We start from the raw sequence: 60,948 nt of genomic DNA on the forward strand, positions 1-60,948 counted from the left end.
GTTCAGCAGTCACTTTTTCCTGTATCCTGCTTGTCCAGATTGGACAGTGTGCTTACTGTCAGCCATTGACACAAGGGCAGTTCTTTTCCCAACAGGCCATTTATACCAAGAAGAAGACAAATTCCATATGGATGCTATCATCCTCTCAGGATTAAATCAGGATTAGATCACATCAACAGAGTTTCAAGTTATTAAAAGATTTAAGTGCCTTATTCTCTAGGTCTATGAAGTGTTTGAAGATTACCTATCTATCTGACATATATCTCTGTGTATCTAGAAAACCTAACTAACATGGCTATAAGTGTGACAAGCATGAGTGACCAAATAGCTTAAAGACTAAGGTTTCACATTATAAAAATGAACAGTCTGTAGACAGATGTACAGTATAAGGACAATGACCGAGGATTGGTGACAGTATACAAAAATATCTTAATAGGAGCTAGAAATATATAGTGGAATATGACAATACCTTAATTTGTATCAATATACAAAATATCCTAAACAGAAGTAGAACATACATACAGTATTACAAATACAATTTAATTTGTGTCAATATACAAAAATATTTTAAACAGGAGTAGGAACATATACACAATATGACAAATATAGTTTTTTATTTGTATCAATATACAAATTATCTTAAACAGGAATAGAAAAATAACTTTACATTTGTATCAATATACAAGAATCCATACCAATGCAAACTATCTAAAGCTGATAGTTTTTAAATTAGTTTACAAGTAGATACAATAATCTACCTTATGATCCTATTCTATCTATTCTGCTTTTTTCTTTTCAAAAAGAGATTCATGAGTCTAAATGTTATTGTTCCACCAACAAACCTATTACAACTTATAACCAACCCCTAACAGATGACAATTATCCATAACTCTGAGAAAACAAAAACCTGTTGGGAGAGGATCCTTTTCTTAGAATTGCTTAATGCTGTCTAGGAGGCAATAGTGTCTCTGTGGGATCCTGTAAAAAAAATAAAAAACACTAAAACAATGGTTAAGTCTCATTAGTACTAGCTGTACTAATTTGTAGCCAGACTCAGAGTGGGGTACGATGGTGGACCATCTCAGCTGGACGACCTTAGAACTGTCCTGAACAGTTTGCTGTCTGAAGCCTATCTTTATGTGGTGTTTATCGGCCCAATGGCATTTTTATGAACCAGGTAGAATTGTTGTTGTGGGGCCCCATCTTTCTTCTGGAGACTTCAGAGATTGCTATTAGGAAAATTAATTATTTACAGTGTGGAAAACTTTAACATTATTAATATGAAAATGTAAAGTTTAAATTTTAGGGTATCACATTATACAAGAAAGTTTCCAAAGAGTCAAGAATAAGAATGGGGAGAAATAGAATTTTGACAATAGTTCCTAGATTTTTGTTTTCTTCTGTCGCACACCAATTGGCTCTTCTGATATAAGACAGGAACTCTTATTTTTTTTCTTTTATCACCATGCTTAGATTTAGGTCACTCTCTCTATCTCTCTTTCTCTGTGTCTCTCTCTGCCTCAAAAATAAAAAAAACAAAAATCAAAACAAATGAAAGAAAATCAGTAAGACAATGAATACTAAAACAAAACAAACATTACACAAAAAACACAAGGATTCTGTTTCGTGTTGGCCAATTAACAACACAAAATTACCAACACACAATAACCTCTGGCATGAGTCCTGCCCTGGAGTGGAGTTGATATTCCCAGTGATACTTTATTGGAGAATACTGATTTTCCTTCTCCCAGCAGATACTACTGCACATTGCTTCTTGGTTAGGTGTGGGATTTTGTATCCACTGCCCCGTTTTTGGTGCTGGGATTCTGTCTGGCTTGAGCTGTGCAGATCTTGTGCAAACTGCCACAATCTCTGTGAGTTCTTATGTGTGTTAGTCCTATAGTTTCAGAAAGATCCTGATTCCTTGGAGGCCTCCACCACCTCTGGATCTTAAAACCTTTTTACCTCCTCTTCTGCAGAGACCTCTGAGTGTCAATGGGTATTTGATGAAGACATCCCACGTAGGGCTGTGTGCTACAAAGTTTCCCAGTCTCTATATATTATCCAATTGTGGACCTCTGTAAATTACCATCTACTGCAAGAAGAAGCTTCTCTGATCAGGGTTGAACAGTGTTCTGGTCTATAAGTTATAGCAATATGTCATTAAAAATCATATGCTATGTTTCTTTGGACAAATATTAGTAGTAGGTTTTCCTCAAAGCCCAGGACCTATCTAGTCTCAGGTTCTTGGCCACTTTAGCAGTGTCAGAGATAAGTGTCATCTCATATAGTGACCTTGAACCTATTTTTAAAATGGTTGGTTACAACCATAAGATCTGTGCCACTGTCATACCAGTATATCTTGCAGGCATGTTACCGCTGGAGGACACAGAGTTTGTAGCTGGGTGATATTGATTATTCTTCTCCTCTAGGAGCATGCAAAGTGCCTTTAAGCTCCATGAATGTTAGCAATAGGGGTAAGATCCAAATGGGTACCTGCTTGATTTCTCTGTGTTCAATGACATAAACAAGTGGTGTCTTCAGCAATAGGGTCCTACTTCTGGTTATGGTTAGCAACCAATAGCCTTTGAAATATTCTGTGATGTTTGAGGAGATCTATATGAACTCCTTTGACCAATGACTCAACATGATGTCATCCATTCCTGTCACTCAAGGTGACATGTTACTTGGTGACATAAAGTATCTTGTTGGGGCATTGTCTCCTCCATTATATTGTGATTATATTTAAATTCCTCTCATGTGTGCATATATTTTAGGGTGTTTCTATGGTAGTAAGTTTGTGTATGGCTTTTTAAATGGCCTTTAGTGTAATTGTCCTTCCTTTTTTTCCCTCATCTATCTTGCCCTCACATACCCTCCCATTTTTTCCTATTCTAGTTTTCCATTTATCTCTTTTTAATATTATACTTTTATTTCTCCTTCCTAAGAAGATCCTCTTGTCCTACCTGGTCCCTTACTAGCTGTCTAATCTCTATGGTTATTCAGATCGAAACACTCATGTCTAAAGCTTAAAAGCAATATCCACATATAAGATAAAACATGCAATATTTGTCTTTTGGGTTCTAGGTTAGCTCACTCAGAATAAGTGATTCTAGATGCATTCAACAGGGGAATAATGTTCCATTGTGTAAATTTACCACATTTTCAGTACCCATTTATTAGTTGATTGTGTGATGTAGAAATGATAATATAAAAGGTAGATTTTGGATCTACTCAAAAGAAGAGAATGTGGATATGATAAGATAAAAGGGAGATTATTGAATCCACTTTTAAAAAGGAACTACTTGTTTTAAATAGGATAAGTAATGAAAATTTTGATCTGAGTTTGTCAAATGTTAAAGGACTGGACAATGTTAATATACATAATGGAGTTTTTGTCTGAATCTGTCAAATGTTAATAGGATAGACATTGTTAATGTAATTCTTGACTGTATTGTATATACTTATTTGATATAGTTTTTCTTATATTCATTATAAGCTTTTGTTAATTTTAGACAAAAAAGGGAAATGTGGTGATATTGTGTTCCCCAAAATATTGTTCACCCTAATAAACTTACCTGGATTCAAAACAGAACAGCCACTAGATATAGAGGCTGGAAAATGGTGGCATACATGCCTTTAATCCTAGCATTCCAGAGGCAGAGATCCATGTGGATCTCTGTGAGTTCAAAGCCACACTGGAAACAGCCATGCATGGTGACTCATGCCTTTAATCCCAGGAAGTAATGACAGAAAGCAGAAAGGTATATAAGGTGTGAAAACTAGGAACTAGAGCTGGTTAAGCTTTTAGGTTTTGAGCAGCACAGTTCAGCTGAGATCCATTTGGATGAGAACTCAGAAGCTTCTAGTTTGAGGAAACAGGATCTGCTGAGGAACTGAAAAGGTGAGGTGGCTGTGGCTTGTTCTGCTTCTCTGATCTTCCAGCATTCACCCCAGTACCTGGCTTCAGGTTTGTTTTTATTAATAAGACCTTTTAAGATTTGTGTTACAGTTGATGGACATCAAAGCTGTTCCCAATTTCTGGCTCTAATGAACAGACCAGCAGTGACTATAGATGAGAAAACACCTCTATAGTAATATGTAGAGTCTTTGGATCTATACTCAAGCACATTCTAGCTGGATCTTGTGGTAGATCAGTTTTCAGGTTTTTGATAGGCTTGTTGTATTCTGGCAGAGGCATATTGTCTTGGTTGGTCATGTTTGTATTTTCTGAACTTGGATCTAGGAGTCTGGAGTTACAATATTTAAAGTGTTTCTTGGTGTAAATATCTGGTCTTGTCTTTGTTGGTTGGTTATTCTGTCTATTGGTTGCTGTGGCCTACTCTGTTGCTGGGCACCTATCGAATCTGTGTGGTCTCTAAGTTCCAGCCTACTGGGTGAACTGTGAGGACCCTGATAGAGAGCTGTTCTGTATGTCAGCAGATACTCACAGAGGAACAGAGCTTGGCTAGAAGGAAATACTATAGAGTGGTAAGAAAGAGCTAGTAGCTCTCTGGGTCATTATCAAAACCCAAGTCCCTCATAGATGGACACTTACAGTGTATGTATGGTGGGTCATGTGGACAGACTGCAGCAGGACAGAGGGTAAGTCTAGAGAGACTAGAATGGAGAACAGGAAGGAGGATGGAGGTCCCCTACCTGAGTACTAGCCTAGTATGGCAACTGTGGGTCGCTGCTAGAGAGAGTCTGGGGGTCAGCAGAGTCACAAAGGAATGCAAATAGGCTAGAAGGAGCCATGGAAAAGGCCAAGAAGAAGAACTAGGGGCACACTGAGTCTGTACCAAGAGTCAAACTGGACTTATTGTGACATTATGTGTTACTTTGTAAGATGCTTAAAACACCCATATTACTGATGAGTACTATACTATTATGGAAAAAAGACTGAATGAAGAACTTATGAGAACACCTGCCTAACTGAGCCCCATTGCTGGCCAGCAGGTAGGGCTCCTGTGGGAAGGCATCCCCCTCACCAAGACAACCCAGCAAATCCTGCAATCTACATGCCCTGCCCCCATACCCATCTGCCCTAGACACCAGCCACTTCCTGAGGCTTGGAAACCAACCCCCAGCTCTCATTGGGCCTAGAGAGAGTTCTCATTGGACAAAGAGCTGTCATTTGACCAAGAGTAAAGTCAGGAGCCCGGGAATCTGTCAGCCCTCATTAGACCAAGAGTGGCTTTCTGAGAAGTAGAATCTGCCACCTCTCATTGGACCAAGAAAAGCTTCCTGAAACACAGAATCTGTCAGCTCTGACTAGACCAAGAGCCTGATAAGACCAAGAGCAGATCAGTGAGTCACAGAATCAACTAGCTTGGTTGACCCAAGAGAAGCTCCCTGAGACACAGAATCTGCCGATTCCAATTGGACCATGAGCTAAGATAGGACCCAGATGGCCCCCCTGAGACACAGACACAATAAGCACAGAGTAGAGCAACAGCAACTCGCTCAGACACAGGCACCTCTTATACCCATTAGAGGAGGACATGGGAAGATGTCAAGGCAGAAGTACATATAAGAGCAATACATAAAGAGCAATACAGCAATACAGCATAACCAGAACCTAGACCTCCTCCAACATTATCCCAAGGTAGAAGAAGCAGGAGAAAGTGACCTTAAGAATAGCATCATGAAGATGCTAGAGGCCTTTCAAGAAAAAATGAAAAATGAAATTGAGGAAAAGACAAACAAAAAATGGAAGAAATCAATAAAGAAATTGAGAAAAAGACAAACAAAAAATTGGAAGAAATCTATAAATAAATAGAGGAAAAGCAAATAAGAGATTGGAAGAAATCAATAAATTCCTTAAAGAAAATCATGAAAAAGCAATTAAACACTTGAGGGAAACAATTCAAGACCTGAAAAGGGAAATAGAAACAATGAAGAAAACATAAACAGAGGGAATGCTGGAAGTAGAAAATCTGAGTAAACAAACAGGGAACACAGATGCAAGCATAACCAACAGAATACAAGAGATGGAAGAAAGAATCAATAGAGGAAATGGATTCGTCAGACAAAGAAAATTCCACACCAAAAATGTCAGCATAAAATGTCCAAGAAATCTGGAATACCATGAAAAGACCAAACCTAAGAATAATAGGGATAGAAGAAGGAGAAGAATACCAACTCAAAGGCACAGAAAATACATTCAACATCTATCCCAATTTAAAGAAGGAAATGCCTATGAAGATATAAGAAGCCTATAGAACACCAACAGACTAGACCCCCTCAAAAAGTCTCTTTGCCACATAATAATTAAATGACGAAATGAAGAAGGAAAAGCCAGAAGGACCTGGACAGATGTAATGCAGATGCTAAGAGACCATGGATGTCAGCCTAGAGTAATACACACAGCAAAACTTTCAATCATCATAGACTGAGTGAACAAGACATTCCAAAGCAAAACCAGATTTAAACAATACCTGTCCACAATCCAGCCCTACAGAAAGCACTAGAAAGAAAATTCCAACCTAAGGAAGTCAGATACACCCTCGAAAACAAGGCAATAGATAACCCCACAGCAGTAAACCCCAAAGAAGAGAAGCACACACATGCTACCACCAAAAGTAACAGGAACTAATAATCACTGGTCATTAATATCCCTTAATGGATTTAATTCACCTATAAAAAGACACAGGCTAACAGAATTGATAAAAAAAGCAGGACCCATCTTTCTGCTGCATACAAGAAACACACCTCAAATTCAAAGATAGACACTACCTCAGAATAAAAGGCTGGGAAAAGTCTTTCCAATCAAATGGTCTTAAGAAGCAATCTGGTGTAGCCATCCTAATATCCAGCAAAATAGACTTCAAACTAAAATTAATCAAAAGAGATCAAGAAGGACATTACATGCTCATCACAGGAAAGATCCACCAAGATGAAGTCTCAATTCTGAACATTTATGCCCCAAACACAAGGGCACCCACATATGTAAAAGAAACATTATTAAAGCTTAAATCACACATAAAACCCCACATGTTAATAGTGGGAGACTTCAACACCCCACTCTCACCACTAGACAGGTCTGCCAAATTGAAACTGAACAGAGAAATAAGGGATTTAGCTGATGTTATGACTCAAATGGACTTAATCGATATCTACAGAACATTCAATCCTAACAAAAAAGACTATTCCTTCTTCTCAGCATCCCATGGAACCTTCTCTAAAATTGACCACATACTTGGCCATAAACCAAATCTCAACAGATACAAAAAAAAATTGGAATAACCTCCTGTATTCTATCAGACCACCATGGTTTAAAGTTAGATTTCAACAACAACAAAATTTGCAGAAAGCCCACAATCTCATGGAAACTAATAATGTTCAACTGAATCACCAATGTGTCAAGGAAGAAATAAAGAAAGATGCTGTGGGATGCTCTGTATGGCAAATGTGTTGCTCTGATTGGTCAACAAATAAAATACTGATGGCCAGTGGCTAGGTAGGAAGTATAGGCGGGACTAACAGAGAGGAAAAAAAAATAAAACAGGAATACAAAAGGAGTCACTGTCAGCTGCTGCCAGGAAAAGCAACATGTAAAGATGCTGGTAAGTCACGAACCATGTGGAAAGGTATAGTTTTATGGAAATGGATTAATTTAAGCTATAAGAACAGTTAACAAGAAGCCTGCCATGGCCATACAGTTTGTAAACAATATAAGTCTCTGTGTTTACTTGGTTGGGTCTGAGCGGCTGTGGGACTGGCAGGTGACAAAGATTTGTCCTGACTGTGGGCAAGGCAGGAAAACTCTAGCTAGAGAAAGAAATCAAAGATGTCCTAGAGATCAATAAAAATGAATACACCACATACCCAAACTTATGGGACACTATGAAAGCAGTGCTAAGAGGAAAATTCATAGCACTAAATGTCCACATAAAGAAGTTGGAGAAATCTCACACTAGTGACTTAACAGCACACCCAAAAGCTTTAGAACAAGAAGAAGCAAAGTCACCCAGGAGGCATAGACACCAGGAAATAATCAAATTGAGAGCTGAAATCAATAAAATAGAAACAAAGAGAACAATACAAAGAATCAATGAAACAAAGAGTTGGTTCTTTGAGAAATCAACAAGATAGACAAGCCCTTAACCAAATTAACCAAAAGGCAGAGAGACAGCGTCCAAATTAGCAAAATCAGAAATGAAAAGGGAGAATTAACAACTAACAATGAGGAAATCCAGAGACTCATCAGGTTATACTTCAGAAACCTCTACTCCACAAAACTGAAAAATCTAAAAGAAATGGATAATTTTCTGGATAGGTATCACATACCTAAGTTAAATCAAGACCAGATAAACTATTAGAATAGACCAATAACCCCTACAGGAATAGAAAGAGTCATTAAAAGTCTCCCAACCAAAAAAAGCTCAGGACCAGATGGTTTCCATACAGAATTCTACAAGATCTTCAAAGAAGAGATAATTCCAGTACTCTTAAATTGTTCCACACAATAGAAACAGAAGCAACATTACCAAATTCCTTCTATGAGGCTACAATTACCCTGATTCCCAAGCCAAACATTGATGCAAGAAAGAAAGAAAGAACTACAGACCAATCTCCCTCATGAACATTGATACAAAAATACTTGGCAAACAGACTCCAAGAACACATCAAAACAATCATCCACAATTATCAAGTAGTCTTCATCCCAGAGATGCAAGGGTGGTTCAACATATAAAATTCTGTCAATGTTTATATGTAATACGCCATATAAACCATCTGAAAGAAAAAAACACATGATCATCTCACTAGATGCTGAAAAGACCTTTGACAAAATCCAACACACCTGCATGATAAAGGTCTTGGAGATATCAGGAATACAGGGAACACACTTAAACATAATTAAGGCAATTTACAGCAAGCCAACAGCCAACATCAAAGTAAATGGAGAGAAACTCAAAGCAATTCCACTAAAATCAGGAACAAGGGTTACCTCACTCAGGATGATTTTTTCTAGATCCATCTATTTGCCTGCAAACCTCATGATGTCATGTTTTTCTCTGCTGAGTAGTACTCCATTGTGTATATGTACCACATTTTATTTATCCGTTCTTCATCAGCAACAAGGCAAGGCTGTCTGCTCTCCCCATACTTATTCAATATAGTACTTGAAATTCTAGCCAGAGCAATAAGACAACATAAGGAGATTAAGGGGGGATACAAATTGGAAAGGAAGAATTCAAGCTTTCACTGTTTGCAGATGACATGATAGCATACATGAGTGACCCAAAAAAATCAACCAGGGAACTGATATAGCTTAAGAACACCTTCAGCAACATAGCAGGATACAAGATTAACTCAAAAAAATCAGTAGCCCTCCTATATATGATTAACAAACAGGCTGAGAAGGAAATCAGAGATACATCACCCATTACAATAGCCACAAATGATATAAAATACTTCGGGGTAACACTAACCAAGCAAGTGAAGGACCTGTATGACAAGAACTTTAGGTCCCTGAAAAAAGAAATTGAAGAAGATGTCAGAAAATGGAAAGATGTCCCATGCTTATGGATAGGCAGGATTAACATAGTACAAATGGCAATCTTACCAAAAGCAATCTACAGATTCAATGCAATCCGCATCAAAATACCAACACAATTCTTCACAGACCTGGAAAGAAGAATACTCAACTTCATATGGAAAAACAAAAAAACCCAGGATAGCCAAAAGAATCCTGTACAATAAAACGACCTCTGGAGGCATCACGATCTCTGACTTCAAGCTCTACTTAGAGCTACAGTAATACAAACAGCTTGGTACTAGCATAAAAACAAACATATGGACCAATGGAACCAAACTGAAGACCCTGATATTAATCTGCACTTCTATGAACATACTATTTCTGACAAAGAAGCCAAAACTGTAAAATGGAAAAAAGAAAGCATCTTCAACAAATGGTGCTGGCATAACTGGATGTCAACATGTAGAAGACTGCAAATAGATCCATACCTGTCACCATACACAAAACTTAAGTCCAAATGAATCAAAGACCTCAATATAAATCTAGTTACTTTGAACCTGATAGAAGAGAAAGTAGGAAGTAGTCTTGAACTCATTGACACTGGAGATCACTTCTTAAATATAACACCAGTAGCACATACACTGAGAGAAACAATTAATAAATGGGACCTCTTGAAACTGAGAATCTTTTGTAGGGCAAAGAACACGGTCAATAAGACAAAAGTATATCCTACAGAATGGGAAAAGATTTTCACCAACCCCATATCTGACAGAGGGCTGATATCCAGAATATATAAAGAACTCAAGAAATTAGATATCAAAATATCCAACAGTCCAATTTAAAAAATGGGCTAAAGATCTAAACAGATAATTCTCAACAGAAGAAACTCAAATGGATGAAAGACATTTAAGGAAATGCTCAACATCATTAATCATCAGGGAAATGCAAATCAAAATGATTCTGAGATACCATCTTACACCTATCAAAATGTCTAAGATCAAAAACAATGATGACAGTTTATGTTGGAGAGGATGTGGAGCAAGGGGAACACTCCTATACTGTTGGTGGGAATGCAAACTTGTACAGCGATTTTGAAAATCAGTATGGTGCTTTCTTTGAAAATTGGGAATCAACCTCCCTCAAGACCCAGCTATACCATTCTTGGGTATATACCCAAGGAATGCTCAATCATACCACAAGGACATATGCTCAACTATGTTCATAGCAGCATTATTTGTAATAGCCGAAGCATGGAAACAACCTAGATGCCCTTCAATTGAAGTATGGATAAATAAAATGTGGTACACAGACACAATGGAGTACTACTCATCAGAGAAAAACAATGACATCATGAGGTTTGCAGGCAAATGGATGGAACTAAAAAATATTATCCCGAGTGAGGTAACCCAGACTCAGAAAGACAAACATGGTATGCACTCTCTCATAAGTGGATACTAAATGTAAAGCAAAGGATAACCAGACTGTAACTCAAACTCCAGGGATGCTACCTAGTAAAGGGGACCCTAAGAAAGACATGGGGATGGCCTAGTGACAGAGAAATGAATGAGATCTACAGGAGCAAATTGGGGGTGGGGGGTAATGGAGGGCAAGAGTCGGGGGAAAGAGAGCTTAGGGGAGCAGGAGGTTCCAGCTGGATTAGGAACAGAGTGGGAAAACAAGGAAAGAGATACCATGATAAAGGAAGACACCATGGGATTAGGGAGAAGAAGAGTGCTAGGGAGGTCCCCAGGAATCCACAAAGATGACTCCACTATAGACTACTGGCAATGTTTGTGAGAGTGCCTGAGCTGACCTTCTCTGGTGACTGAATGGCCAAACACCCTAACTGTCATGATAGAACTCTCATCCAGTGACAGATGGAAGCACATGCAGAGATCCATGGTCAAACCCCAGGTGGAGCTCCAGGAGTCCAATTGGTGAGAGAGAGGAGGGATTATATGAGAAAGAGATACTTAGACCATGACTGAAAAAAGCACAGGGACAAATAGCCAAACTAGCGGAAACACATGAACTATGAACCAATATCTGAGGACCTCCCATGGAACTGGATCAGGCCCTCTGGATAAGTGAGACAGTTGATGAGCTTGATCTGTTTAGGAGGCCCCCAGGCAGTGGGACTGGGACCTGTCCTTGGTCCAAAAGCTGGCTTTTTGGAACATAGAGCCTATGCTGAGACACTTTGCTCAACCTTGGTGGAGGGAGGAGTGGACTAGACCTGCCTCAACTGAATCTACCAGGCTGTGCTGACTTATGAATTTAAATTAAGAAGCACAAGAGAAAAAGTCCTGTGAAGATGCAGATATAGCAGCTAATAGGCAATGTTCTGTAATCTCTGGGGCTGCGAAGGATCTTGGGAACTAGGAGATCTAGGAATGGGTACTTATTGCAAGAACCAGTTTCTACAGATATGGATGTGCAAGGCAGGGCTCCAACATCTGTGTCTCAACAATGTTCCTCGGGAAAGCCTGTTGCCAAATTTTATACCATTAAGTTATCCTGGAGCTTGAGTGACTTTTCAGATCACAGTCCCCTTGAAATATTACAAGAACCCTGTCTTTTCACTGTAACTATATAGCCAAAGCCCCAAGTCAATATTCTTGAGCCAGTATATCACCACAAAGATGTATCCACATGTCCTGGCTGGTTTTACAAGTTAACACAAGCTAGAGTCATCAGAAAGGAAGGAGCCTAAGTTCAGGAAATGCCTTCATAAGACCCAGATATAAGGCATTTTCTTAGTAAGTGATCAATGGGGCAGAGCCCAGGAACTGTGAGTGGGGCTGATGATCTAGGCTTCTATAAGAAAGAGCCTGAGAAAGCTATGATGAGCAAACCAATAAACAGTACCCCTCCATGGCATCTGCATTAGCTCCCGCCTCCAGGTTCCTGTCCTATTAGAGTTTCTGTCCTGACTTCCTTCAGCTATGAAGAGTGATGTAGAAGTATAAGTCAATTCAACCCTTTCCTCCCAACTTGCTTTTTGGTCATGGTGTTTCTTCACAGCAACAGAAACTCTAAGACACCCTCTATAAATCTTATTTAATGAGATCATCAAAGACGTTTTAATGGTGACTCATTATGTGTGGTTTTTTGTTTGTTTGTTTTGTTTTGAGGTAGAGTCTTTTCTAGCCCAGAGTAGCCTCAAACATACTATCTATCTGAAATCCCGATGTTTCCACCTGTCAAGTGATGACACTATAAGCCTGTACCACCACACCATGTTCATTGATTTTTTTCTAAACTTAGAAGTAACATAGGTTTTTATAACATATTTTAGAACCATGCTTTTAAAACAGAATTCTTACATTTTTTTATGTACCAGATAATGATCAAAGATTGTTGGTAGATGATAGGTTATGTTCTCACTGTAAAGATGAAGATGCAAAAATGTAAAAAGTGTAAGATTTTCTAGGACAAACTCTCCTTTTCCAGGTAAACAAAATTTGATTGATTTCCTCTCATGATTATTATCTATGAGATGAACTAACATGCAGTACTTAATAACATTACCTTGGAGCTTAGATCCTTTTACTTATAATTTAGTTTGTTACTATATTATGAATTTAAGAGAAAATTAACCATTGCTTAATCACAGCATAACAGAAACCAAATAGAAAAAAGTCTTCATTGGATACTATATACAAGAAGTTCCTTTTTTATATTTGTAATTTTATTTTAAAAAATTGATAATTCCATATATGTATATAATGCATTTCAGCCATTCTCCCTCCATCCCACCTTTCTGTTTAATCTTCCAACCCCTTCAAATGCCCCTCTTTACAAGTCCCTGTCACACACTCATGTCTTTGCATTTTGTCTTGTGACCCAAAGAGTTTAACCACAGCTGTTGGTGTGACCTTGGGTTTTAGAATATCTACTGGAGACTATCTAGATGACCTGTGCGTATACATGTGAAGTCAGTGACTGCCTCTCTCCCATAATCTACCAGTAGCAATAGTTCAGCAGAATGGAGTACGGTCCTGTTGAGTCCCTCTCTGACCCTTGCTGTGCTGATGAGGGACCCAGTCTAGTACAGATACCTGGAGATGTTGTGAGACAGACCAGAGTGACAATGGCTATGTCCTGCCCACAATATAGCATTTCTAGCCCTTCTTCTCATCTTGTGGCTCCTGTACTCTTTCCATCCCTCTTCCACACTGGACTAAGCTTTAGAGGGGGTGCGTAGGTGTGCTATTTAGGGTAAAGAACTCAAGTGTCACTTACTCTGGTACCTGGAGAAGCCATGAGTCTCTGCATTCACCACAATTCATTACAGTGGGGATATTTTCTGGGTAAAGCTGGCTGTAGCATTTGTCCATGATTAGAAGTGTAAATATTTAGGAGACAGTTTGCAATCACATCTCTTTGAACAACTGTAGAAAATTTCCACAATAGAACCTAAGACCCCAGCTGCTAGTTTTTTGGCTGGATTTACAGGGGAAAAAAGTTTTTCTGCTGTAGAAACCAGTTTTCAGCACCCCAGGAATTGAAGGGGAGCCATGGAATCAGTGGAATAATCACTCCATTGACTTTTCTATCTGAGGGAGTAAAAAATTCTCTTAGGCCAGGGAAAAGGGGAATCTTTCTCTCTCTCTCTCTCTCTCTCTCTCTCTCTCTCTCTCTCTCTCTCTCTCTCTCTCTCAGACACACACACACACACACACACACACACACTCACACTCACACACACACTCACACACCACTCCAACATGTCAGGATCTCACCTAGGGTGTTGATGGGTGGCAGCCTTCAGCAGGTCAGAGAAACTAAAGAGGAGATGCAGAGCAGATGAACTACTGGACAGACAAACAGAAAAACAGACACACTAGGACTTTTCTGAGGGTCAAAGCTTAGTTCTTCATTTTACTATTGTTTCCATTGCTTGTTCTACTCTATTCTTTTTCTGTTCTGTTCTTCAACCTGATGTTTCCCTTTCTCTTTTTTTCATGACTTGATTCTCACTGCTTCCTGATAACTTCTTTCTAACTAAATTTATTTTTTCCCTTACAGCTTACATACCCCATCAGAATCTTTCAAGCAATATAAAAATAGTGATATGGTTACATTCTATTTTTAACTGAATGATTACAATTAATAGAAGTGAAAAACAACATGTTTCCCATTTCCCTTACATGATTAAAATTTTGCATATTATAGGTGAAAAACAAATTATCCCCAAGAATCCACATACAGTTAAACATTTATCTTTTAGAACTCTCATATATCAGGAGCCTTTCAGCTAACTGCTAACATAGGCAGTAGTTTTTATAATTGCCAGAAAAACAGGTAACTAGTTTCACTTTTAATATTTTAGAGTCCTGTTCAATTATCTTCACTAACAATCCAGTTCTGTGTTTCCTAGTCACATGAAGTATTATTGAAAACTTTGTTTTATCTGTGACGCACACTGAAACCTGTGAGCATATTTCCCAATATCAAAAAGAACTTAACTCTTGGAACTCAATTGTTTTCCTTAATCATTAACCTAAACCACAGTGTATAGTGCTCCTCAAGAGAAACTCATCAGTCCTAGTTGTGTGAAACTTCCTTGTTCTTATCTTATATCCTCTGCAGCCCCTGCTTTATTTATCAGGGGTGAGGCCAACACTGTATGCTATCTTTACCTACATTAATTTTCCCACTAGACTAATATCTTTTATCATTGTTAAAAATCCTTAATCACCAAAATCCTATTTAAATTAACACTGTTATTGTACAAAATCATCACTTCAATTAAACAGTACAGGTTAAGAGGAAATCATGTTTATAAAAATCCAAAGGTAAAAATGCCCAGTAGACCATGATATTTCTAAGAGATAATTACACCACATTAAAGGCAGTGGTGATGCCTTCACACCCATTTACACCAAGCCAGTTACAAGAGAAAAGTGGCAGCAGCAAACATGTAAAGGCACAGCAGTAGCAAGAGACATTCTGAGGCCAAAGCACTCAGGGCCTTGCCTATCAGAGATTCACCCATCAGTGCCTTGCATTCTGGTGGGCCAAACTCCTGAAATCTAATGCCACCTGCTGCTCTTCTGACATGACCACCCACAGGTAGAGTTTTAATTTTTTTCTAATGTCATTTTAGTGCAAAGAAAGTGGAAGAGAGATTTAAAAATGTTCTTTTTCTTAGGAGGTAATAACTTTATGTAGGTAATTGATAAGAGGATAATCATTATAAAAGGTAAGGCCACGTGATTCTTCCAGAAGCCCCATGATGAGAGATCGATGCCCTGGATCATCAAGAATTCTTCACCAGTACATCTGTAATTCAACACACACAAAGAACAAAAAAAAAATTAGAATGAGTCCAGTGACTAAGAATTCTAGACAAGATCCTCCCTCTTCAAGACCCTTACATACGTCTGATCATTTCTACTCAGACCAGCTCTTTAAACATTATTTCAGTTAACTCTAAACAGAATTCTTCACTCTTTGCAAAGTCAGGCCTCTTTGTGGTTTTTAAAAGAAGGGCCTGCCACTCTACTCTGCAGGAGCCAAACCCTCAGATGCTTACCTTGTTTATCTTTAAAACACCATGTAATCTATGCACACACTCTAACTTTAAATACATCCATCCTGCATATTTAAAATCCTGTTTAGGTTCCTTATAATATCTACTTTATGTAGATATTATGAATGATGAACAAGGAAGAACAAGGGACAGCTCTGAAGTTCACATAAACCTTGCCCTACCTAGTCTAATGTACACTAGAATATGTAAAACAGTGACTGTGTGTGTGCATTCAGACTGCACCTGACCAAATGCTTCTACAGAAAATACAACATTGGCTTCATAACTAGTTTTCAGGTCCCATTTAGAAACTTTATATAATAACCAGTTGTCTTAGTTCCTTTCCTGTGGCTGTGATAAAACACCATGACAAACAAAAAAGTCAGGAGCTTTCTAAGTATAAATTACAAACATAATGGGAAAGAAATGAGGGAAATAATCTCATTCACAAAAACCTCAAAATGGGGAGAGAAGAAGGGATGATCTTGGAATAAATTTATCCAAATAAAATACTTGTACATACTTCAAGACACTGAAAAGAAAGATGCTGAATGATGGAAAGACCTCCCGTGCTTATAGATTGGTAGGATAAATATGAAAAAGGCCATCCTACTAAAAGCAATCAACAGATTCAATGCAATCCCCATAAAAATTACAATATAGCTTGGTGGTGGTGGTGGTGGTGGTGGTGGTGGTGGTGCACACCTTTAATCCCAGCACTGTGGAGGCAGAGGCGGGCGGATCTCTGTGAGTTAAAAACCATCCTGGGCTACAGAGTAAGTTCCAGTAAAGTCTCCAAAGCTACAAAGAGAAACCTTGTCTCAAAAAACAAAAAACAAACAAAAAATTGTAATATAATTCACATATATTGAAAAAAATACTAAATTTCACATGGAAACACAAAACCCATAGTAGCAGAACAATCCTGAAATACAAAACTGCTCTGCTAGAGGTATCATCAACCATTGGGGGTATCACTACCCATTGGTAAGAGAATCCCTTTCCTGATTGAGAAAAATTCTTCTTCTCTGTTGATAAGAGGGTTTCAGTAGCCTGTCTGCACATCTGGGAACATGAGCAACAGACTCTGGCAAACTTTATCACGCCTTGTGTCCCTCTCATAAAGAGGGTAACATGCCATTTGCCTTGGTAGGGCCAGTGTCCCATTCAAAGGAAAAGAACACTTGAGCCTGTGAATGTCCTGCCACACAAGAGTAGCAATCAATCCTTGGGCATATGTGCTGTACAGTTAACACAGTTTACCCAAGTATTCAATTCTCTACATCAGCTTTATAAGCACTTTAATTAAAACTGAAAACAAAGTGAACTCACTGTACACCCAAGAAAGCTTTCTGTGCATTTTTTTAAGTAAGGGTAAGACTAGACACTCATCAAATAGAACTTTTAACAGAAAAGCTGTTTTAGTTACATTAACAAGTTTTTATTATCATTAAAAAATAATAATCTAGACTTTTAAATCTTAATTTTAAAATTTTTCCTTGTGTTGAGTTTGTGCATTTCCCCTGGGCAATGATGTCAGCAGCCTTTCTCTTGGGTGTAAAGTGTCCCACCTCTTCAACCTTCTGGACTGTGCTCTCAGTTAATATCACAGGAAGGGGCCTCCCAGGTCTGCTTCAATTTATTTTCTGTTTTGTTCTGTGTTTCAACATTTTAGCAGTATTTGGTCCCCACGCAAGAAACTATGGGTTGTATATTTTAGCAGAGGAGTCTGGGCAAAAAAACTCTATAACCTAAGAGAAAGCAAGGTGGAGAAGAGATCCTTGACACAATTGATGAGAAACTGATTTTAGTTTCCCTGGTGGGAAGGGCTGTGGACTCCCTAAGATAGGAGACACATGTAACATTCATGTGGAGAGAGGCCTCCAGCCCTTCTGAGAACAACTTTAATCTTAAACAAATCTCTTTAGTTCTGCGTTATTATTCTAAGATAGTCTTCATCATACTAGCAGCAGCATGGGAAAGGAAGGAGGCCTCTATCCATCTGAAGAGGTGGTGCATTCCTACAAGTGCATATTAAAGTTTTCTTTTAGTTTGTTTACTTGATTCTTTTGTATTTGTGAAATTTCATCTAGATTCCTTCAAGGGGCTTCAGTTCAGATCTCCCATGTGTGTTTTTAATTGTTTACAACTCCCTTTTTTTTCTTTTGGTAAGTTACACATCCTTAACACACACACACACCTGTTTGGCACACCAGTTAAGTTTGGTTTCTATTGCTGTGATGAAGATGCCATGACCAAAAGTATCAGGAAAAAATGTTTATTTGATTCTCACATGGTGACTAAAGTCTATTATTAAGGGAAATCAAGATGGAAATTCAAGGGGGGAACCTGGGGCAGGAGCTGAAGCAGAGACCATGGAGGAATGCTGTTTACTGGCTCACTCCCCATGGCTTCCTCAGCCTGGATGGTCTTCCCAGGGTAGTGCTGCCTGCAGTGGGCTGGGACCTCCCACATCAATCATTGATCAAGAACCCATTTCCCCAGTCTTGCCTACAAGTGAATCTGAAGGCATCATGTTCTCAACAGAAGTCCCACCCCCTTTTTGAGACAGTGTTTGCTCTGCAGGCCTTACTGTCCTGGAACTCACTCTGTAGACCAGGTTGGCCTTGAAATCAGAGATCTACCTGCCTCTGCCTCCTGAGTACTTGGATTAAAAGGCATTCTATACTATGCCCAGCCTTAACATTACAGTCTTATGACCTTTTTTAAAAAATCTCACTTTTTAAAACTTCCATGGAGCATGCTTGTTTGACTATTGAGAGTAGGCATTGACAAATCAACTCTTTATCATCAGGGTAAGGATGAATAATAAAGAAAAATCTTTTAAATCAATAATAATAAATAACAATAACATGCTGGTTTAGAGTTTTTGCTGTTGCTCTTAAAATCCATTGATTGGTGTGTTTAATTATCTCAGGAAGAAGTCTGTCAGCTCCAGGAAAAGGGTGGCATTAGTTTTTAACATTTGAACATGTTAGAGGCCACAAGGATTTTGCTAGAATTTGAACTTTTTGTTTTATTGGTGTTGACATTTTGGCATGTTTTTATCATATCAGCAATAGTAAGAGGAGCTGTATCCATGGAATGAAGGTTTATTGATAATCATTTACTTTAATAATTGGGAGTTTGTATTTTCTTATGATAATAAAAGAAATAGGCAATAGCAACTTCTTTATTGTCTGTCTATAGCTTGTTGTAGACAGTTAACAATTATCATAAAGGGCTCTGTAGGCTTCTCTCTGACAGTGGAAGTTCTAAGTGTGCATTATAATCAAGGACTTCATTTTAAGTCCTGGACATCAGAGGCCTCCACAGGCTAGCTGGGAATCAAGCCAAGGATTGACTTTATTTAGTAACCATTTAAAGATGGCAAATGTTGAGCCACAGTTTTAAAGGTTTATGTTTAAGAGACTCAAGTAATTAAACAGATTTTCTTTAAGATTTTAATTATCATACCTATCCTTCATACCCAAAGTTATTGTAAAACCAAAGTGCTTTCAAGGTGAAGGCAAATGTTGGTTATGGATGGACAAGGCACACATGGCCTGCTTCTTCTGGGAAGCAGACAGTGGCCTGTCTGCCAATTTGCTGGAGCAAGATATGGGCAGTGCAAGAGGAAGCCTGCGGGAGAGTGCACCGGTGTACTGAGAAATGACAGTTCACAGATTCCATTCAATGGTACCTTAGTTCTCATTTTTTAAAGTAAAGATTATATTGTGGATGCATATGAAATCGAGGGGACAAGACCTCTCTATAGTGAAAACAGACATGGAAACCAAAGTGCAAAACCTGGCAAGCAACAGGAGAGACAGCATTAGGGAGAGCTGTGGTTTGGGACAGGCCACACCAAAGGCCAATCTATTTCACAGATGTAGGGAGAATTCCAGGAGACAGTTTAACACCATAATATCCCCTGTACTTCTTTTGAAATTTCCTGTTATATTTTCCAGGATACACTAACTCTGTTGTGAACCCACATTTCCCCCTTAAATATATAATCACACATGAGACTGAAAAAGGGGAGGGGTCACATAGGCTTTGTCCATCTTAATTATAAGTACACATTCAATCCACTTTAATCCTCTACCCAATGCATTGGAGTCACTATAGAGTTGCATTTCATTTTTAAAAATCTTCTATAAAAATGCTCAGGCAATTCTGGACTCTGGAAGGTGACTAGGCTTCCCTTCTACACTCTGGAGTAGAAGGACCACAACCAACAATGGGCAGACTCCTTTAAATGTTTCCTGGGCCTTGTTCTTTCCTCTGTGCTCTGGGGTCCCTGCTCTGGGATAGCAGCAGAGCCAATCTCCTACAGATGTACTGGTCCACAACTGCCATCATTATCTATTGCTCCATGTCCTGAGAGTCCAGTACCCCAGTAATGAGGGAAGTGAAATCACCATCACCATACCCCAAAAGGAGCACCCAAGAATGTTAGAAATTTTTACTTCTAATAACCAAAACACCAAGGCTTCCTTTGCAGAAACTAGTCTACTATCTAGGCCAGCAGACATTGCAGAGGTCTCTGAATCCAATCCTGAATACAAAGGGGCAGAATTTTCCATCAGTTTATCTTTGTCTCCTGTCTGTGGTGACTTTCATCTCTGTTGGGTGCTCTAACTATGGGATGTGAGCTAGAAATGCTGAAATATGAAGGTGGAGGTTCCAGAAGACACAGAGTAAAGTTACAAGTATGCTCAAGAGCACGGACCACCATACTTGGAGGTTTTCTGCTTTTCTTTTTCTTGAGGGAAGGAAGTACACAGGGGACACTGGACAGACAACTACAATGGCAGTGACCAACCATTCATTTTCAGATTGTATTTATGTCCTGCTCTATGAGATAAAAATCATGTCTGACACTGTGTCTAGTGGGGTCGCAGGGCCCAGAGGAGAATCCACTGTTATTCTTCTAAATGGATGTGGTATTAAACGGACTTCTAATGAGTTGTACTGACATTCATAAGTTAGAACATCTCAGACCTTCATCAGAGAAGCTTCCTTTTGCAGGAGATGGTGATTAACACAGGCCCACCACAGGTCAACATACAGAGAATAGAGACTCCAGAAAATCCAGCCCTGAATGGGACATCTGTATATCACACCCCTCCTCCCATGGATCAAGGATCAGGATGTAAGAGTCTAGAGGGATTGTAAGAGCCAGAGGCTGTGGACAACTACAACAAAACAGGGTTCTCCTGTCACTATTGGGCAGTGACACATGGGAATGCAGTGCAGTGTGACAACATGGGAACACCTGTACAAGATCAAGTCAGAGAAGATCCCTGCATGGAGGGGAGAGGTGGACATGACCTCCTACACCAACTTGAGGAGCTACTGGCAGTTGATGGCTGCTGGGAGGGGAGCCAGTTTTCTTTAAGGATGTGGCCCCTGGGGGCCTACCCATGTTGCAGTAGATGGCCCTATACACAGGCACATATGGGCAGTGCTAAGTAGACCCAGGGTTTACAGAAAGCATAACAAAGAATTATACAGGGAAGGGAGAATGGAGAAAGTGACAGGAAATGTAGCCATTAGTTTCCTGTTGTGACACAACACCATGATCAAGGAACTTGTAGAGGAGAAAGTTCATTTGGCCCTAGGTTTCCACCATCATAAGAGGCCATCTTGGCAGGGAGGCATGGCAGCAGTCAAGGAAGTTGCAGACTAAGCTGAATGCTCACATCTTCATATGACAGTGAAAACCAGAGAAGGAATAGGAAGGAGGACAAGACTATAAACATTCAAATCCCCTCCCCCTTCTGAGGACAGACTTCATCCATTAAGCTTGTACTTCCCCATGGTTCCAGAAACTCTCCAACAGCACCACCAATTGTTCAAGTCCCTGAGTCTTAGGGGACATTTCTCCTTCAAACTTCCACAGGGAAGGGTTTGGGAGGGAGAAAATGGCATGGACTTTATCAAAACACTTTATGTGCATTTAAGAATCTCTCAAACAAAAATTACTTAATAGCATATTTATTGAAGAATTGCATTACTGGGTGGCCATACATATATGGCCATATAAATAAGAAATATAAAGACAAACTAGCACTTTCTCAATAACATGCACCTATCATTGTACCAGCAGAAAGAATATGAATATTAACGTACTAAATAGTTTTATTTACTTGATAACTTTTTGGGAAAATGTGGGATCTGGTTCCATTAATTGGCTGATTCATTTACATTAAGTGTGTAATTCATGGATATGAAAAACTAAGCTTAATCAATTACCAAGAGATGAGCAGAAGTATGCTAATTCAGGAGACTGATTAGTACTTAGGAGTCTGGAATCTTCCACTATTTCTAACACTTTTCAGAATACAAGTGAACCCTGAGATAGACTCCTAGTACTGAACACTTACATTGATCACTGTTGTAGAATATTAAGATGTGTTACATTTGTTTATGCTGTGGAACATTTGTTTAATGATGCAAAGATGTGTTGCCTTCTTGTCTGTTGCATTTGTTTAACTCTGTGAAACTGTGATACTTTGCCTGTCTAATATACCTGATTTGTCTAATTAAGAGCTGAACAGCAGGAGAAAAGATAGGTGGGGCTGGCAGGCAGAGAGAATAAATGGGAGGAGGAATGCTAGATGATGTAGGAGCAAGAAAAGGAAAAGAGGAGGATATTAGGGGCCAGCCACACAGCCACACAGCCAGATGCAGAGAAAGAGTGAAAGTAAGATACACAAAAGTAAGAAAAGGAAAATCCCAGATGCAATAAGTAGATGGAATAATTTAAGAAAAGCTGGCCAGAAACAAGCCAAGACAATGCTGGGCATTTATGACTAATAATAATATTAAGTTGATTTATTTGGGAGCTGGGTGGCAGGCCCCCTAAAGAGCAAATAGTAAAGAGTAAAAAACAACTACCTATAGATCATGACCCTTGCTTTCCCATTAGAGACTACTGAATAAACCAAATAACCTCTGCTGTGGTTAGAACAGCAGGCAAGTCTCTAACATTGGCATGAAAGGAAGGCTGCTATCTGTCATTTTGTGGGGGAATCAGCCAATCATACCTGCTGTGGGATGTTCTATATGGCAAATGTGTTGCTCTGATTGGTCAATAAATAAAACAATGATTGGCCCATGGCTAGGCAGGATGTATAGATGGGACTAACAGAGAGGAGAAAAGAAAGAACAGGAAGGCAGAAGGAGTCACTGCCAGCTGCTGCCAGGACAAGCTGCATGTGAAGATGCCAGTAAGCCACGAGCCACTTGGCAAGGTATAGATTTGTGGAAATGGATTAATTTAAGATATAAGAACAGTTAGCAAGAAGCCTGCCACAGCCATATAGTTTGTAAGCAATATAAGTCTCTGTGTTTACTTGGTTGGGTCTGAGTGGCTATGGAACTGGTGAGTGAGAAAGATTTGTCCTGACCATGGGCAAGGCAGGAAAACTCTAACTAAACATACCACTTTCTTGAAGTTCCATTTTATTATGGTTCTGTAACATAATCCCAAGAAATGTCTGTAGTGGGTAGCCATTTCAGCCTAGATCTGGAAGTTCCAACTCATTTGAGGCTTCGGTAACTGTCACGCCTACAAGGTAGGGCCAAGAGAAGACCCAGAGGACCCAAGATCCAGATGCACTGGCTCTCTTGGTTCCTGGACCCTGGACGCTGGAGGTAGACCAAACAGAGTTCTCCAGAGAACACTGCCAGACTGTGCTATGCCTTTCCCAGACTCTGTAAACTATCCATTCACTTGTAAGTTACCCCACCAAAAAAAGCTCCCTTTAACTATGTGGAGTGGCCTTAATAATTTCACGAATAAATGTCTGTTAAGAGCTCACTCGAAAGGACATGTGAAACATATCATAATACTGACATCAGAGCAGTATCCACAAAGCATAGGAGGAAAGGTGGCTCCTTCTCTCCTACAGAGCATAATAAGACAGCATAAAGCCTCATGTCCCAAATACTGATGTGTCAAGCATGTACATGTGCAAGAAGGAACACAAGGAAAATTTTCCTTTTAGACAAACACAATTAATACTCACCAACATGAATATGAAGTAGATGGTCACAGATAGGGTTGGTACAGCCACTGCATTATCCCTGCCCCTATAGACAGTGACAGAGAACTGGCAGAATAAGCCAACATCATGATGGTAAATAACATAGTGAAGAAAATCTTCACATCTGTGTTTACTCCTTAGAAAGAAAAAAAGTGGGGTCAGTTCATCTACTAAGTCAAGAGAACTGTACATATTTCAAATAATATTTTAATAACCAAAGCAACCAGTTACAGCTTCACAGCCACCCAATATCTCTGGTGCTCCATCTGCTACCTGATCATGTGGGTGCTGGGAACCAAGCTTGGGAGCTTTCGAGGAGCAGCGAGTGCCCTTAACCAATGATCCTCTCTCCAGTTCCATCATATGGCTTTATTTTTATACTTGTCTCAAAAATACCTTTCCATATAACACCTGTTCTCCTCTGTACATAATTATGAACAATTTACAGAATCCTGACATGGAGAGCTTCAGGCAACACAACTGGCCAAAATTTTACTTTCACAGGATAATCAGCAATAGAACACATTCGTTTCCACATTCCCCCTTTGTTTATTTTAATTGCATTAGTAATGAAATTGGGATTAGGACTCTGCCAGTTAGTTTTTGTCAATTTAACACAAGTGAGAGTCATATGGGAAGAGGCAACCTGAGTTAATAAAATGCCTCCACTAGATTGACTTCTAGGCAAGTCTGTGAGGCATTTTTCTGATGGATAAATTATTTGTGTAGGAGGTCTTAGACAACTGTGGATGATGCCATCCATAGGCAGGTCGTCCTGGGTTTTATAAGAAAGCAGGCCAAGGAAGCCATTAAGAGCAAGCCAGTAAGCACAACTCCTTCATGGCCTCTGCTTCACTTCCTGCCTCCAGGTTCCTGCCCTGACTTCCTGCCAGTGGCCATGTCAGAGGAGCAGCAGGTGGCAACTGAAGTTCAAGGTGTCAGTCTGCCAGGGGGATGCCACTCCCCAATGTGTGAATCTCAGATAGGCAAGGCCCCTGAGACCATAGACCTCAGAACCGCTTTTGCTTCTGCTGTGCCTTTACATATTTGCTGCTGCTATCTGGCATGGTGTGAATGGGTGTGGGGGAGAGCCCTACTGACTATAATGTAGTGTGTTAATCTCATGGAAACACCTGTTAATTTGGGTATTTTCGTCTGTGGGATATTGTGAAGATGAATCCTTCCCAAGCTGTACTGTATAATTGATAATAATGATGTTAGTTTATACAGAGTTTTGATGAATAAAAATAAATATAAGGAAAACAGCTAGGGCCTATGACTTTCGCCTAAGGAGCTGTTAAGTTCTAAGTGCAGGTTAATGATTATGGAAAACAACTGAGTCCCCAGGAGCCAGGCTGGCTCTAATCCTCTTAATGCTGAACAATGCAGTCACAGGTTTGGGTGTGCATCATTAGCTGATACAAAACCTTAAAACAACTTCAGGTTAGATCAGATGTTTTGATAATAACTTTGGAATGAAAAACCTTAGAAAACAATCTAAAGTTCACCAGGACACATTGCTGAGTTATAGATTCATTAGATTAGAGTCAAAAATACAAAGCAGAGCAATTGTTGCAAGCTGACATATTTTCTTTGCTAGGTTGAGTTGGTGATCAAACGTGATAATTCCTTATGCTCATTTTTGTCCTCAACCTCATGATACAAGAAACTATTAATGAGTAAGTATGCACCCCAAAGATTTAAAGTAGTGCTGACTGATTCTTTTTCATATTTAAAAATTTAGGTTTATGATTCCTTTAAGGTTCCTTATATGATTACCTTTCAAGATAAGTAATAAAGTAATTGGCTGTAGCAGGAATCTTAAAAGTTCTTATTGATAAAATCAAACCTGAGGCCAGTTATTGGGGTCAATGCTGGATAGTCAGAGAGACAGAACAAGCCACAGCTATCTCACCTTGCCAATTCCTCAGCTGGTCTTGTTTCCTCAGACTGGAAGCTTCTGTGTCCTCATCCCAATGGCTCTCAGCTGAACTGCTGCTCAAAAGCCTGAAGCTTAACCAGCCAAAATGCTTCTAGTTTCTCATCCTCATGCCTTATATATCTTTCTGCTTTCTACCACCACTCTCTGGGATTAAAGGCTCACTTTCTGGGATTAAAGGTGTGAGTCACCATGCCTGGCTGTTTCCAATGTGGCCTTGAACTCAAAGAGATCCAGAGGGATTTCTATCTCTGGATGCTAGGATTAAAGGTATGAGTGCCACCATTTTCTAGCCTTTGTATCTAGTGGCTGTCTGTTCTCTGACCTCAGATAAATTTATAAGGGTACACAATATTTTGGGGAACACAATACCACCACAATTGGCCCATTCTTTGTAACTGCAGAACTGTAGCCTGCCAGTAAAAGACTTGACTGAGAAAAATATTTTGCTTGCCTACATGGTAAATCTATAACAAGTTGCTTAAGTATGAATGCACATGGGTTCTTGGGATAATTTGATTTTCACCTGTAATAGGTAAAATGTTTAACCATGTAAGGGATATGGAAAACATGCTGGCTTTTTTTTTACTGTTTGTTTTCCATTCATTGTAATCATTCACTTGAACAACAGAATGTAACCACATTGTAATTTTTATATTGCCTGAAAGAATTTGATGGAGTATATTAAGTGTAAGAAAAAGAATAAAGATTGAGTTAAATGTGCTAGAAGGAAAACATCAAGAATGAGACAGTTAAAATTGGCTGGAAGAAAACATCAAGAATTAGAGACTTAGAAGGAAAACATCAAGAATGAGAGAAAGAATTCACCAGAAAAATGAAGAATAGAGAATGGGAAAGAATAATAAAGATAGGTCCTGAAGGAAGCCATCAAGAGAGGGTGTGGGTGTCTTTTTCCCTACCCCCTCAAGTAAAACTGTCTAGGATGCCCTAACTCTGTGAATTTCTCTTTGAGCCCTGTGCTGCTGGAGGCTGGCACCACTGGCAGAGATATCTTCCCTTCTTGAAGTATATTGAACTGTAAGATGAAATAAACCCTTTTTTCCCCAAGTTGTTTCTGGTCATGGTTTTTATTACAGTGCTAGAAACCTAACTAAGGCAAGGATTAAACAACCTTGCAGTGGTTCTAATTTCTAGAGGACAGGAAGTTGCCTCTGACTTTAGTTTTCCTTAAGTGATTACCATGTAACTGCTATATAGGAAGGCAATGGTTTCCACATTCTGATTTGTAATCTTTATAGAGCTAATGTTGAGTCATACACAGTCCTGTGTCTTTATAATATTCACGAGGACACAGAGTCTAGGGGACCTGAGTTCCGTGTCTAATTGCTTTTAAAGTTATTGTTATTGTTATTATTATCATGGTGTAGATAATGCATATTTGGATATGGGTATGCATGTACCATGATATACATATACCATGGTGTGTATATGAACTTCAAAGACAACTTTCTGGGGTGATTCTCTCTTCAACTGTGGATTCTAGGGATCAAATTCAGATTGTCAGGCTTGCAGGACAAGTACATTTCCCATAACCATCCCATGACCTAAATAACTGGTTCTGAATGATAAATCTCTTATAAAACAAAGACCAATCTTTATTAGTGGTTGTGTGTCTGAAGTATGGAAATTCTGAACAATTAGTCTAGAGTGAAGTTTAACCATAATGCACAAATGAATATGGACACATATTTCAAATAACTACTTAGGTTATATAATTTCAAAAAACCTCAAATTCAGTGTCCTTTCTCTTTGTAAGATTAGGTAGCATGAGATACTGTATACATTTAAGATCTTCTACACACATGTATGAGATATATCCACTTTTCTATTTTTTTTACATATAGACATGCTTATACATAAACACAGAAAAAATATATGGCTTGGCTAGTATATTTTTTATATACTCAATGATTAAAAGCATATGCTATTATTACAGAAGCCCTGGATTTCATTCCCACAACCCACATGGTGGCTCATATTCTGTAACTCCAGTTCAAGGGGATCTGATGTCCTTTCTGGCCTCCCCAGACACTGCATCCACTTAGTGCCCACACAGAGACACAGACACACAGACACACACACACACACACACACACACACACACACACACACACACACACATAAACCCACAAATGAAAGAAAATAAATCTTTAACAATACCTATGGATAGATATCTAATAATTGATCTTACTCCTTTGGCACTGTCTCAAATGTGTATGTTATATCTACATTCATTATAATACACAGAATCTCTAGTAAAAGCAGTTTCATAAACAGCTGTTGTAGTATTTTGAGAACAAGTCTTGGAGACATTCCTCATACTGAACACCTGTTTTAGATGGCACACACTGGAGATGTGCTTTTCTACTTTAGACTTGCCACAGTTGTACAAACCAAAACACACTCCCCCAAGAGTAAAGACGCACTCTCTTCCTTTGTCACTTACCTGCTATGCTGAATACTATAACAGTAAATACAGTACTTGTCAATAACCTCCTGGGTACCAGCTCACCCAGCAATTTCCCAAGGAAATATGGTGACACTCTGTAGTATCCACTGGTATGCTCATGTCTACAGAGACAAAGATGACATTATACATCATTAGATTAGTTCAGAAGACACAGGTGAGATGCTGGCTATACTGACTTCTGCCACCACAGGGAGCCTAACAGGACAGTGTCCCCTGTGCTCCAGGCTGACTCCCATACACGTCCCCATTTTAGGGACCAGCATCCCTAGGCCAGAATCCTGATGACATTCTCACTAGGATTCTCCCCATCAGAGAACTCTCCCCTGTTTTGTTCAGTCTGGCCACACTATAGGCCCCTCCAGGAAAACAGCCCAATGTGTCCACTCTACTCAGAGTCTCTGCCCTATGAAGCTGGTTCCCTGAGGAGCAGCTCATTCCTACCTCACCTCAGACAGTGGTCATGGAGACTTCTCTCCTTCCAGTTCTCATGAAGAAGGTGACACTGTCACTCTGTTGTCACAGTGCAGCCTCAGGACACTACATTCTTCTCTCCAGCTACTCTCACTTTAGGACAGATGTACTCCTTCAATAATCTCTCTTTAAAACCACAAATCTTTACCAGATATGAAACCCAATCCTTTCCCTTCCTGGCCCTTCCAAACCCAAGCTCTTCTCCTTCAGTGTCTTCACTGAGTCTCTCTCTCTCTTTTTTTTGATACAGCATCACCAGTGCAAGTGGACTTTCAATTCCATATGTAGCCAAGAATGACCATGCTCCTGCCTCTACCCTGGTCCCAAATGCAGGTATTACAAGAATACAGCCATGCTCAGGGTTTTGTGGTACTGTGAATCTAACACAGGTTTTCAGGCACACAAAGCAAGCACTCTAATAACTGAATGAGGCCCTCGGCTCCTCTCTGATGACTTCTCTCCATGACTTTGAGAGCAGTGAGTTCTAAACATAGGCAAATAGGGAAAAGGTTCTTCCCTGTTTAAAAAACACAGAATAAGCAGGTCTTTTTAACACAGCTATTATCTCCCTCATTCCAGCCCCCCATCAAGAGGAGACTCTCATTCTTGTGCAGCTGTGCCTCTCCAACCCCAATGTGCTGCTGAACCCACCACACTTAAGCTCTGTGAAACCCTGACATCTTTCTTTAAGGGTTCATAATATCCTGTGATTTTCAGTCCCCTACTCCTGAGTGGTCTACAGCACTGAGATCTGGTGACCTCACCTTAAATTTGAAACTATTACTGAGCAGCAGAAACCTCTTCTCTTGATTTCTGGTCCATTTTTTCAGTTAATATTTGTAATCTCTTTACATACTTCAAAAATTATGATGCAACATGATAAACACAAAATTTAACTATTTGTTTATTTTAACTAAATACATAAGAAAAGGGTGGAATTACTGGTAACTCATGAAATAATATTCTAGGTCCAACTATGAATGTAGTTCACTTGATCACTAGGTGCTGATGCCTGCTTCTGGATGAGGAATACTCACAGAAAGTGATCCCTGTCATTCATGAAGAGCTCCCCGGCTGTCAAGCTTGAGATACATTGGATGACAGTGAGCAAGAAAAGCAGGCCTGTTCTATCAGGAGAGAATGGAGGCAAAAGCAATAGTATATTCAACATTAGGATTGTTTCTTTTCCAAAACACCTTGTTTTATAGATTAAATAATACTATGCAGATATTTTCTTTTTCTTTTTATAAAAAAAACAGTACTGGAAAGATGGCTCAGCAGTAGTGTGATTGTTGCTCCTGCAAAGGACCAGGTTTGATTGGTAGAACCCACATGGTGGATGACAACCATGTATCACTGGAGTTCAAGGGGAGCCCATGCTACCTAGTTTTATGTCAAATTGACACAAGGTAGGGTTATCTGAAAGGAGGGAACCTAAATTCAGAAAATGCTTCTTTAAGTTTCAGTTGTAAGACATTTCCTTATTTACTGATGGGTGGGCCCAGCCCAGCCCATTGTGGGAATGCATCCTTGAGCCGGTGTTCTGAGTTCTATAAGAAATCAGGCTAAGCAAGCCATAGGAAACAAGCCTGTAAGCAGTACCCATCCATGGCCTCTGCAGATTCCTTCCTAGTTTGAGTTCCTGTCCTGACTTCCTTCAGTGATAGAATACAATGTGGAAATATAAGTTGAATAAATTCTTTCCTCCCCAACTTGCCTTTTGGTTATATGTTTAATAAGAGCAATAGTAACCCAAACCAAGAAAGAATCCAATGCCTCCTTCTGACAGCCACAGGTCTCAGGGAAAACACATGTTACACAGACATACATGTAAGCAAACACTCATTACCATGAAAATAAAGTAAGTCTTTAAAAGAAGAAAGAAGGAAGATGTAGAACTGTTCTACTTAAAAAGGTCAGGATGTATGAGTTATTTTCCTCTCTGTCTCCACAGCAGTATCTAATAATCAAAGTGTATCCCTAATATCCAACAATTTGATAATGACCCTTAATGTAATGTTCCTAGAATATGTAATTTAGAAGTTGCTGTGGGATGGTCTGTATGTCAAATGTGTTACTCTGATTGGTCAATAAATAAAACACTGATTGGCCAGTAGCCAGGCAGGAAGTATAGGCGGGACTAACAGAGAGGAGAATTGAGAGAACAGGAAGGCGGAGGGAGACACTGGCAGCTGCTGCCATGACAAGCAGCATGTGAAGACGCCAGTAAGCCACGAGCCACATGGCAAGGTATAGATTCATATAAATGGATTAATTTGAGATATAAGAACTAGATAGCTAGAAGCCTAAGTCATTAAGCCAAACAGTTTAAATAATATAAGCATCTGTGTGTTTATTTTATAAGTGGGCTGTTGGACTGCCAGGGCTTGGCGGGACCTGGAGAGAAAACTCTCCAACTACAAGAAGTTAATTGGTTTTAGATGAAATGATGAGAGTGGAGCCCCATAATGTCATCTGCGTCCTCATCATGGGAAGAAACAGCAATGCAGTGTCTGCCAGGAGAGGGCTGAGAGAAGGTGGCCAGACAGGAAGAGCCTGGGAGAGAATCCTCACCTCAGACTTTCACACTGCAGTGTGGAGAAACATTTACTTTTAAATCCACTGAGTCTGTGGTATTTAGTCATGGCAGCCCAAGCCATCACTCCAATTTAACTAACGAAGTTGGTATCATTACCAATGTATAAAGAGAAAAACATAAAGATTAATAAAACTCCAAGGAGTTTTCATATTTAGTTGGCTGTGTTGATTTACAGAAGAAAAAGAATGAAAACATGAAACAGTGGAGGGAATCTCTACTCAACAGCTTACTACAGACATGGACTGCAGAAACATCTTTAAAAGCTTGATGATTTTCCATAAAATAGGCCAACAATTCCTGCATGGTTTCCAAAGACCTCAAAAGAATTCAGTCATGTCTATTTATGAAGAAATAGTTTGTGTTCCTGTGATAGGGGGTGATAAGTAGGAGGAGAGGGAATGAAGGGCCCTCTGTAGTTATCTGTTTTCTGGACACACATTTCAGGTCCCTCTAAGACAGGCAGCATGACTGGGTATGGTGATATTTTATTTGTGCTAAAATGTGATATTTTATTTGTGCTTTAATAAACAAAGCTTGCCTGGAGATCAAAGGAAAATCCAAACCACTATAAGTAAACAAAGAAGTCAGGAAATAGTAGCACATGCCTTTAATCTTATCACTTGATAGGCTGGGATCTGTCTGAATCTCTGTATGTTCAAGGCCACACTGGAAACAGAGCCAGGTGTAGTGGCACACACCTTAAATTCCAACACTAGTTAACCATGGAGGTCTGGAGGTCTGTACAGACAGACAAGAAGTGAAAGAGCTGGGCAGGAAGAGGAAGTGATGTAGCTTGACAGAGAGAGCAAATCAGATGGCAGAACAGCAAGGCATATAGGTGTGGGTAGACAGGAAGTTGCTCACATTTGGAAGCTGCTGAATTGGTGAGGTAAGGTTAGCTGTGGTTGTTCCTATTCCTCTGACCTTGCTCAGGCTTTAACCCCAATTTCTGGCTCTGTGTTTTTTATTTAATAAGACAGTTTAGAAATTCATCTACAACTGGGTCCTAATAGCCTGCTACATAAAACCTTCTCAACTGACAATCAGAGGTCAGTGACTCTCCTTATCTAGGTATAGAGTAGTGGTTGGATATCCAGATCAGATGAAGGAGAAACTTCTTGGAGACTAGTTTCCTCCTATATTAAAGAAAAATTACATTTTATAATCTACCGAAGGCCAGATTATAGAAAAGGATGGAAAAGAAAAGAACAACCTAAGAATGGGTAAGACTCTGAGAAGAGCAGGAAGCAAGACCTCCAAACTCCTGGAACATGGGAGACAGAGGCATGAGGACTGCTGCAGACTGAGGCCAGCCTGGGCTACTTGACAAGGTCTGGGCCTGTCAGGTCACAGCTGTGGTCCTGTCTCAAAGAGCCAAACAAGAGCAGAGGTCCTGTCACGAGCTCCCAATGACCAAACATTGAGCAGATGACCTGAGCACCACATGACCAAATACAGAGTAGATGACCTGGGTTTCTCTTCCTCTCCTAATAAGCTGGTTTGATTTCAAGTCTTTACTAAATGCACAACTTTTTCTGTCCACTCTTCCATTCCAAAACACACATATTCTCTGGTGCTCAGGTCATCCTCCCTCTCTCTGTCTCCGAAAAATCATCCTCAAGTTCTATCTCTGTTTACATTTATATGTTTTTATCAACAAAATCAATTACTTAGAAAGGGAACCTAATGGACCCAGCTATACTTAACTTTATGTATCACATCTACTTTCTCATCTGATTTTTTACATATTATAATTGTAGGTTGACAACCTATAGCTACACATTTAAGGTATAAAACATATAAATCATGAAAAATTTTGTAAAATGTTTATATCAAATTAAATTGGGTGATTTCCATCACTACAAATATACATAATTTTATGGTAACAAATTAGAAATATATCCTCAGAAACTTTGAAAAAATGTATTAATATTTGCTGGATTGAATGTGCTGTACAATTATTTCAAAGGAGAAAAATCTTAGTTCTCCTGTTTATCAGATTTTACACTCTTAGCCCATATGTGTCTCCTCACTCCTCACTGCCCTGGCAAAGTGTACACTTTGCTGACTGGAGGTCAATTGTCTTATTTTCCACATGTAAATGAAACATGATTGTCTTTCTGGGTTTTGATTATTTTTACTTTGCATAATATTCCTCAAATCTTCAATTCTATCCTTATTGTTACAAATTCCCATTTTTTTTAAAGATAAGCAGCATTTGAGTCACACTTTCTTTACCTTTTATGTGTTGGTAGATACTTAAATTCCTTAACTTGGTTACTGTGCATAGCCCTCCAATGAACATCAGACTTCACATGTATTTTGGGTAAATGATTTTAAATAGGCTTGTAGGTATGCACAGGATAAATGTCTATGTCCAATTATTTCTTTCAATGCATTCTCCTTAATGTTTGGCTGCCTCCTCGATCCTACAAAGCTGTTGAGCCAATGAAACTCACATGCCACAAAATTCAGATCCAGTTCCTAGTTATACAGTTGGGCAAAGTACAGATTCTTTGCTGGATCCAAACATGAGGAGCATCTCTGGCCTCTTGAACATTACTGATGAAGACAATATTGATATTGACCCTGAAAATAACTTAATAGCTTTATTTCACAGATGATGTTGAGGAAGTGTTTCAAACTGTCCAACTTAGGTTTCTCTTGCTGTGATGAACACCCAGACCAAAAGCAACTTGGGGAGAATTGGATTTATTTGGCCTATATATCCCAGATCACAGTCCATCCCTGAGGGGAGTCAGAAAGGAATTCAAGGCAGGATATTAGAGACAGAGATGAAAGCTGGGGCCACAGAGAGGTGTTCCCTACTGGTTTGCTCCTCATGACTTGCTCAGTCTGCTTTCTTATACAACTCAGAACCATCCACCCAGAGGTGGTACTGCTCCTAGTGAGCAGGCCACTCCCACATTCATTATTAATCAAGAAAATGTCCCACAGACTTGCCTACAAGCCAACCTTATAGATGAAATTCCTTAATTGCGGTTCCTTCTTCCCACATGATTCTGGCTGGTGCCAAGTTGACAAAAAACTAACCAGCCTCCTAAGCAAAAGAATCAACTACTAATCAGGACAACTGAAATAAACAACACACAAAGGCCATTGTCACACAGTACAACTTCTTATACAACTGGTAGTAGCGGAAGTTAAAATACAAATTAAGAGCATTCACAATTTCTAAAGAGAATATGAAGAAACAGCTAATAAAGCTATTCTTTATTTCTGCATTTTCCAAGAATATTTGCACATCAGGTTTTTTAGAGTTTATGTCTTAATGATTCCCATGACAGTGCCCACACCATCTATATTGTTGTCTGTGCTGTGCTGGGTGAAGATGTGCTGTCTACACAGGGCACAAACTAGCAGATTTGGAAAGCATCAAGACCTTGGCCTTCAGGAAGGTAAAAGGAGGACAGATGGAAACAGATGGACCAGCCATCTCAATGCAGACTAACTTCTGATCCACATAGAAGGCAATTCATAGAATAACTTATCTTTATGTTTATTCTTTTCTTCACAATTAATAGGTGTTTTCCACACATCAAAATAGATTTGTGGGTCTGTGGAGCTGGCCCATTCAGCAATGTGTCTGCCATGTAGCCATGAGTTCAAATGCCTAGAACACATGTAAAAGTACCCAGGCACAGTACTTCTCATCTGTAACTCTGGTGATGAAGGGTACAGAGGTAGATGCTTGAGCTCATTTGGTGGCCAGCTTAGCCAAGTCAATGAGCTCTAGATGCAGTGAGGGACCTGCCTTGAAAAAGAAAGTGGAGAGTCATCAAGGAAAACCTGTCATCAAACTCTGACCTCCACATGTAGACACATGTATGCTCACCAACATGCACAAGTGCACACACCCACATAAACATGAGTGCACCCAACACAAAACTGGACATATAACACCCCCTCTCTCTCTGTTCTCTCTTTGTCTCTGTCCGTCTGTCTGTCTGTCAAGAGAAGCTTTCTGAAGTTCTTAATCATTTTTCCTTAATAGTTAAGTCTCTCTGGCCATTGAGAGATACCCTGAGTGTGTAGATATAAAGCAGGGAGCTAGTTAAGCAAACAGTGGTATGCCACACATAAATTACAGTGAAAATTATGATCCTGATGAGACACTGTATTTGGAACATGCTATAGTCATTTAAGAGATTTAACATGAAAGGATATCTTTAAAGCCACATTATAACTCAAATTAGAAAGGACCACAAAAGTGACATCTATATGACAAGTCAGGAAAAACTGAGTCCTATCCTATTAATCCACATTCACATTCAAACGAACCTAAAATATTCAAGAAAACTGGCACCAAGGTAGCAAAATAAGAATAAGTAGGTAAACTAAAAATATTTATGCAATAAGGCATTACAAACAGAATATAAAGAAAATACACAGAAGGGAAGAAATGTATATGCATGATGTATCTAGTGGGGGACTCACACCTCAGAAACAAAAATCACTGTAACTCACTAGCAAGGAAAAATTACAGGCTATGGAAAATTAAGAAATAGTTCAGCAGGCAAGATGACTGCCACCAAGATTGATGACCTTGAGTACAATCCCTGAAACACACATGGTAGAGGGATAAGCTCTTGTAAATTGTCCTCTGACCTCCTCGTGTATGCTGTAGGACACACATGTCCACACATATACACATGTTGAAGATAAAAATAATTTTGTAATAAAAAGAAATATTCCTTTTTAAAATGGAAAATTGCTGACACTTCATAAAACATCCAATGAATTGTGATTTATTTTTCTTAGATATCTTATTCAAAACAAGAAAGGACATAAGTTTGGTTGATGTGGACATTCTGGAGCCCTTGTGTTGTGCTGGTGAGGATATAAAATAGTACAGTGGAGTTGGAGACAGGACAGCAGTTCCTAAACAATTAACCCAATGACCTATGATTTGGCAACTCAAGCTTTCTGCCTTAAAAAGCAAAAGTCCAGAGCTCAAACAGATGTAATTGAACACCCAGCAGCATAGTTCAGAGCAGCCAAAGTTGAGAGCAAACCACATTTCCAGCCACAAATGAATGGGAAGCAACACAGCACATACACACAATGGACTATTATTCTGCCTTACAGAGCCCAAGAAATCCACATACATGCCACACTTTGAAGAGCCTAAGGACATTAGACCAATGGAAACAAGCCAGCCCAAACAAACAAAAACTAAACACAAATAACAACAAAACACAGATATTTGTGACTCTAATTCAGGGCTTTTACATTAGTCGTATTCAATGACAGAAAGTAGAATGGTTGATTCCAGGAATGGGGAATGGAGTGGGTAGTATGGGGAATCTACTTTCAGAGCTATGGGATATCATTAGAATTAGTGTGGTGATTGTCGTATAACATGAAACTACTCCATACACTAAAACTGGTAAAATGTGAAATGTGTGATATGTAGTGGTATTTGCTCTGCCCATGACTTTGGGCTATTTGGTCCAAAGGAAGCAGTGCTTCTTGCTGTCCTACATGACCTCCTAAAAATCATGGTATGAAATAGCCATTAGCTCCACCTGGTAGTCTGATCATGCCAGAAAGCAGGGAGCAAGAGGCCTCATGAGTGACCCCTCTCCCTTTACTTTTAAGAGGTCAGGTAGTAAGGCAATAGTTTCATACTATCTGGACACAAACATATGTGAAAAAGTGAGTTCTTCCACTGAGCTTTAAATGTACCAACATACTCTATCACATGATAAAATGTTTACTCTGTTCTTTTCTGGAATTCTGATTATTAATGGATTCATAGAACCTTGAACAAAGTAACACCATTTTCTCAAAATCAGGATCCAAATTTGCTTACCTGGTCTGGACTGCACTACAATCATTTTGTAAGAAATGAAAAATGGTACCCACAATCACTGCCATTATGATTGTTATAATTGCCTTTCAAAAAGAAAACAGGGAAAAGAACAAATTTTCATTAGGAATAGAAAGGATTCTACACATTGTTTATTATTTTAAGATATACAGTTTCTTAATCAGATCTCTCCAGTGAGATAAACATTATATTTTGGCAAGAGTCCTTGGAAGAATATTAACACACATGTCAATAGACTACTTGTGTGTTAAACTGCAAATTAAGGTGAATGTGTTGCTCTGATTGGTTAATAAATAAAACGCTGATTGGCCAGCAGCCAGGCAAGAAGTATAGGTGGGATAAACACACAAAGAGAACTATGGGAATTTGAAGACTGAGTCGGTAGATGCTAGCCTGCCCTCCAGAAGCATCATGTAATGGCACACAGGTAAAACCACAGAACACGTGGCAACATACAGATTAACAGAAATAGGCTGAATTTAAGTGTAAGAGCTAGTCAGTGGTAGGCCTGAGCTAATGGCTGAGCAGTTATAATTAATATTAAGCCTCTATGTGTTTATTTGGGACTGAGCAGCTGTGAACTGGGCAGGACACAGAAAATCTTCAATTACAGAACCTCTCTTCCTCCCAGTTCCCAGTCAGCTGACAGGGAAGAGCACTGTTCAGTCCAGTCACTATCTGTGTGTGAACTGTACTCTGAGTGGCTTCTCCTTTCACCCTGGACTCCAATAAGGAACAGCACTCTGCAATGGGCTCATCTCTCAGGCAGTGCATGCACAGGCTCCCTCAGAGGGGATCAATGGCCCTGTTTCTTCATTCCATGATTTCAACTACAGATCAGCCCCCTTTCCCTCCCCAGTTACCTCCACCCTTCCTACTTAAACTTTCTCCAAATTCCATTCTTTCATCTGACATGCTACAGTTTTATCTGTTTATTCAGTTACCATCCATCCACCCACATGAAAAGTTGCAGCAGGATAGAAGCCTTTGACTCCTCCACTCATTTCTGAACTTTGAGGTTGTAGGATGCACTGGTGAATTAAACTAGACACTTATGAGGAATTCTCAGGTATGTTGAATTTCTTATTGCCTTCACTGAATTCAATTTCCTACTGAGATTAGTTACTATACTTCCTCTAGATAATTAAAATCCACTAAAAACATTTTCTGTAAGTAAAAAGTCAATCATGTTCTATTTGCTTTATTGAATATTTCTATATGCCAAGTAGAGTGAGAATATCAAATAACTGGAACAGAGTAGAAGATAATTGTGACCCCAAAGAAGACTGACTCAGAAACAAACTGTTCCCAATTGAGTTTTTCACAATACTATTAAAATAATTCATCAGATTACATGAGTCACAGTGACTTTTCTAACTAAAATCCTTTAAATGTTTGAATGAACGATGGATAATCCACCAGAGCTGATGCCAGAAAGGGGTGACACACATGACCTCCTTCAAGGCTGAGCTCCTCTCTGTCCTCTGTTCCCCCACGAGTGGATCCAGTTCAGTTCTCATTTCTCTGTATAAGGAGGACTGAACATACATATTGGCTAATTTTTCTGTGACTTAGTACTGTCTCTCAGAAAGCTCTGTATATTTGTTGGCTTTGGGATAAAAGTGGATAAAGGCAACAAACAGTTAGACAATAATTTAAGCGATTTTTCTGATACACTTTTCATTAATAACATAAATTATGTATCAGTTTTTCTTTAAGGCAGTCTCATGTACCCTAGACCGGCCTCAAATTTGCTATGAAGCCAAGGGTGACCTTAACTTCTCCAGGTCCTTCTGTGTCTGTCTCAGGTGCTGTGATGGCAGGCATGCACTTCACACACAGTCACAGTTATGCAGTGCTAGAAACCAAACTCTGGGCTTGGTGCATGCTAGGCAAGGATGCTACCAGCTGAGCTACAGCTTCAGTCCACCACATTTTGAGCATAATAAAATTACACCTGTGTAATTCCTTTACAGATTAGAAGAGTGTCCCTAACTGACCTGACTACTTCCATTATCCCATGGATACAGCAATGTGAATGACCTCTTCCCTTCTGGACCCCAAGTCTTAACAAAGTCTTCCTTCCCTTTGTAACATAAAAGTCTGGTCCCTGCTTTCTGCTTCATGTGAATGTATATGCAAATGTATAAACTGATAAGTACCATAATTTTAAAATGTTATAAACAATGGCAGGCATGGTGACATAGCCCTGTAATACCTAACTTGGGAGGTGAGGTAGAAAGACCATAGATTTAAGGCCAGTCTGGCTACATAAGCAAACCATAATTAAAACAAAAACAAGAATAATATGACAAACAATAAGTACATCTACTTTTTAACAGAAATTTACCTTTTGATAATACCATATAAATGTTCTTTTATAAAATAAATATAAAACCCAGCACTAACTGACAGCAATGACTGTTAGATAATTTTAGGATAGTTAACATAAAAAGTTATATTCTAATGAGACTCATGGATGTGCTTTAATGAAATCAGTTAGACAAAAACCTGTGACTCTAGAAGATTTACATACCATCATGGCCGTCCTCCTCTGTGTCTAATACAGCACAGAAACCTCCATTAATGATGTTCAGGAAGAAGTCTGCAGGGTTGTTGTGAGAATCATATTTGTAACCTACAAAGAAGGCAGGCCAAGAACACAAACCTGAGGACCCTCTTTCAGAGAGTGGGATGGAGAGGAGAGACAGAATCTAAGAACTTCTTCCTCTTCTTGACACTTCCCCATTAATTTATCCTTTCCTATTAGAGATATATACATATTTCAGCAATCTCTGCTTCACGGCCTATTGTATACATGTGTGTGTTTATGTTGGTGACGTGTGTGTGTGTATATATAATATAATTATATATATATATATATATATATATATATATATATATATATAAAGACAGCTAGACAGATACATAGACTAAACATAGGAATAGACTAGACACAGATATGGTCATGAACAATGCTAGACATGGACACAGAATAGACATAGACATGACATGGGCATAGGCTATACTTAGACATAGGCTGGACATAGACATAGATATGTGAACTCTTCCTGTGATAGAATCATTTGAATTTGGCCTAAATTTTTATTGGACTCCATAGACTCACAAATGTTTGCACCTTTGTAAATGACCAAGATTAATAAAAAACAAATAGGAGTACTGGACAGCAAATATTAAACCTATATTTGTAGTCACAGAGAATCTTCCATAACTATATTCATATTTCACTAAGATGAAGCTGACAGCATGAACCATTACAAAATATGTCTTCATTCAATCTGACTCTAAAAAAACCGGGTAGATGAAAAACATGAGTCCACAGAAGCCAGACTTAAGCGACTCTGTCCCCCAATCATTGCCTAAACCAGAAATGCAAAGTTACAACTGACTTAAGTAACATCTCCACAGCTTCTCAGAGTCAGATCACACTAGGGGAAAACTGAAAACCACCATGTGTTAAGTGAGCAAGAACAGGATGATGCTGGGCTTTCCAAAGCTGTTCCAGTGACAGATAACTGGACCTGAGGCCAGCATGTTAATTAAGAGAGTCACCACAACTGGGAAGCAGGACAAGAAGCTCAGGAAAAATACTGTAACCCAGGCGTGACACAGGACAGCAGAAAGAAAAGAGAGCTGAACAACAAGCCTGTGCTGCACAGCTAACAGAATCCTGTCACCAAATTAACCAAAGGTATTTAAAATGGAGAAGCCACACACAGTAAGTCTACACGAGGGTCGAGCAGCACTCCTGAGAAGCCCTGTTCTCTTCCCAGATCCCCTGAATGAAGGAGATCTCACAGCAAAAGCCAGCCATACCTGCGGATTTGAAATACTCCAATGCCTCTTGCGCAGGGCTGTGATACAGGACTTTTCCTGAGGCCACTAAGGTGAGGCTATCAAAAGTTCTGAAGATGGAGTACTGAGCCTGGTTAATGGAGAAGATGACTGTCCGTCCCCTCATAGTCATCCTAAGTTGAAAGAGGGAAAAATCATGTCACTGACCGTCGAAACCTGGAAATTCTCAACAAAATACTTTATTCCTGAAGTTATACTCTTTGTTCCCATTTCAGCTTGAGCTTTCCTTAAAATCACCTTCTCTCCCTTGTATTATGCATCTGGTAGATTAAACCAAGCTCCAAGCTTTTATTAAAAGATTAGGACTTCCAAAATGTGGGGCATCAGTGGTTCAGGGTCCACCCAAATGTTACTATGTAGATCTCTGGGCAATCTTCCAAACACTGACACAGAATATCTGGGAGTCAGTGTAAAGAATCCATATCATGAACAGGCAGCCCAGGTGATCTGCAGGTTAACTGAAGCTTGAGAACAAATAACAGCAAATATTACAACTATGAATGTATGCACAATTCTCTTCAATCATTTACACTTTCTGCCTCTTCAGGAATTGGTTTTCATTGTTCTGATAATGTGATCCATATTATTAAACACTTGTTCTCCCTACTAAACCCTGCAGCAAGAACCTCATTTCAATTTTCACAGTCTCTGCATAAGGCAATTCTAATACAATTTCCTCTTTCTGTTGATAAGGCTTAAGGGGTCAAGCAACCGGCCAAGGGATCAGTGAGTGAGGGGCAAACCTGGGATTTGATTGTTGGTTTAACTCCATAACATGAAAAAATAAGAAGTCATATCTTCTGTTAGGAGAGCCAATAAAAAAAAAGTGTCTAAAACTGCTATGAAAATATTTCTATAAATGCTGGGTATGGTGCCATATCTGTATTATCCCAGCACTAGGAAGGATCAGGAGTTCAAGGCCCACTTAGGGTACATGAGACCCTCTTCAAAAAGACAAACAGAAAGAATGAAAGAAAGAGAGGGCTTGGGAGAGAGGGAAGGAAGGATTAAGGAAGGAAGGAAGGAAAGGAGAGAAGGGGAAGAAGGGAGGGGGGAGAAAAGGAAAAGAGAATGAGAAAGCTGTGAAATGTAGTGCACACCTTGAATTCAGCATTTAGAAGGCAGAGGCAAGAAAGTGATATCAGCCTGGGCTTCAGAGGAAAATGAAAAACTATGAAACTTCAAGGAAAGCATCTCATAAACATATACTATGAGGTGTCACTCTATCCAAAGATAGACTGCCTCAAAGAAGCCAGGCCAGATAGTAATATCAATGCAGATGGGACGGAAGTGAACAAGGACTCCTTGTGAGCTAAACAGACTTGCAACCCATCTGCAGGTAAAACAGAGTACCACCAGCTAAGAAGAGAAAGAACCAGCTGTACACAGTGTGAACTAAAACGTCTGTTTAGGAAACTATGGGAGCTCACTGCTACACAGCAAGGATTGTGTGTGCCTGAATGTGTTTGAGGAAGGGAGGAAGCATGGAGAAGAGGAGGCAGGGAGGAAGAGAGAGATAGACAAAAAAGGACACAGAGAAAGGTAAATAATGGGTGTGGAATTAAAATATTAAAAGAGATTGTAGGAAGAGCAGCTTAGACTCAGGAAATCCCCTATGTCATAAGCTGGGACATCAGGTGGAGGGTAGTAGAGAGCTTGCAAGGACTCAGAGTAGACATGACAAGAGCCTTCCTCAGAGTAAGGTCTAGGATCTGTGGCCTCAGCATCTCCTCCCACAGCATTTAGTTTGGAATCCTGGGCGGTGTCTCACACCTACAGAATCACACCTACAGGATCACACCTACAGAGTCACACCTACAGAAACGTGTTTGTTTACATGAAAGTAAAATTTTATTTTAAAAATATGTATCCTTGTCAATATTTTATTTAAAAAATATTTATTTATTGTGCAGGGTGTTTTCCTAGAGTGTGTGTCTGTATATCATGTGTTCCTGGTGCATGTGGAGGTGAGAAGATTGCATTATATCCTGTGGTGATATTGTGTTCCCCAAAATATCGTGTACCTTAATAAACTTATCTGGGGTCAGAGAACAGAAAAGCCACTAGTTAGGCAGTGATAGCACACACCTTTAATCCTAGCACTCCAGAGATAGAAATTCCTCTGGATCTCTGTGAGTTCAAGGCCACATTGGAAAAAGCCAAGCATGGTGACAAACGCCTTTAATCCCAGAAAGCCAGCCTTTAATCCCAGAGAGTGGTGGTAGAAAGCAGAAAGGTATATAAGGCGTGAGGACCAGAAACTAGAAGCATTTGGCTGGTTAGGCATGTGATGTGGCTGGTTAAGCTTCAGGCTTTTGAGCAGCAGTTCAGCTGAGAGCCATTGGGATGAGGACACAGAAGCTTCCAGTCTGAGGAAACAAGACCAGCTGAGGATCTGGTGAGGTGAGGTAGCTGTGGCTTGTTCTTGCACTCTGATCTTCGTGTTTACCCCAATAACTGGCTTCAGGTTTGATTTTATTAATAAGAACTTTTAAGATTCATGCTACAATATCCCCTAGAACTGTAGGTACAGATGGTTGTGAACTGCCATGTGAATGCTGGGAATTTATCCTGAGTCCTCTGGAAGAGCAGCAAGTGCTCTTAACTGTTGATTCATCTCTGTAGCTCTTGTCAAAGAATATAATTTTAATTTTTTTTATTTTTTGTACATGAATCCTTGTCAAAGGAAAAAAATATGTTTGAAATACATGTATGATATCCCTAAATAATAAATTAAAACATAAACCTCACAATGAAGGGGCTTCCACTAGCCAAACTGGGATTGATTTAATACTTAGAATAATGAAGATTAATATATTACAGCCCATTGTACAACATAGGAACTGAGGAGAGAAACCTTTCCACACAGTGTCATGTCAGCTTGTGAAGTAATTAAAACAAGAGCAAAAGTTACTAATTCACAAGACAACTGGTTGGTAGAGATGAGATAATGAGTAGAATAATGGCATAACAGCCAATTGTTTTCCCTGTCAGACTATTAATAATCATAAAAGGAAAAAATTGTAATTGCATATGATATAACCCAGCAACCACCAGCATGATTAGATGATCAAGATTCAAGACAGAAAAGGGAGATGGATCAATGGGTAAAGACACTTGGTGCCAAGTGTAAAGAGTTTAATTCCCTGAACCAACTTGGTGGAAGGAGAAAGTCAAGTCTCTCTCTCTCTGTCTCTCTCTCTGTCTCTCTCTCTGTCTCTCTCTCTCTCTCTCTCTCTCTCTCTCTCTCTCTCTCTCTCTCACACACACACACACACACACACACACACACACAGCAAATAAAAAATAATTATAAAAAATTAAATATTCCTACCATGGAGGATGCACTTCCAGGAGTGTTGGAGACCGAGGACAACACAGCATATCAGGCCTGAGTCTGCTGCAGAACACTGGGAGAAACCACACTGAGGATGGCCCCATGCAATGCACTAAGACTAGCCATGGCGTGAGACACAGGGACAGAGAGAAGCGTTTCATACTGAAAATGACAAGAACTTGATCTTAGAGTATCCTGGAGCAGACAGGAGAGGGGACAGACAGGGAGGGTGTGACACCCGAGGAGTCTGCAGACTGGAAGGTGACAAGGACCCAGGTGTTGACTTCCTCATTGGGAAGGTGTAATGGTGGATGATATGGTTCTTGGAGGGACGGGCAGGAGTGTTTAGGGTGATGGACCATGATGTCAGAACAAAACAAAGAACAAGGGGAAGGAAGGACAGAGAGTGCAGTAGAGTTCAACAGCTAGGAGCCCAGGCCATGGGAATGGTACAGTCTTTGTACGGTTCTTGGAGTTATTTGCTCAGTTTGAAATTCTTACTAATTTTTAAAATGAAAAAATCTAACCCTTACACTTTTCCTTATAAATATTTTAGCCATAAACTTATTTCTTGATAGAAAGAAATACCACTTTTTAAATTTCATTCTTTCCCTGGTTAAAGACCCAATATTGAAGAATCATTCCTTCAGCCATCAAATCTAGGGCCAATCCCTGAGATAATTTTATTTGTTCTATCTCTGAAGCACACACAGTACATACCATTCTACAGCTAAGGAATCTCCACACCTCATCCTCCTGCTGACATCTTTATGTCACCTTGGAGGAACTGGACAGTCTTCTCCATGGTGCATGCTCTGCTCTAATCTCAGAAGTCTTCCCATATCCCCTGCCATGGAAACCTTAGTCCTTACAGTGACCCAGGTGGTCTAGGCAATCTACATCCAACCCAAACAAACCCCTCACTTCAACTGTGAATGTGGAGGGCTGAATTGTGTCCTTCCAACGACTCATTTGTTGAAGGTCTCACATCTAAGAACTTAGAATGTGGTTATAATTGGAGACAGAATCTTTAAAAAAGGTAACTAAGTTAAGGTAATGTAACTGGTGTCCATTTAAGAGATCAGGGCATAGACACATGAAGAGGGAAGAGATACCATGCACAACTCAATGACCAAGGCCTCAGGAGACACAGCTTGTGGATACATTAATATCGGCTTCCAGAATTCAGAACTGTAATAAATTTAACTGCTATCAAGTCACCCAGTCTGTGGTGTCTTTAGCAGTGCAGTCGCAATTTTCCATCCCCTCAGTCCACTGGGTTCTAGTCAACTTGGTCTATTTAATGTTCCAGACACATCAAACATGCTTTGCCTCAGAACAAATGCATTTTCCCTCCATACAGTGCTCTGTTCAGAGCTCACCCACTCATCCCCAGCTCACTTGACACATGCTTGAGGGTTATGGGGACATTTATTTAAAGCAGTGCTCCACCTTTACCACAGCCATCTTTCCCTATGCTCTTGTCTCATTGTTCTTGATGTGTGTTCCTTGTTAATTGAAGTTGACCTCTAATGAACAAGGAAGAAATTCTTATGCTTACTTCTGAATATCCTACACCAAAAACACACACAAGTGACCAAGTATTAAGTGAATAAGATTTAATGCTCCTTCAGCACTTACCTTCTCAGGACCAAGATGACATCTATTGTATTCCTCATGTCTAAGCCAGTGGTGGGATCATCCAAGAACAGAATGGGATGCTCAGCGACCAGCTCCATTGCTATACTGGTCTTTTTCCTGAGCTCCTTAGATCTAGGCTGAAGCACGAATGACCATCATTATCAACAAGAACACCCACAGTCATTATCATTTGGTAAACTCGACTATTCTAGCAATAAAAGATTTGTTATGTCTTTATCCTGAGGAGGAGAAATATGGGCAACCAAGAGAAGAAGGAGGTTTCTCTTTCCCAAGTGAGTAGAAAGAGGCTCACGTCAGATTTGACATGAAGCCCATGCTAATGACAGTTACTGTTTGTTCTTTATCAAGTCACATGTTCTAGGGTGATGAATTATCACACTCCAAGACTGGCACAGTGAGAACTCTGTCTAAGGAAGGAGGAAGATGGGACAGGAGAAGATGAAGTATCTCTAGTAATTTAGTTTAAATTTAACACACTCCCAAAACACACAACACAGACACTCTACACAACAAACAGGCACACACACACACTGCTTTGAAAGCTATCATTAAAAAATTATCACCCACATTCATAAAAGAAACACTATTAAGTTTAAAATGCACATCAAACCCCACACATTAGTAGTGGGAGATTTTAACACACCACTCTCACCAAAGGATAGATCTACCAGACTGAAACTTAACAAAGAAATAAAGGACGTAACAGATGTTATGACTCAAATGGACTTAATAGATATCTACAGAACATTCCATCCTAACACAAAAGAATATACCTTCTTCTCAGCACCCCATGGAAAATTCTCAAAAATTGACCACATGCTTGGCCACAAAACAAATCTCAACAAATACAGAAAAATTGGAATAACCTCCTTTATTTTATCAGGCCACTATGCCTTAAAGTTAGACCTCAACAACAACAAAAATTATAGAAAACCCACAAACTCATGGAAACTGAATAATGCCCACCTGAAACATCAATGGGTCAAGGAAGAAATAAAGAAAGAAATTAAAGAGTTCCTAGAATTCAATGAAAATGAAAGTACAACATACCCACACTTATGGGACACTATGAAAGCAGTGCTAAGAGGAAAATTCATAGCTCTAAACGCACACATAAAGAATATGGAGCAATCCCTTACCAATGAATTAACAGCACAACTGAAAGCTCTAGAACAAAAAGAAACTCACCCAGGAGAAATAGACACCAGGAAATAATCAAATTGAGGGCTAAAATCAACAAAATAGAAAACAAGAGAACAATACAAAAAAATCAATGAAACAAAGAGTTGGTTCTTTGAAATGATCAACAAGATAGACAAACCCCTAGCCAAATTAACCAAAAGGCAAAGAGAGAGCACCCAAATTAACAAAATCAGAAATGAAAAGGAAGACATAAAAACAGAAAACGAGAAAATCCAGAGAATCATCAGATCATACTTCAAAAACCTGTACTCCACAAAAATGGAAAACCAGGAAGAAATGGACAATTTTCTGGATAAATACCACATACCAAAATTAAATCAAGTCCAGAGAAACCATTTAAGTAGACCAATAACCCCTAAAGAAATAGAAACAGTCATCAAAAGTCTCCCAACGAAAAAAAGCCCAGGACCAGATGGTTTCAGGACAGAATTCTACCAGACTTTCAAAGAAGAACTAATACCAATACTCCTCAAAGTGTTCCACACAATAGAAACAGAAGGAACACTACCAAACTCTTTTTATGAGACTACAATTACCCTGATACCCAAACCACACAAAGATGCAACAAAGAAAGAAAACTACAGACCAATCTCCCTCATGAACATTGATGCAAAAATACTCAACAAAATATTGGCAAACTGAATCCAAGAATACATCAAAACAATTATCCATCACGACCAAGTAGGATTCATCCCAGGGGTGCAAGGATGGTTCAACATACGAAAATCAGTCAATGTAATACACCATATAAACAAACTGAAAGAAAAAAAACCACATGATCATCTCCTTAGATGCTGAAAAAGCCTTTGACATAATCCAAAACCCCTTCATGATAAAGGTCTTAGAAAGATCAGGAATACAAGGAACATTTCTAAACATAATAAAGGCAATTTGTAGCAAACCAATAGCAAACATCAAATTAAAGGGAGAGAAACTCAAAGTGATACCACTAAACTCAGGGACAAGACAAGGCTGTCCACTCTCCCCATATCTATTCAATATAGTACTAGAAGTTCTAGCTAGAGCAATAAGACAACAAAAGGAGATCAAAGGGATACAAAATGGCAAGGAAGAATTCAAACTTTCACTATTTGTAGATGATATGATAGTATATATAAGTGACCCCAAAAACTCTACCAGGGAACTCCTACAGCTGATAAACTCCTTCAGTAAAGTGGCAGGATACAAGATCAACTCAAAAAAATCAGTAGCCCTCCTATACACAAATGATAAAAGAGCTGAGAAATAAGTCAGAGAAATATCACCCTTTACAATAGCCACAAATAATATAAAATACCTTGGGATAACACTAACTAAACAAGTGAAGTACCTTTTTGATAAGAACTTTAAATCTCTAAAGAAAGAAATTGAAGAAGATATCAGAAAATGGAAGGATCTCCCATGTTCATGGATAGGTAGGATTAACATAGTAAAAATGGCAATCTTACCAAAAGCAATCTACAGATTCAATACAATCCCCATCAAAATACCAACACAATTCTTCACAGACTTGGAAAGAAAAATACTCAAGTTCATATGGAAAAACAAAAGACCCAGGATAGCTAAAAGAATCCTATACAATAAAGCAACCTTTGGAGGCATCACCATCCCTGACCTCAAACTCTACTATAGAGCTATAGTAATAAAAACAGCTTGGTACTGGTATAAAAACGGACATATGGACCAATGGAATCGAATTGAAGACCCTGACATTGATCCATGCACATATGAACACCTGGTTTTTGACAAAGGAGCCAAAACTATACAATGGAAAAAAGAAAGTATCTTCAACAAATGGTGCTAACATATCTGGATCTCAATATGTAAAAGATTACAAATAGATCCATATCTGTCACCATGCACAAAACTCAAGTCCAAGTGGCTCAAAGACCTGAACACAAATCCAGTTACACTAAACTTAATAGAAAAGAAAGTAGGAAGCACTCTTGAACGCATTGGCACAGGAGACCATTTCCTAAATAAAACACCAATAGCACAGACCCTGAGCACAACCATTAATAAATGGGACCTCTCGAAACTGAGAAGCTTTTGCAGGGCAAAAGACACAGTCAATAAGACAAAAAGACAGCCAACAGATTGGGAAAAGATCTTCACCAACCCCACATCTGACAGAGGATTGATCTCCACAATATATAAAGAACTCAAGAAACTAGACATCAAAATACTGAACAGCCCAATTAAAAAATGGGCTAAAGAGCTAAACAGAGAATTCACAAGACAAGAATCACAAATGGCTGAAAGACATTTAAAGAAATAATCAATATCCTTAATCATCAGGGAAATACAAATCAAAACGACTCTGAAATAACACCTTACACCTGTCAGAATGGCTATGATCAAAAACACCAATGATAGTCAATGTTGGAGAGGATGTGGAGCAAAGGGAACACTCCTCCACTGTTGGTGGGAATGCAAGCTTGTACAACCACTGTGGAAATCAGTATGGAGGTTTCTCAGAATATTAGGTATCGAACTACCTCAAGACCCAGCCATCCCACTCTTGGGCATATACCCAAGGAATGCGGACTCATACCATAAAGATACATGCTCATCTATGTTCATAGCAGCCCTATTTGTAATAGCCAGAACCTGGAAACAACCTAGATGCCTGTCAATGGAAGAATGGATGAAAAAAATGTGGTACATATACACAATGTAGTACTACTCAGCAGAGAAAAACAATGAAAGCATGAAATATACAGGCAAATGGATGGAACTAGAAAAAATCATCCTGAGTGAGGTAACCCAAACCCAGAATGACAGTCATGGTATGTACTCACTCATAAGTGGATTCTAGATATAAAATTAAGAACCATCAGACCACAACCCATAGAATCATGGAGGCTATATATATAGCATGGAGGTCCCTAGGACGACTGTGGCTTATAATAAATTTTGGTTTTACTCAATTATTAAAAAAAAATAGCCAAATGAATGGAAACACATGAACTATGAATCAAAGGCTGAGGGTCCCCCAGCTGGATCAGGCCCTCTGAATAGGTGAGACAGTTGATTGGCTTGATCAGTTTGGGAGGCAACTAGGCAGTGGGACCGAGTCCTGTGCTCATTGCATGAGTTGGCTGTTTGAAACCTGGAGCTTATTCAAGGACGCTTGGCTCAGTCTGGGAGGAGAGGACTGGACCTGCCTAAACTGAGTCTACCAGGTTGATCACAGTCCTCCAGGGAAGCTTTGCCCTGGAGGAGGTGGGAATGGGGGGTGTGCTGGGGGTAAGGGGAGGGGGTGGGAGGGGGGAATAACAGGGGAACCCGTGGCTGATATGTAGAACTGAATGTTATTGTAAAATAAAATAAAAGGAAGAAAATATTTTTTAAAAAATTATATTGAACTTCTTGCAATCTATTACATTTCATGACTTCAAGAAGTTAATAAATATCTTCACATGTTGTATCTAAAAGACAAGTAAACAACTTAGGGCACTGACTAATTATTGTTAAAAACAGAACAAAAGATAGAACTTTATTGTAGATATAAAACTATGTAAATAAACAGAGCCAAAGGAAACAAAATTCCATCACTCAGGAAAAAAGAAAGCATGGTAAACATCAGCTTTTCTATTGTTCTTCCCAACAAGACAAACATGACATAAACAACTGATGAGAAGTATCATGGGAATCAACAGCCGGTACCTTCCTGTTCCTCACTGCCTCTAAGGAGGAACCACCAAAGGAGTTAATCCAAGAGAATAATATTCTGGGGAGCCCATTTCCATCCATACCACCAATGTCTGCTCAGCAGACATCTATGTATAATCTTCTCAATGAGTTGATGTCACTGTGAGAGACAGGATGGTGTGGAGGACTCAAGAAGAGGGAAACAACACCAATTGTGAAAAACTCTAGGCATATAATAAATTAAATGCCTGGTCAGGTTCTATAAACAAAGGAATTATAAAAATCATTTATGGAATGTGAATGGCTAAAACCTGACAAGGCTGAGGATATCAAGATTTTTTTCAGTTTGATAGTTAAGAACGGAATTGTTAAGATAAACATATATATTTAATTTTCAAAGATTAAGAATAATTATTCAGGAATGAAGAATTACATAATATTCTTTTTTAAACTATGTTAGTAAGAAACTAGTTAGCTATGACATAGTTAACAGTAAAGTTAATCACTTATCTATTACCCCTCCTGGTTCTGAACAAATCTTCATAGGAGTCACCAAATCTATTCTTTGTCACTCTTGCCCAAAGTTGCATCTTTAAAACCTAACACAGAACCTGGGAACAAATATTGTCAGAAGATAAGGAAGGAGGGAGCAAGGGCAAAAGCTATCCTAGGTTTCCATCTAGTTACTAAGATAATATGGTCTTAAAAAAGCAAACAAGGAGTAAAAGGTTTTATTTCTGCACACAGTTTGCAAGTACCGTCAACCATTGCAGGGAAGTCCAGGCAGGAAGCTGATACAGCTGGTTACATCCAGTCAAGAGCACAGAGAGGATGAATGCATGCAAGCCTGTCAGTGTTCAACTCACTTTCCCCATTCTCATGACACCTGGGACCCAAACACAAAAAATGGTGCTGCCTGAGTGGGCTGGGTCTTTCCACATCGCTTAACTCAATCAAGATAGTCACCTACAGAAATGCCCACAAGCCAACTTGACTACAATTCCTCATTGAGACTCTCTTCTAGATGATTCCAGGTGGCTCCAGACTGTGTCAAGGTGACAGTTAACACTAGCCACCACAGACAAGATGAGATAAAAACACAGAAAGGCTACAGAAAATAACAAGCACTGAACAAGTCAGAAGAAAATGCTAGAGACACCAAGTACAACCCTGGAGGGAATAAATGCAGAATGAAAACACAGAGCCAGAATCCTCAATCCCATGTCATATGTCAGTCCAGAAAACATTCTGAAACAACAAAGGGACAAGTCCTCGGGGAAGAGACAATAAACAGAAGAAAGCACTTGTCAAATTCTTTAATGAGTAATAAGTTTAAGGCTAAGGAAGAGGAGGCTGATGTGAGGAAACTTGGAAATGGCCATGTGAGGAACACTTTTCTCTCCTGGATCACACTCCATTCCCAGGTTTAACTATTGCTTAGAAGGCTTCCCAGCTCAGTCTCCATTTTACATCATGTAACCAGTCACTTACTCACTAATACAGAGAGCAGCCACCTGGACCACACACAGTAGAGGAAACTGATGACAGAGAGTCATATTGTCAACACAGGGATCTCTCTCTCTCTCTCTCTCTCTCTCTCTCTCTCTCTCTCTCTCTCTCTCTCTCTCTCTTCTCTCTCTCTCTCTCATATTTTTTTGACTCTGAGTCAAGATTTTCTTCACATTACCACTTTATCCAGATGCAGAAGTTCAAGGTACTCATCAATTCTCCTTCTTTTTTCTTCTTTTGTTATTGTCACTGGGAGTCAAAGAGCTGCTGAGAACTCTATATTGTCTCTCACAGTCACCATGCGCATCACCATGTCATTCTTAAGGTGAAATGGAATTTCAAATTTAATTACAAATAGTTATCAGCAAGACCATCACTATAATAGGTATAACCTATTACACATACAGCATACCCATTATAATGCTGTACTTAAAAATATTACTACTTTCAAGTACAGAGCCTGATGAAATCATATCACCACCACCCTCATTTGCCTTCCAAGTAAAGCACAGGGATTTAGGTGACTGCTACCTGCAATTATTTAAAGAAAACATCTTCTATGCAGTGGAGAAAGAAGGAATGGCAAAATCAGACAGCAGCAGTCCTTTGTAGAATTAAATCACAGCTACAGTTGCTAATGTTGTACCACAGCTGTCAGACTCCAATCCCCCCCCATCTCCTTATTTAATAATGCCATCCTCAGTCTAATGAGTCACTAGAAAAGCTGGTGTAGAGAAAGTTGGGCCTGTATTGTGTCATATAATTAATTGGAAACACACAAATCTATAAGCTGAGCATCTAACCATACAGGGGCAGGGGAAATATAAAATTACAAACCCACCAACACTTACTTGTGGTTCATAACCAGAAGTACATTTGAAATTAGCAGGTCGAGGTTTCCCATTTATCAAGATATCTCCTGATAATCCACGTGGATCTTTCCTTGCAGCTAAGACATCTAGTAACCTACAAAGGGTTATATATGTTGTATAGTTTTCTTTCTCCTTTGAGTAAAACTATCATCTTTTAGCTACTCAGAATAAAAATGTTACTTATAAATTACTTTTAAAGTAAGACAGAAAATTAAGTAGTGAACAAGTCAAAAGTTTAATTGAGATCACACACACACACACACACACACACACACACACACACACACACACACACTCATTCCTGTTCAGTATGTTCTCTAATACAGCCCAGAATTATAAATGAAAGACACGATCCACATGACTGCCCCTCCCTGCCATCTGACCTTGGGACTCAAACTGGTAATGTGCTGCTGCATTTTGAGAATTAGCCCTGGTGATGATTCCTTGTCCTCAGAAAACTTTGCTTCATCTTCCCAATTTTAATACTGTCTCCACCACATTAAATAATAATATGACTTGACAACATATGCCAATCACTCTTTTGTTTCCTATCAGTAAAGTGGACCTAGTAAGACTTTCTGTTCTTGGTAGAAATTTCATATGCATCCCTCTGAACATTATCCACAGCACATGGATCCAGATTCACACAGATATACTCACAGATATACTCACACAATACTTACAGACTCACACATATATACTCACACAGTACTTACAGACACACTATACATTCACACAATACATAAATAACCCTTGTGGAAGTGATTTTACAGCACAGAAACTGGATACAAAGGGCTTTCATGTGCTTTCCGTTATACTCACCAATATCTGCTCCCATCTTCAGGTCCCATGATGGCATTGAGGCCAGGTCTCATGATCCCACTGTAAACACAAAATCATACTGGTTGATTTTCTATTTTAAAGAATTTATATTCATTTAGGGTCTACAGTGAATGTGCTGTTGAAGTTGGATGAAAATTTATACAAAATATAAGTACAAACTCATAAGATTGAAATATTAATAGAAGCCTATTATTTACAAAAGATGTCAAACGCTAGTGGCACTCATCAGAAAAATGCCTCATATCACAAAACCCTTTTATTTATTATTTGAAGGATTTGTCTTTTTTAAAACATGGTGCATCTAAGTTCAGTGTTCCTTGAAGCAAGTAGCAGGTTCTCATGAAGACTCCTTTACATATACAGCCTTTATGTGTCAATTATGACAGTTTCTTGCTCATGTTTGATGATCAGTATCTTCATATAGCCCTGCTTGCTGCCTTATATACCTCATCAGAATAAACCAATGATTCATGGATTATCAGTAGCAGTATAATTTCTATTAAAATAGGATCTAACCCAAATAAATGCATCTTAAGTAGAAATCCACAGACTAGAAAGAAGTGCTCGAGAGGACAAGAGAACATTGCCAAGTTTAACACTCAAACACATCAAAACAAAACCACCTTAATCAAAACAGAAAAGCTAAATATATACACATAAAATGATGATTTCCTTCTCTGATACAGTGACTAGCAAACGCTCAGTTTAGAACTGGGGAATATCCCTCAAGTAGAGGACATTCTTCATTGATGTATAGGTACAGCACAAAGACAATGTATGCCAGCAAACTGACTGATTCAGAGTGATGAATATCTAAATTGAAAGGGGCATATTCTTATAGATAACTCAGGTATAATCTCACTTCTTATTTCAATCCAGACAATGTGTCAATCCTTTGCCCTGCCCATTGCCCTCTTAGTAAGAAAATGATGGAAGTTCTGGTGGAGGAACAAAAATGACCAGTGCCCAAGAACAGAGGCCATGGTTGGGGTGGGAGGAAGAGTCTATACAGACTGAGCGGGGAAATCTTTGTATGTGTGCTCTGTCCTCAGAATTTGGTTGGAAGCACGGCTTCTCCATGTTATGGAACAATGTGTGGAATGTTGGTTTTAGCTCTTTTTAGCTCTTAATGAATTTTTAGCAAATACATGAGGCCCTGGACTTTCTGCTGTTGGGACTTCCTCATTGCTTCCATCTCATCACTTGTAACTGACCCAGACAGCCTATTAGAAACCCTCAGTTCAGTTATGAGAGTGCATGTGCGTACAGACACATATACAATTCCTTTATATATTCAAATTTCTAGGTATTAAATTTTCAATATTCCCTCATCATATGTTGATTTTAATAGTATCTTTGATATTATGTTTTCATCCCTAATTTTATTGAATTAAAATCATTACCCAGGGTTTTCCTTTTGTCATATGTCTAAGGGATTGTCAAGCTTATTTGTATTTTCAAAAACCAACTTTTTGTGCCATTAATCCATTAAGCTGTTACTTTAGTCTCCATCTCATTAATCACTGTGATCATGAACCTATCTATATGTATGACAAGGTGAGGCTGGAGGATGTTTCACTGGGTGAATTACTTGCTGTGTGTGAGAGAGGACCTAAGTTAAACATCTAGAATTCACATGATATCGTGTGCAATTGTGGGCACCTGTAACTCATGCTGTATGGAGAGATGGAGACAGACAGGAGAATCTCAGGACTCTTGCAGGCTGCTAGCCAGGCATACCCAGCAGTGAATAGTGAGAGACTCTGTCTGCAACATGGTAGAAGGTGAAGACCAGTGCTCAAGGTTGTCCTGTGATGGCCTTGTGCCACAGGTGTGTCATAGTGTCCTCACATCTGCACATGTGAACACATACACACAAACAGATATTTACACTGAACACACACACATACATACACACACAGCTTATTGATGATGGACAATTTGTTGAAAAAGTTGATCAAAGTTGTGGCCTCTTTAGTTCATGCATATACTTGATATTAGATAGTCTTTCTCCTCTGTTCTTTTACAAAATGGAAAACCTCTCTGCACTGTCCCTCGATAGCTGATGTTATGAAAACTCAACACAGCCTCTCCAGTCAATGTGCTCGGGTCACTGGTGTCCATTCCAGGAAGGTCACTGGGATTTCTTTCTATCATCGGGATTGGATGATAGAAAGATGTAGAAGGGACAGCAATAGTGAGTTGATGATCCACACAAACAACATTATTACACAGCACAGCACACTTCAGGATTGTTTTAAACTGTGCAGTCAAAGGCAAGATTCCTTCTTGAGGTACAGTCCATATGACTGTGATTACCTAGGACCTAATGAGAAGGAGACAGAACTGAGAAGATAGACTCTCCTTAGACACCGAATTCCTAAGAAACAAATGAGCCCTATTGAGTAGAGTATAAATGTTACTCATAATTCATATAGGAAGAAGGGGATAGATGAGGAGGCAGATTGTCTTACTTCAAAAGCACATTGTAAAACAATATAAGTTCAGAGGCAGATTCATGACCATCATTACTACATGGCCTGTGTGTATATGTGCGTGTGTGACTGTCTGTCTGTCTGGTTATGGCGTATAACATAATAATAAGTTGGGCTTGCACAGTGATCAGGAGAAATTTCTGGTATTTCCAGACTCAGATATTCCAGATGTGGTATATCACAAATTAGACTGTGCCTCTGGTCATCAGGCATCTTCAGATGCCAGAAAGATGAACTGCTGACAATGACATCATCATTGCCGAAATGGGAATGTCAAAATTCCAGCAAGACTTGGATTTTAAAATGATAATGACCAGGGACACCAAACCAGTAGCTAAGCAGCTTAGGGCTTTCAAGGAAAACAATATAAATGAAATTTAAATGTCTATTTCACAAATTATTAATGTCTGCTTTAAAGTAAGACCTTTGGTAAACTGAGCTTGTGAAACAGTTTAAAATACCATCTTCAACACAGCTGGTTTTCTTTCTAGGAGCTGACATCTTGGTGGTGAGCTCCTGCCTGTGAGGGACCAGCCGCTCAGGCAAGCCTCCTCCAGGAGCAACCTTAAAGCAGACAGGGTGGGAGGCAGCTGTGTGAAGAGCTCTGATGACACCAACCAAAGCAGCCAGGGCTGAGGGACAGCAGCACTGGAGCCAACCCAGCCCCCTCCTGCCTTCCCTCCTGCCATGAGCACCTAAACCCTCAAAAGTACAGGGCGACTCCAGGAAAGGCAGGAAAACAAAACCTGCTAAACACATCTGCCAGATGCCCTGTTATTCCTATTAGCAATCTGTCACCAGACAAACCTGGATCCTCAGAACAATGGCATGCTCTAAACCCTGTGCCTTGAGGTACAGAAGGCTCAGGCTTTAGAAATTCAGACAAACCAAACTAGGGAACCTAGCCTCTGGCACATTAGTGTGCTCTAAGCAGACATTGCTGGAAGAATGTTAAATCTTTCCTATTCAAAATGTTATCCAAAATTTCAATTGCAAATTTCTAGACATGCCAGTAAACATGGTTAAATATCCCTAAAGTGAGAACATAGAAAGAGGTCCACAAGTAATTCAGACTGAGATTAGCAATCATAAATAATAGGGCAATTGATTGCTACTATCAAGGATTGAAAGAAAGGAATTACAGATTTCTTATCACATGACACAAAATCTATTTAAAAAAACATAATTAAGATTTCAGAAATGCATTTAGCAACCACTTAAACACTGATAGATTAAGAAGGAGAACTGGAGAAATACATGACTGATTGAAATGAAATCCATCCTGAATGAGAATTACCACATGAAAAAAAGAAGCTCCAAGTTAAAATGCCAGAGTGCTACATGATAGCGTAAGAAGTCTGCAGGACTTGACATCAGGGTCTGAAGGACCTGAACAAGATCTCCTGTGAGGGGGAACATGTGGAAGACAACCAGCACATAGGGAATCACTGGCCTGGGCCTGAGAGGACAGGTCAGTGCATGTGCAGCCTGTGTGAGGCCAGGGCAGCAACTCCAAGGTCAAACAGGCTGCCCTGGTGACAACAGGCTGTCAGGAGGAACCCATCACTCTCATGAGCCTAAATCCAGCTCGGGTATTCCACCTGACACTGTCTCCCCCTGCATGGCAGAGCAGTACTGGGATAAATCATTGAATCAATCACCTTCTGTTGATGGATTATAAGCCTCCCTCAGGGGAGGGGGTGAGAAGGTGTGTTGTCAATAGCACAGACATCTGGTCAGTTGAAGGCAAATAATGAACTCTTTTATTCACTAGAGGGGAAGGCCTTATATACCCTCCTCCCAGCACCCAGTCTGCATGGTCATCCCTTATTGGCTGGGCATGATCACGAACTCTGACAGTGACTGTTGCTAGGTCCTCTGACAGACTCCAGGTTGGCTCATAAGGAGTACATTACATGATTACCTTGGCAACTGGTTTGAGCCAATTTCCTTGACCCTCTGGGCCTGTGCTATTACAATTGTCATGGAGATGCCATGTGAAAAACATGCATGGATAAACTCATGTCATCCACAGTCAGAATTATTGAAGAACAATGCATTCACAAGGTGCATCAACTTTCTTGCTTTTCATTTCTCAATTACCTTTGCTTTTCCTGAGGCTTATGCCTTTTTGCAAGTGTAAACTGGTTCCTTCCAATCCTAATGACTAACATTTTTTCTCAGATCACAGACTGCATTGAACATAGTAATACAAAGTATCAAGGAATGCTACAGTGGTGCAAAGATTAAAGCAGACTTGTGGAAGGAAAAACAGAATTAATGGGGCAACAGGGAAACCTATTCTGGAACAGGGTGGCCAATAAATACTCAGATGGTTCAAGGCACAGTGTCAGTTCAAGATCCAGAGAGGGTTCATGGGGCAGATTGCTCCAAAGCACAGAGCTGACTCCAGGCATAAGGGGTCTGAACAAATGGGAGCTCAAGTGAGCCACTTCACTTAGGGCTGGTCATGGTGAGCAGAAGTACTAAGACAGGGTTGAGAGTCTGTTGCCTTGTATCTAGTGATGCACACATCAGGTGGTCTGATGATGGCTCAGTATGTATGAATCAAGTGAGGGCAGGACAGCGCTTATTGCTCTGGTGTTCTGGACAAGGACACAAGCTCGGTTTCTTGTGCAAGGTCTCAAACATCATGGGTCTCAGTGTTCCTGGCTTAATATGTTTATAGGTAGGGATACTTTATTTATATTAATAAGTTATTTATCAATCTATGTCTTACTATCTATGCTGGGCATTTGCACATATAAGGTACAGAGTAATTTTTGCATCAGTATTTGTTTTCAAAATGAAGCAAACTACAGTTTTATAAAACGAAGTCACCCAGTGCTGTGGGATGGTCTGTATGTCAAATCTGTTGCTCTGATTGGTCAATAAATAAAACACTGATTGGCCAGTGGCCAGGCAGGAAATAGGTGGGACAAGGAGAGAGGAGAATTCTGGGAAGCAGAAGGCTGAGGCGGAGAGACACTGCAGCCGCCGCCATGACCAGCAGCATGTGAAGATGCCGGTAAGCCACCAGCCACGTGGCAAGGTATAGATTTATGGAAATGGATTAAATTAAGCTATAAGAACAGTTAGCATGAAGCCTGCCACGGCCATACAGTTTGTAAGCAATATAAGTCTCTGTGTTTACTTGGTTGGGTCTGAGCGGCTGTGGGACTGGCGGGTAACAAAGATTTGTCCTGACTGTGGGCAAGGCAGGAAAACTCTAGCTACAACCCAGGGCAAGGCACATTCTGAAAACTACTGTCCTATACAATACAAAGGAACACAGATGGGCACAGACCAAGCTCTGCACACTCGGTCTCTCTCAGTGCTAGAACCAGGAGCTTCTGTTCTCTGAGTTTGAGCTGTGGTGGGGATCTAAAACCATCAAGCACATGTCATGGTGCCCTGGGATGCGCTGGGTAGTGGGCAGCCATGAGGCACAGCCGTGCAGGTGGGAGTGACTGACAGACACACTCCTGGTTCAGGCTGTGGAGGCCTGAGGACAGGCAGCCCTACCTCCTGTACCGGGAATGACATGGCTCCTGTGGATGACTGCTGAGCCTGAGAGTTCTGAACAGGTGGCTGGAAGATTCTTTGGATTGTGAAACTGCCTCATGCTGCAATTTATGTGCAGCAGCCATGGGCTAAGAACTCGGAACCCAATGAAAGAATTACTCACTTTCCACAGCTTCTTCCTTCTTACATGGTGGTTTGCTGCCATATAGGATCTGAAAATTCTTAGGCACACAGCTTAGCTCCCAGGACTTCTCTCCATTGCAGAATTCCATGCTCTGTATGGGATCCCCACTTTCCCCAAAGCAGCTGGTAGACATGGCTTTGCTTAGATAAACCCACAAACAGAAGTGCCTACCTGAACTACAGGTCCCAAAGACCTCTAGGGGTAGCAGTGGCAAAGAATATACAAATAAGTTCTTTAGTGTGAATGATGCTCTGGTACTATATTGTTTTTAACCTCTTGATCTTTTCTCTTATTCTACTTTTCTTTTTTTCTAATCTTATTTTCTATACCTTTTTGTTGTTGTTGTTGTTGTTGT

General features: G+C 39.6%; 1 pseudogene; it reads right to left on the minus strand.

Annotated features, from left to right (window-relative positions):
• Positions 1 to 19,540: 19,540 nt before the first annotated feature.
• LOC119088612 lies at positions 19,541 to 60,726 on the minus strand (annotated as a pseudogene).
• Positions 60,727 to 60,948: the final 222 nt, after the last annotated feature.

This window comes from Peromyscus leucopus, chromosome 10 (assembly GCF_004664715.2).
Source record: "Peromyscus leucopus breed LL Stock chromosome 10, UCI_PerLeu_2.1, whole genome shotgun sequence".
NCBI lineage: Eukaryota > Metazoa > Chordata > Mammalia > Rodentia > Cricetidae > Peromyscus > Peromyscus leucopus.